At 36.6% G+C, this 72089-nt stretch overlaps 1 pseudogene; it reads left to right on the top strand.

Moving 5' to 3' along the window:
* The first annotated feature begins 58423 nt into the window (after positions 1-58423).
* On the top strand, positions 58424-71334 carry LOC102963271 (annotated as a pseudogene).
* The last annotated feature ends 755 nt before the right edge of the window (positions 71335-72089 follow it).

Genomic DNA, 72089 nt, shown 5'->3' with positions numbered 1-72089 from the left:
ACCTTTGTTCCTGTATCTTTAAAAAACCTGAACACAATTTGCCAGGCAAGTGTATATCAGACGGGAGTTCCCTGCAGAGCAGCAATTGGAATAAAGTCTTCCTTGTAGTTTTCAGCTCAGTCTTTATATTTTGAGAAAAGTGTGTGTGTGTGCGTGTGTGTGTGTGCGTGCGCGCGCGCGCGCGCACGCACACATACGTCATTGGAAAGTGATCAAAACTCGAGTTACTTTAATCCCCCCAGTACAATTTAGCCCCAGGAAGTAGCATTTATAAAATATACTCTTCCCAGAAATGAAGCTAGAACATTTCCAAGAAGTCAATCAAAGTTTGAACTCCAATACACAACCAGAATTGTTACCGTACCTTGTTAGATGAATTTCCCCCAGATAGATAAAGTTCTGTGGCCGCTTACTCAGTCCTTTCTTGTCTCCAATCTTAGCTAAGCAGAGGGAGAGAAAAATAAATAATACGAACCTTATTTTTTATTTCTTGTGATAAAAGTTCAATCTTCTTAACACACAAATTCCCATCGGCTGTGCTAGATTAATTTGTTTTCCTAAATGGACTGGATTGGCAGGAAAGAAAGGTGACTCCCGAAAGTCATGCAAAGTGTTGCAAAATCCACAGCTCTTTTTAAAAGAAATGAAAAGTATCACTTTGTAATACCTACTCCCATGTTCTGACCAATACAGATGGTCTACTTCTATGGATGATAACATTTTCAGTATTGGTGAGTTAGATCATTAAAAAAAATAATAAAAACTTTAAGAGTTACACTGCATTCCAATGTCCACTGACAGACACGGTATTAGGAGCTAAGAGGCACCCAAGGACCTCTTACCTTTAGTAGAGGAAGAGACAGAAAGAAATCAACGATAATTGGTAGTCAAGCAGTCGGAAGAGGTACGACAAAAATAAGTGGTTGTATTCAGAAGGGAATAGGCATGTGGGAAGGTGACAGGGTCGCATGTGGCTTGGGACACAGTGTTAACAGTACCAATCCCAGAACTGGGCTGCCTAATTTGCAATCCTGGTCTCTCCTGCCATCTGCCTAAACTTCAGTAAGTTACCTGCTTTCATGGAGCTTATATTCTAGTATGGAAATAAACACAAACAAATAATAAAATAGTAAGTAAATAATAAATATTTTAATATTTTAATTGCAATATAATTAACATACAGTGCTATAGTAGTTTCAGGCGTACAATATAGTGATTCAACAATCCCATATATCACTCTGTGCTCATCATAAGTGTACTCTTAATCCCCTTCACCTATTTCACTCATCTCCCAACCCCTTCTCTGGTAGCCATCATTTTGTTCTCCATAGTTCATAGTCTATTTTTTGGTTTGTTTCTTTTTCAATTATTCATTTCTTTTGCTTCTTAAATTCCACATATGAATGAAATCATATGCTATCTGTCTTTCTCTGGCTTATTTCTTAACATTATACTTTCCAGTTCCATTCATTGTCATTGCAAATGGCAAGATTCCATTCTTTTTTATGGCTGAGTAATATTCGTTTGTATATACGCCACAATGTTTTTACCCATCCGTCTATCAAAGAACACTTGGACTGCTTCTATAATTTGGCTATTGTCAATAATGCTGCAATAAACATAGGGTTTGGTAAGTACTCAGTAGAATAATAGAGATTTTTTAAACTGTTTATTTACTTATTTTGATGCAGGGGAGGGGGGAGAGAAGCAGAGAGTGAGGGAGAGAGAAAACCCCAAGCTGGGGATCAACGTGGGGCTAGATCCCCAAACTGCAAGATCACTACCTGAGCCGAAATCAAGAGTCGGACACTTAAATGACTGAGCCACCCAGGCACCCCAAGAATAATTAAGATTTTTAAACAAAGAGCAGAATAAGAAGGTGGATCATGTAGTTGGCAGACTGGGTTGCAACAATAAAGAGGACAATCATTAGTCACTGAAAGGGCACTTATTGAGGGGTGCCTGGGTGGCTCAATCAGTTAAGCAGCTGACTCTTGGTTCTGGCTCAGGTCACAATCTTGCAGTTCATGTGTTCAAGCCCTGAGCAGGGCTCTGGACTTATGGCATCCAGCCTGCTTGAGATTCTTTCTCTCCCTCTCTCTCTCTCTGCTCCTACCCTGCTCACACTCTTTCTCTCCTCTCTCTCTCTCAAAAATAAACTTTTTTTTTTAAAGGGTGCTTATTGAAAAGGTGACATTTGTACATTGGCACTTCGGAGAGAAGAAACAGGCAATATAAAAGCAATTAAAGTGGCAGTAGTGCCTAGTATATCTAAGGAACCAACCTCATGGAATTTACTACGACTAAAGCTTAGTGGGTGAGGGGTATTTGTAGGAGGTAAAGTCAAGGAGACCATGAAAAGCCTGATCTTATACGGTTGTTTCAAACACTGTAAGAACATGGGAAGCCATTTTAGGGCTTTGGCCAAGAAGACATGATGTCCTTATAGCAAAATTAGAAGAGATATGTATTGAGTCATCAACTGATAAAGAATTCTAATGATAGATTAGATTACACTTAGATTACACTGTGATTCTTAGCATACAACTTCAAAAGGGTTTAAAGCATTAAATATGGCTGTCAATACAACCCTTTCACTTTTCATCTGCATACACCTAATTATATGCACAACATTTTTCAACCTGTACATCTATAGAGATACCGGAATGTTTTAATATTTTCATTTAAAAATGTCTCTAACAATAACCAAAAGTCATACACAGCCTAATTGTAAAAAAAAAAAAAAAAAAAAGGAGCTTCATTCAGTTTCTAGAAATCTCAATATTTATACTCTAAACAGCACATCCATAGGTGCCTGGGTGGCTCAGTCAGTCCGTTAAGCGACTCTGATTTCGGCTCAGGTCATGATCTCAGGGTAGTGGGATTGAACCACATGCAGTCTGCACTGAGCATCAAGCCTGCTTAAGATTCTCTCTCTCTCTCTCTCTCTCTCTCTCTCTCTCTCCCTCTACTCCTTTTCCCCACTCATGCACTCTCTCTCTCTCTCTCTCTTTATCAAAAAAAAAAAAAAATTAAACAGTAGATTCAAGGAATAGCTGCTAAGCTTCAAGCCAGCACAGACTGTGGAAACTAAACACGGGGATCTGTTTAAAGTGAATGAAGTTAAGGTCTGACCTGGTGCAAAATCCCACCTAGTCGCTACTAGCACAGGGAAAGTGAGATGACTGGCAGATACCATTACTTTCACATTCCATGGGAGCCACAGAAACGGAGTGAAGTGGGGCTTCAAACGTCATCTGAGAATTCTTCAAATGGTGTATCTGATGGGATCTTCTGTGCTATGGATTTGCATGCATGATTCCTGCCAGTACTCACACTACTCTTTTTGTCAAGAGATGGAATCACTAATTGGACAAATGTGTGGCATGCATCTACCCATGAGCCTTGTATATATTTCCATATTTTGATTATATACCTATATCTATTATGTCGGTGGTATATGTACCTATATACATTCCCATGTAATACTTAATGTCTTATATGTACATGTATGTATACAAAAGTTTGTGAGCACATGTGTAGGTGTAATGGTTTAATGAGTATTTGGTGGGTGACTGTTGGTTTGGTCTTAAGATTTCAGCTTTGAAGTCAGTAGCATGTGAGGCAAGCATGAATGATCCAGTCTGATGAGACATACTCCCCTGCCATTGTGATTGTGATTGTCTGACATTTTTTTTTTTTTATCTGACCCTATGGAGTAAAATTCACAATCAATAACCATAGGCACGGTTGTATTTCAGGAGATTATGGGACAATAACAGAAATGCCCAAAGAAAGTGTATTAAGGTCCCCAGCAACGAAAAAAAAAAGTAATAGTATGTATCAATATTCTCTATAGTACTAGTCCAACACAGTGAATTTTTCCATGATCAACTGGATTTAAATTTAAAAAAAAAAATAACACAAGAATAGTACACTAAACTAAATGTGAAAAATAGGCAGTTTAACTACTAGGAAAGTGGTAGAAATGATGTTTCAACATTTTCATTGCAAAAATTTAGAATGGAAAAGCTCAAGTAGGTTAGAGAGTGCCTTGACCACACAATCAATACCTGCTTATTTATAGCAGGTATTAGAGCTCCAACACTTGGCACTTACAGTGCTTGGTAAACATTAATCTATTTGAAAATTTCAGAAGATTAGTTTTGATTTCCAAATATTTTCATGGATCAGGCTGTATCTTAAATCAAGTGTACAGAGTAAATGTAAGGTGGTATTTGTTGTTGGAGGAAATGACAAATAGGGGAGTGGGGAAGTAGAACTAGAAAGGAACAAGAAGTCAGAAGATCAAGTCCAATCTTCCCCAGCCACTCTTGACCTTAAGCTAATTACTGACTTGCAATTTTCTCACTTTTTTTTTCTTTTTAAAGTTGATGTGATTTCAAATTCTTTCCAACTACCATCTGGCTGCATGACTTTGGGCAACTTATATAACATCCCTGAGCCTAGTTCTTTTCATCAGTAAGATTAAGATAAATGTTCCTAGTCTATAACATTTTGGTGAAGATTAAATACCATATATGTGGAATACATTATGTAATCAATAAAATATATGGAAATCCAATTGTCTTGCTAAAGAATATAATCAGGTGTTGCGTCTTCTGAAAAACCTTCTTTGGCTTCAAGACTATTTGAAAGCTCTGAATACTCCCATATCAACCTCAGCTTACCCCTAGCAGGGCAAATAGAAAATATATATTGGAATCTGTTAGAATAGATCCTGGGGGTGCCCGGGTAGCTCAGTTGGCTGAGCATCCAACTCTTGATTTGGGCTCAGGTTATAATCTCAGGGTCATGGGATCGAGATACTTGTCCGGCTCTGCATTGGGCATAGAACCTGCTTAAGATTCTATCTTCCTATATGGCGCGTCTTCTTTCTCCTTCACACACACACACACACACACACACACTAAGAATAATAATAATAAATTAAATTAAATTAATTTTTTAAATTTTTTTTTAAAAAGAATAAATCCTAAAAAGCAATAGTATGAGGTATAACATGTCTGGCTGGTAAAAGTTCCATATGTCAGATAGAAGGACAGAATGAAAGCCACACACGTTATATTTCTTCATTTTTACAATCACTTTGGTTTTATTTAGAATATACACTTTCAGTGGAGGAATGAATATGTTCAAATGCAACATGGAAGAGAACAGCAAGAGAAGAGGCATGTATTCTAAAGAAAAGTAGCAGCCATTACCAAGAATCTTTAAGCCCATGAGATTTGCAATCTGTACAAATCACTCCAGGGGATGTATATTCACCACCTGGGAGGAAGTAGTTCCATTTAGAGACAAGTGGTCATGAATACTCAAACTAGGGCTCTGGTTTGAGAATGAAGATGGGGGTGGTAGGGTGGATGAAATAAACATATAGGAGATAAGGTCTGCAGGTCATGTTGATAGGAGAGGGGAGGAAGAAGTAGGAATAACGGATGACTCTCAGATTTATACATATTTGGGAATTATCTAATGTTGGTAGAAGTCGAAATCATGAAAAAGATAATAAGCTCAACTTGACTAAGAATATGGCAGTGCCTGAAGGACTGAACCCCAAGAATTGTGTTTTTCTCAAGAGTAAGGTTTGCTTAGATGTAGAAAAACCCAATGACTCAGTTTTCAAAGGAAAATAAACCACATTCACAAGGCTTGATTTCTTTGTCTATTCAACAGGTATATGATTAAAAACAAGATTAAACAACAACAACAATCACAACAACAGACAAAAAGAAATTCAGAAAGAAAATCAAGCTGGACTCTGAGAGATTGCAGTGAAATGATTTATTCATATGTAAGATAACACTTAGATATGCAGTATCTTCATCAGTTAGCAACAGTAACAGTTACAATTCACTATGGATTGTTGTATGCTAAGTGTTCTTGCTGTCTGCACTGCTAGACCTTTAAAATTCATACATCAACCCTCTGAAGGCATAAAATCAATTTCTGAATTTGTAGTTTCCCTGTGACAGAGGAGAGTATCCTGAACAATGAAGGCCTATGGTTCTGTAATCCCCACAAGAAGAAAAGAGTTCTGATGTATGACTGAACGATAACAACTGAAGATATAATTCTTAACCCCCAAAAGTGTTTCCAAAATCTTATATGGGTTCATTTCCGAAGATAAAGTTTGTTGACACATGTCTCTTCTCTCTTAGATAGGTAGCTTTTTTTTTTTCCCCTACAGAAAATGAACAGCGGGTCAATTAAATTTAGGGATTATTTTTGGATAGAAGTTACAAAGACAATGTGGGAATATGTCTAAACAAAGTTTATTTTGATCTTCTTTCCTAAATGGATAAAGATGCTGAGGATTGCTGTTTTATGCTAATATGTCTAGAAGAAAGTAATGAAAATTGAATAGAGTTGAGGCAAAAGTTTTCCCTTTCTGTGGTTGCAGAGGAATCTTTATCACAACAGGTTGTGAAGTGAAACAGAGTTGAAATACACACTCTCTTTTTTTCTTTTTTAACTGACTGTGAGCAAATTACCTGACCTCTCTGTGACCACCTGCTCCTCAAAAAAAGAGAGCAAAAATTAAAATCCTGGATTCACTTGACCTCTGTGATGAGCATATGAGATAATAAATGTAAACTCGTCATGCAAACATAATGATAGCTTCATAGGAGAACAGTATTTCCTGCTTTACACGTGTTCTAAATGGAAAATAGTCACATGTCATTGTGGAAAATGCATCTCAGATGATTAATTTTCAAACTGAATGGAAAAGCTATTGTTAGCAAAGTCTAGCAAGGGCAGAATAAAATTGTCTTTTGTAACCTTGACATCAGAGTCCTGTATTAGCAAAAGGTGTTGTCATTTTCGCTTACCAGAGATATACAGTTCAAATACGAGTTGATTTTGCCTACTTATATTTGTGTCACTTTTATTATTAGCCAATGCAGTGTATCCAGTTTGCATATGTTCCTTCTCAGTTATTTTAGTGATATGGAGGTTTAAATATATTATTTCTGCATGAATGCTTATTACTTCAATTCCATTAAAATAAGGACATAATAGGTTAGTGTATGTGCTTTCTCTTCATAATAAGGCTTGGCAAAGGCAGGAAGGAGTTTTACATATATTCATAGAAGAAGGATGAGTTAAAGGGAGCTATTGTATTTACTGTATCACTGTATACAGTAATATATACTGTATCACTAGTATACTCCCAAGATGGAAAACCTGGGGTGAATCCTTTGTACAAGCATTCCAATGTATATCCCCCATGTGTGCCCTTCTATTGAAAGCAATCTTTACCAAACCAAAACTTTGATCCAAGCGCTAGGTTACCTGTGTTTTTCTCAAGAGGAAGGCTTGTTTAGGTGCAGGAAAACCCAATAACTCAATTTTCAGAGAAAAATTAATAAGCTACATTAATGATGTTCGTTTCCTTAACTTGACAACAAGCATGTGATTAATTCCCATGTCTGTTTCAAGATTGAGGGAATGTGGTGAAATAGTGAATAGGTAATGCTGTGTAAACAACCATTTAGCCAGGTTATTTTGCAGGGTCCTGAGTTACTTATTTTATTGCAAAGGTCCACAATTGTTTATCTCAGCATGTGAAATAGGTTTTGATTTTCCAGGGTTTTTTTCTACAAAAGATTTTTGTAGAAGAGTTTCATAATTTTATTTCTCTAATTTATTTTTCAAAGTAAAGTTTATTGCACATGGCATGCACCTGATAGAATATTTGGAAATAATAGAAAATCGAATAATAAAATCCTCTCCTTTCCAATCCCGTCACTCTCCATTAATGACTGTTATTAGTATGATTATTTCTTCAGTTATTCCTCCTTTGTGGGTTTCACCTGAGGGAAAGGACTGCCCTTGAGTTAGAGTCCACTGGGTTTTCCATTTTTTATGGAAATTTTGGAATATTTTTTAAAAATGCAGTAACAAAACCTCCTTCCAACACCACCAAACCTTGTTAATTACTGTTAGCATTTCGCTTAATTTCTCTTCAGTTTATGTCTCCCTCAGGAGCCTCACGTGAGGAAATGAGCCCCTGCAGGTGAGTGGACACTCTGGGCACCCGTTCCAGGCCACTGTCAGCCGCCAGTGGGGGAGAGAAGTTAAAGCCAGAGGAAGATCAGAAATCTGCAAAAGGTAGAAGCAGCGGCTCCTTATTGCCCGGAACCCTTTTTATAATCCACATTTTCCTGTTAAGAAACTTGCGGTTGAGGGGCGCCTGTGTGTCTCACTGGGTTGAGTGCCCTACTTCCGCTGAGGTCATGATCTAAGCCTTTCTGGGATTCCAGCCCCACACAGAGCTCTGGGCTGACAGCTCAGAGCCTGGAGCCTGCTTTAGATTCTGTGTCTCCCTCTCTCTTTCTGCCCCTCCCCCCCGCTCACACTCTGTCTCTGTCTCTGTCTGTCTCTCTCAAAAATAAAACATAAAAAATTTTATGTTTGGAAAGAAAGAAAAAAAGAAAGAAAGAAAGAAAGAAAGAAAGAAAGAAAGAAAGAAAGAAAGAAAGAAAGAAAAAACTTGCAGCTGCATTTGGGACCAGGGTACATTTCTGGATATTGCTCACTCCCGCTACCCACACACCTGAATTAGGGGGAGTATTATGCATTTCTAATTAGAAAAATATGTGTAAACGCCCACTCTACAACCCCAAACTGTTTAATCTGGTGAGGGACACCTACCCGTGACTCTAAATGCCCGACAGTCTCTCCCTGTGAATCTGGACTCATTTCCTGCCTAGTACACCCATCTAGTTATTGTCAGATTCGATTTCTCTGGCCTCCATCCCCTCCTCCTGTTCCTTCCCATTCTGGACAGAAGCTGGAATCAATGGTGGCCCAGGACGGGTGCGCAGCTGGTACACGCTAGCGTGGGGCCTTCGTTGGGTCTCTTCCCTCTCCCCGTGCCGCCTCCAGCGCGAGTGACCACGCGCCCTCCGGACTTGGGAGCAGTGGTGCCAGACAGTCCGGGGCAGGGCTCGCCTCTCAGGGGTCTCACTCCCCGTTTTCAGCGGGGCCTGTTCCTCTGTCCATCTCTGCCCACCGCGGGTTAGGGCTTGCAGCCGCCAGTGACAGAGCCTTGCAGCGGGGAGCGACAGGACGCGAGGGAAGTAGAACCGTGGCAGGCGCCCTGTGCCGCTCAGCCCCGCGCACTACATGCTGCCTTTTCTGCAGGCGCTGGGCCTCAGCACCAGGTGGGTCCTGGAGCGTGAGTGACCCGAGCCAACTGCTCTCTGTCACCAGTGGGGGCCTGGGCACTGCAACTGCTTGGTCCTCGCCTAAGTTAAAAATGGGTGATGGGCATGGAGGAGAGCACTTGTCACTGGGTGTTGCATGTAAGCCAAGCTGACAATAAATTATACTTTTTTAAAAAATGTGTCTCTACTATTCAGAATCTAAAACACTACGGGAGAAGCAAGCCTCATTTGGAGAAAGTGACTCGGCAGCTCCCAACTCAGGGACCAATGGCTTTCCCTTCCAGAGATGTGTTTCCCTCCGACCCTAGCAGTAGTGGACAGGTAAATTTCAGGGAGCACAGAGACCAAAAATAATGAAAATGAAGAGTAAAGAAGAAATTGTCATCAAGTGATGTTCTTGCACTACAGGGGTCTCATTCTCAGTGTGCCCTGCCCTCTGACAAGTGTCTGATAGGGTGCAGGAAGTCAGAGAGAGCAGATTAGCCATGAAATGTGGAAGCAACTAATAAAAGCTCTGGAACCCCCAAATGACCTGTCTTAACTTCTTGGGCACATTCATCAGTGAAGGAATACCCCGCATTTTCATTTGGGAGATCTAAGAACTGGGCTAATTAAAACAACTACGCAAGGCAATTAACAGATGACATTCTCTGAATGCTGGTGCAGTGACCTACAGTCAGCAGTATTGCAAAGTGGACTTTCTCATTGCCTTCTCTCATTCTTCTCTCCCTCTTTTCCTCTTTCCTTCCTCCCTCCCTCCCTTCCTTCCTTCCTTCCCCCCTTCCTTTTCCTTCTTTACCTTCCCTCCTCCCTCCCCACCCTCCCTTCTTCCTTCCTTTCCTCCTTCCTTCCTCTCCTCCCTCCTTCCCTCCATCCAACCTTCCTTCCTTCCTTCCTCCCTTCCTTCCTTTCCTCCTTCCTTCCTCTCTCCCTCTCTCCCTTCCTCCCTCCCTTCCTCCCCTTCTTTTCCTTTCCCTTCCTCCCTCCTTCCTTCCTATCCTCCCTCTTTCCCTGCATCCAACCTTCCTTCCTTCCTTCCTTCCTTCCTTCCTTCCTTCCTTCCCCCTTCCTTAGAGGCCACTTTCAGGCAAACAAGCTTGAGCAATGAAATGTAGAAAGGGCCACAGAGACCACCTGGCTGAACACAGGCAGACCCATCAGGCGACACACCCCAAGATACCCATAGGCTCTAATTAACCAATAAGGCTGCTAACAACCAGGGACAGTTGCCAGAAAAGGGAAGATTCCATACATCACCTTACCTCCTTATCTTCCCCCCCTTAAATGTTTATTTATTTTGGGGGGAGAGAGAAAGAGAGAGAGCATGAGCAGGGGAGGGACAGAGAGAAGGAGGAGAAAGAGAAGCCCAGACTGGGTCCCTGCTGTCAGTGCAGAGCCCGGGACTTCTCTTCCCACTTTAAAAACGACCCCACCCGCTGCGTCATTGCAGACAGCCTTCCTCTGCTGTCAGGCCCTCAGCGCCTGAGGTGTATCCAGTAAGCTTCCATCTCCTTTGTTCTGCCCCAAGTAAATTCTTTCTCCTCCAGTCACTGGCATCCACCCTATTGTCACCCCACATTTGGGGCTCCCCATCCGATGGAGAGACACCTCAATTAGACACAACTTCCTTTTCCTCCTCCTTCTCCCTCCCTTCCCTCCCTCCCTCCTCCCTTCCTTTCTTTCTTCCTTCTTTTCTTCCTTTTTTACCTTCCTTCCTTATTTTGCTTTCAGTATTTTAAAATGAAATTCCTTGCAAAACATCATTTGTATCTGTTCTCACATATATGGCATATTCTTAGGCCTCTTCTTTTTTCTTTTCTTTTCTTTTTCTTTTCAAAGCCTTCCTTCCTCTCTCCCTTTCTCTCTTTATCTTTTTTAAAAATTTTCTTGTTTTTTTTCTTTCTTTCTCTTGTTTCTTTCTTTCTTTCTTTCTTTCTTTCTTTCTTTCTTTCTTTCTTTCTCCTTCTCTCTTTCCTTCCTTCTTATTGACAAGAAAGAAAGAAAGATAGTTGTGCTGAGTAGGTAAGAGAATGGGTATATTCTTCTGTTAAAAGGAAGACCTATGGCAATGAGTCATATCTGCATCGAAAAAAGAACATGTTTACTTAAACATTAAGAACTTTAAAATGAGTATAGGAAGGATTGAGGAATTTAGAGTTGACAACACTAGTCAAACAGAAGCTGAAAGTCAATCAAATAAATAGTGCGCACACAGTATGTTTTCATTGATGCTGTGAGACATCATTACCATTAGGAGATGATTGAAATGCAATTATGTCTGACTTGTTTGCTGTTGCTTTGGAAATGTTTTAATGTCTTCAAATATGCTCTTAAAAGCAAAGTATTGGAAACCATGTGGATAGGAGATTATACACAAAGAACTCAAACCGCTTTGTATTACATAAACTTCTCAATATAGCTTTGTCTTGGATAGTTTGTTTTACCTCTCACAATTTCTCAAGAGTTATGAGTGGAGGTTATGCAGATCCAGTCACAGCCCATGAAAAACAACTATCAGGCCATTCCTGGAAAGAATGCCCGTATATGAGTGTTAGAGAAAATCCCACTGCTGGAAATAGTACGCAGTGTTTGTTGCTTGAATGATTTACCTCCAGGAAATCCAAGGTCCTAAGACCAAACATTAGGAGGAAGAGGGTCAGGTTATTTAGGCAGAATGTGAAGGCAGTATCGAACAGTGGCCTTGAGACGGGGGTCCTAGGGAGGAAGGAGTAATGGGACTGCTTGTTGGGAATATTCATGGCCATGCTGAGAAATCACCACTACCATAAATTCTCCAGCAGTAAGAGGAGCACTGGAGCTTGAAAGAAAAGAAAGGTGAGATGTCCCCTTTTGCCATTTCCCAGATTTCCGAACAGAGACTAGAGTCGAGAAGCCTTGAATAAATCTAAAATTTTCAAGTGTCTATGATGCAGCAATTGTTCATTCATCTGGATTTTTTTTCTTCTGGAGCAGATTCTAGAATTACTCAGGGGGCTTAACATGTGGAATTTAAGATTGTCCTCCCCTCCCCGGGAAATTACTAATCTGCTTTCTGTCAAATACATTAGTTTACATTTTATAATAATTTATATGCACACTATGTCCTTTTTTTGTGTGGAATCTCTCACTCAGCCAACTTATTTTGATATTCAACCAAGTTATTGCGTGTTCTAGCAGTTAGCCATTTTTTTTTTATTGCTAAGTGGTATTCTATTAGAGATATATAATAATTTAATTATCTATTTACCCGTTGATGGACATTTGTGTTGTTTCCAGTTTGCGGCTGTTATAAATTAAGTTGCTATGAATATTCTTGTACAAGTCTTTGTGTATTGAAACCGTTTATGAGCTATTTTGCCATCCATTTGCCAATCTAGCAATAATGGGTAAAACTATTTTGCTTATTTTCTTTCTGTTTTCTTATTCTTAAGTTTTTGTCATTCTTTATATATTCTTTATATAAGTTCTACTCAGATACATACTATTCAAGGGGCACCTGGGTGGCTTGATCGGTTAAGCGTCCAACTTCAACACAGGCCAGTATCTCATGGTTCATGAGTTCAAGCGCCACATTGGGCTCTGTGCTGACAGTTTCAGAGCCTGGAGCCTGCTTTGGATTCGGTGTCTCCCTCTCTCTCTGCCCCCATCATGCTCTGTCTATCTCTCTCAAAAATATATAAAACATTAAGAACAAAAGATATATACTATTCAAATACTTTCTCTCAGTCTATGGCTTGTCTTTCAATTTACTTAGTGAATTTACTCAATTTACCTTTTGAAGAACAGGTATTTTTAACTTTGAAAAAGTTTCCTTTATGGGTGGTGCTTTTGGTGCTGTATCTCAGGAATAGTTGCCTAACCAAAAGTTAAGATTTTCACCAATGTTTTATTCTGATTTTTATAGTTTATTTTTAACTTATGATCCATTTTGAGTTAATATTATACGTTGTACAATATGTAGAGTTTCAATTTTTTGAATGCAGATACCCAATTGTTCAGGCATCAATTGTTGGAAAATTATCTTTTATTCACTGGAATAACATTGCACTTCTGTTGAAAATCAACTTATCATATGCCTGTGGTTATGTTAAACTCATCTGGTTCTATTGATCTTTTTGTCATCTTTATGCAAATGCCACTCTGTCTCAATTACTGTAGCTTTATGATAAGGCTTTACTTAAGTAGTATAAATCCTTCCATATCCTTACTTCTTTTCAAGGTTATTTTGGCTATTCTGGATTCTCTGCATTTTCATATGTATTTTAGAATCAATTTACCAATTTCTACCAAAAAAATCAGGTGCAGATTTGATGGGGATTTTTTTGGGTCTATTGATTAATTGGAGAGAACTGACATGTAAGCAATATGAGTATTTCAGTCAATGAACATAGTGAATCTCTCGATTTATTTAGTTATTTTTCATTTTTCTTTTTTTTTTTAATTTAAAAAATTTTTTTAATTTTCATTTTTTTTTGAGGGGGGGAGGGGCAGAGAGAGAGGGAGGCACAGAATCCGAAGCAGGCTCCAGGTTCTGAGCTGTCAGCACAGAGCCCAACATGGAGCTGGAACCCACGAACTGTGAGATCATGACCTGAGCCGAAGTCTGATGCCCAACCAACTGAGCCACCCAGGAGCCCCTCTTTTTCGTTTTTCAAACAATGCTTTGTACATTTGCACTTGCAGACCTAGCACATTTTTGTCATATTTATCTTAAACTATTTCATATTTTCTGATGCTATTAAATGCTATTTATTTTTGAAAGTTCAATTTTGCATACTTTGTTGTTAGTGTATAGACATAAAAACTGATATATGACCTGAAACCATGATAACACACATATTAGCTTTTTGTAGATAGCTTTTCTACTAGGCAATGCGCTGTTTGCAAATAAAGACAGATTTATTTCCTCCTTTCCTAGATACTATTATTATTTCCATGCTTTACAGTACCAGCTAAGACCTCCAGTTTGGTCTCTTACGAATCTAAATTTGATTTAACATGTAAAAATCAATTAATGTATTTCATATTTTCATAGATTAACATTTTTAAATCATATGTTCATCTTAATAGCTGCAAAAAGGTTTCTATTCAATAATGTTGAATTAAATTTGGCGTATTTGAATTAAATTGGGCATATCTGACTTATTCCTGATCTCACAGATGAAATATTCAGTTTCTACAATTAGTGTGATGGTAGCTGTAGGGTTTTTATAGACACCTATTTTCTAGTTAGTGAAGAGTTGTTTTTTAAATCACAAATAGAAATTAAATTTTGTCAAATGCCTTTTTGCATTTATATGTATTTTTTTCTTATTCTGGATTTAATTTGCTGTTCTTTTTCAGCTATTAAAGTAGTTGCGGATGTCACTGTTTTGAAATCTTTCCTACTTTTCTGATATAAGTATTTGGTGCTGCAAATTTCTCCTTGTAATCAGAAGAAACACTATGCCATGCTCCTCCTTATAATGGTCTTGTCAATTCCTTTCAATGAAAGATCTCTCAGCATCTACTTGCTTGAACAAAGTTTTGTTTATTGACTCATTTTGATGACAGAGATGATATTTAATTGGAGAACCACAAGTCATCTCTGTAGGAGGGTATTAGAAATGACTTACAAAGATTTTGAGCATGTGTTAGTCACTTTTGAGAAGGGTTCAAGAAGGTGAGGTGTTGATTTAGGTTGAATGCTGTCAAGAATTATTAAGAATCTTAAAAATACTTTTATTTTAAATTCTTACTTATTTTTGAGAGAGAAGAGAGAGGGGCAGAGCACAAATGAGGGAGACAGAAGCAGAGAGTGAGGGAGACACAGAATCCAAAGCAAGATCCAGGGTCCAAGCTGTCAGCCCAGACCCCAACACGGAGCTTGAACCCATGGGACCACAAGATCATGACCTGAGCCAAAGTCCGATGCTTAACCGACTGAGCCATCAAGGCATTCCATTAAGTACCTTAACAATTCTTATGTAAACTATAGGAAGAATGGAATGAGACTGGACCTGGGATTGGGAAAAAGGCAGAAGTCACTCACATTAGTCTGGATAGAAGGTTTGATCACTTTTAGACAATGTTCATGCTTTTTGTCTGCATTCAGACTTTATTACATAGTGGCCTTATATTTCTTGATTCATCCTGACTCCAGAGTTGTCTTATTTGATGCTGATATTCTGTGACATTGTTCAATAGGAAAACGTCACTGACTAGCTATGAATGTCAAGCCAGCTTCCACTTGTTAGAAATCCTTTTTTTTTCCCCCTTTCTCAGTTAAATGGCTCTACATTATTTGGTTCCAAATTGGGCTGTACTAGCCTTTTTTTTTTCCTGTCACTTCAACAGGCACATATATTTCCAACCAGTACACCTATACTTGATAAAACTTACACATAAAATGCTCCCCCAAGAGAACATCCTATAACAGTCTCCTTCTCATCTGTTCTCAGCTCAAAAGTTACCTCCAATATCTGTTGTTTCCTCTTTTGTTAATTTTAGCCAGTCTGACAGGTGTGAGATTGTAGTTTTGATTTGTATTTCCCTGATGATCAGCGATGTTGAGCATCTTTTCATGTATCTGTTAGCTATCTATGTGTATTCTTCGGAAAAGTGTCTAGTCCTGTCTTCTGCCCACTTTTTGACTAAGTTATTTGGTTTTGGGGGTGTTGAGTTTGATGAGTTCTTTATAGATTTTGGATACTAACCCTTTATCAGATATGTCATTTGCAAATATCCTCTCCATTCTGAAGGTTCCCTTTTAGTTTTGTTGATCATTTCCTTCACTGTGCAGAAGCTTTCTAACTTGATGAAGTCCTAATAGTTCATTTTTAATTTGTTTCCTTTGCCTCAGGAGACGTATCTAGTAAGAAGTTGATACAACCAATGTCAAAGAGGTTACTGCTTGTGTTCTCCTCTAGGATTTTGATGGTTTCCTGTCTCACATTTAGCTCTTTCATTCATTTTGAATTTATTTTTGTGTCTGGTGTAAGAAAGTGGTCCATTTTCATTCTTTTGCACTTTGCTGATGTTAGTAAGGATGCAGAGAAAGGGGAAAACTCTTATACTGTTAGTGGGAATACAAACTGCTAGAGCCATTCTGGAAAACAGCATAGAAGCTCCTCAAAGAGTTGAAAATAGAACTACCCTACCATCCAGCAATTTCATTACTAGGTATTTACCTTACCAAAGGATACAAAAATACTAATTTGAAGGGACACATGCACCCTGACATATATATAGCAGCCCTATCAACAATAGCCGAACATGGAAACAGCTCAAATGTCTATTGACTGATGAATGGATAAAGAGGATGTGGTACACACACACACACACACACACACACACACACACACAATGGAATATTACTAAGCCTTCACAAAGAATGAAATCTTGCCATCTTTAATGAAGTGGATGGAGCTAGAGTGTATTATAAGTGAAATAAGTCAGAGAAAGATAAATACTATATGATTTCACTCATATGTGGAATTTAAGAAACAAAACAAAGGAACATAATGGGGAAAAAAAGAGAGGAGAGAGGGAAACCAGAAAATAGACTTTTAACTATAGAGAACATACTGAGGGTTGCTTGAGGGGAAGTGGTCAAGGGGATGGGTTAAGTGGGTGATGGGTATTAAGGAAGGTACTGTTTGTGATGAGTCCTGGGTGTTGTATGTAAGTGATGAATCACTAAATTCTATACCTGAAACTAATATTACACTGTATGTTAACTAGCTGGAATTTAAATAAAAACTTGAAAATACAAAAAAAAAAAAAAAGGTTACCTCCAAGAGAGGCCCTCTCAGTCTCTTTTCCACATGACTCCATTTTAGCTTCTTTATAGTATTGTTATTAGGTGGGATTTTCCTGTGTATTAATTTATTTAATGTAGGTCTTTCCCCAATTTGGGGACAGGGTTATCTGTCCCTATCATCATTGTATCCAAAGCAGTACTATTAACACTATTTATATATAGGACCCTGATAAATACTTGCTAAATTATTTTTGTATATTATGAGTGTTTGAACATGTAACTCAGACATGAATGCAACTTTGATTAGTTCTAAATAAAAATGGTACGAAACAACTAATTTGAATAGCTTGTTAATTAAACTGTATATACCTTAGGTGATACAGAGGTCTTTAGGACTTTGATTCTGCTCTTTTTGACTGCTAAATAGATCTCTCTGGCTTTTGTTTGACATTAATCTGATTTTGAAAAATATCAGAACTATTATCTATGCTTACATGGGCCATTTTATCTGACTTTCAAAGGCCATTGCAGTCATTTACTTTTTTTTTTTTTTTTTTTTTTTTTTTTTTTGTAATCTTAAGGAGACTTACAAGTCACTTACACCTGGTCTAATGCATTCATTTAACAAAGTTAAATGGTTGGAAAATTAAGACCCACAGGATGAATGGCACAATTCTTTAGTGATTCATTGTTATTTTTATATACAATATTACTAATTCCAGTGAAAATAGGACACTTTAAATAGTAATATAATAGTTGATTCATATGACACTTTGATAGAAAACATCTTCAAAGTAACTCAGAGCAGAAAAATAGAAAATATCTTCTTTCAATTAAAAATGATGGTTATAGATATACTCTTATTCAAATTCCCCATTCCTTCCCTAGAATACCAATGGAAAACAAACTAAAAGAAATGCTGGACATGACAGAAATTGTTGACTAAATATAATGTTCTTGAAAACACAACATTAATATTGTGCCAATACAAAATATTTTTAAATCAAATATTATACTCTTGGTTGAGATTTAAATTTCTTAGAAAAGAGCATGGAAATGTTTCATTTTACCTCTAAAAAACAATATTTTTCTTCAGTATTCTAAGTGTTACATAATTTTCATAGTTACATATTCCTAAAGCACATTAAAATTCAAATTGCCGCTCCAGAAGGTACGACTCTGTCCTGTGTAATCAAAGAGAGCAGAGTAGCAGAGCCTTGCATCCAAGTGACTCATTTTTCTTTTGATCATTTCTAGATGGATAAGGCATTAGACTGGGAAAACAAATCAATGTGACCACCCACACCTATATATACTTTGCTTATTGAAATGTAAGGTTAGGTACGGATGGTGTTGTAGTATCTAATGACATATGAAGATCATACAGGCATGTGAGCTGCCTCAGCAATATTGTTTTTTCTTGGAATTTTTAAGATATTATTTGAGAGGAGTCTTGTGATGAGGAAGGGAATGTTATATTTTATCCATGATGGCTCACATAATCAAATCTTCAGTGTTTATCTGAATTATGTTGGGGTAAACCACTTATAATTGATTTATTTTCTATTAAAAGCCAGCAAAATAGTCAGTTTTATATATATTAAATTCAATTTCAATGTTGAGTTTTTAAAATGGGGCATTTGAAGATCGATCCTGCAGTGAGACACATTGGGGTGTGTCCAAAAAAGTGACCAGAATGCCGAACAGATGCAGAACCACCTATGAAGGCCATCTAGGGGGAAAGAGATAATTCACCTTGAGCAATTATACTAATATTTTCAGCTAGACACAAATTTCATAGTTGCATGCAATGATATTTTTCAGTGTTCCTGCCAGAGAGCCCTAGACTTCCAGCTAGGGTTTCCAAGAAGGCCGCAGGGGAAGTCAAGTAATTGAGTTCTTGGCTTTTCACCCTGTCTAATCACAAGTTAACACTTCTGGTCTGAATTTTATTTAAAAGGATATCACATGGGATTTTTGTTTTATATAAAGAGTTCCATTACTTAAAAAGTAAACAAAAACTAATAACTATATGGATGTAGCACAACCTCTCAATTTGCAGATAAGGAAACCATGTAAGATGTTAAATCACATGAAAAGAGGAGACATTCAGTTGAGCGAACTATAAAATAAATAAGGAAAAAAATCACCTGTGTTCAAATGTCTGGAAAGCCCATGCCTAAGGATTATGCAGTAAAATAATAATAATAATGTCATAATTGAAGCTGCCTTAAAATAAAGGCGAGTTACCTTCAGGAAACAACTTTTCTCAGTTGTAAAGATATTGAGGCACAATCTTGAAATCCACTTTTAAAGGTGATACAGAGACAAATATACCAGATACAGAGTTGGAGGAGGTAACCTTCAGAACTTTTTCAGCTCCGAGGACCTTTGGTTTATCATACACAGCAATCTCTTCACTGGTACCCCCCGAAGCTATGGAACATCATGATTAAAGTATATTTGAAATGTCCTGCTGAGCATCATTGTCCTTGTTCTTTTGTGCGTATAGCCAACTTGAATTCTAATCTGCTGTATTCCTCCATTTCCTTCTATAACCTATTGTGAAAAAAAGTGCCCATATCATAAAAATGTGTTCTTCTGTTCCCTCCTGCCCAAATATGATGTTAATACAGTAAACAAATGTCAACTCAAATATCATCTATAAATGATTACTATTGCCTGCCAGGACGATTCTGTTAAAAAAAAATCTGAGAGAAAACAAGGAGCACTTGATTCCGGTACAGGCTGTCCCTTATATTCAATCAGTCAATCAATCAATCAATAAAAGATTTTATGAGTGGCATAAACAAAGCAACATGCACATGGAATGGCTTAGAAAAATTGTAAAATTGCCTTTATCACACCTTTCACTATTTGCCTATGAGATTTGGAAGTTCAAATGGGTGAAGGAAAGTGGAAGATACAAGGTTGCAGAAACGGAATAAATCGTAGGAATAAAAGGTACAGCATAGGAAATACAGTCAGTGGTTTTACCATAGTGTTGTATGGTGACAGATGGTAGCTACACTTGTGATAAATATAGCATAATGTATAAACTTTTTGAGTCACTATGCTGTACACCTGAAACCAATGTAACATTGTGTGTCAACTGTATTTTTTAAAAATTCCACTTTCTGGAGAAGGAGCAATTGCTGAGTCTCTGGAAATTCTATCGATTTCATCAGATTTTGAAGACCATAAACATCAATTATGTATAGAAATCCCCAGAGTGTTACTGGTAGGATACTATTTACTCCCAGACTTTCTTTAGAGAATGATGTGCTATAACTGCTTCTGTAATATTTCTAAGAAGCCATTTACATGAGGACTATTTCAACTGAGGATACCCCTGGGGTAAGTCATTTCACCTTTTGGCAGGGGAAAAGACTGAACATTGAGTTGTGATACTACTCTTCCTACCTAAACTATCTGGAGTGGGTTATTGCAACATGGTCTTTTATTAGCATAAGTAGTAAATAAGACAATGTATATGAATTTGCACTGTTGTGTAATGGACATTATTTTCACTAGCAATATAAAATTGTCAGGGGAATGAAACAAACGAATCACCTAGAGGCATCAGTCCATCATGATTTCTCTCTCACCTTTTATGAATTTTCTTTATTACTAAAAGATACCATGTAGCAAGCCGAATTATTTCAGTGGTTTTCATATTGTAATTTATAAAGCCTTATTTTCTCTGTATAAGTACATTTTAAAATACAAACTGCATCATGTTTTTACTTCAAACCTTACCCAACGGCTTGCCTCATTTTATATTATATACATTGCACTAAAGTACAAGTCAGAAATAATTGAGTCTTTTATTTTTTGTAGAAAACAGAATTTTCTGTTAAATTAAATTTAAATTTAATCCTACAGGCTAATATTTGCCATTTCCAAAAGAGAGGGTTTACTTTTTTCTTTCTTTCTATTTTATTTTATTTTATTTTATTTTATTTTATTTTTTTATGTTCTGAGGCAAACATATAATAATACAATTGGGAAGAAGAACTCTGGTTCTAAATCTTTTTCTTTTTCTTCTTAATTAGGATAAATTATCCTTTTTTATTTTATTTTTTAAGTCTTCATTTAAATTCAGGTTAATTAACATACACTGTAATATTAGTTGCAGGTGTAATTTAGTAACTCAACATTTGCATCACCAGTGCTCATCAAAAGTGCCTTCCTTAATCCCCATCCCTCCCCACCCCATCCCCCCGCCCCCCCACCTCCTATCTTATAACCATCAGTTCTACAGTTAAGAGTCCGTTCCTTGGTTTGTCTGTCTGTCTGTCTGTCTCTCTCTCTCTCTCTCTCTTTTTCCCTTTGCTCATTTGTTTTGTTTCTTAAATTCCATATATGAGTGAAATCATATAGTATTTTCCCTTCTCTGACTGACTGAATTCCCCATCAAATTTACCAATGTGTGTCCTTTTGTAAAACTGTATTACAAAACATGCAAAATGACAATAATAACAGGAGAAATCTGTAAATTTAACCTGTAAGATTAAATTTTAATGAAGTAAATTTTAATAAAATTTTCTTATGATCCTACCACATTATGGGACAAGCGTGGATGTTCAAGGAATATCAACTATTCTTATTATCTGGAAGCTGCATTTTACCACACTAAGAATTGAATTTCTACTCTAGTCTTAGAGTTACTCTGTTTCATGAGTGCACTGACCACACAACTAGTTCGTTCTCTTAGGATTATTAAATTAAAGGTGGTTGGTGTTTTTAAGAAACTATTAGGCAGAAAATGAGAGATCCATTGGTCTACCTTCCCATCATTGAGGAGCAATAAATGTTAGCTGTATAGGGGAAAAAAAAGTTTTTCTTCACAAAGATGTTCATCATGGATAGGTACAACATAAATAAATTCCTCCAAACTATAGTTTTCAATATTTTATTATACTTGCAATACACTGGAAGTGATGACTTATTTCGTGATTCTTAATCTAAACTAAATCTTAACTAAACTAAACTAATCTTAACTAAAATCTCTTCTTTTTATTTGAAATCTTTTGGTTTTGTTTTGTTTTGTTTTCCATTTTCTTTTCTTCTCTTTTTTTTTTCTTTTCTTTTTTATCCTTATTTTGCTGCTTTATTATGGCCTTGGAAAACAAATACTCTGACCAAGATTGGCTTCACATTCCCCTCAGCTTGACTAAACTTTAGACAGACTTCCTCCTGACATCGGCCCTAACCTCCCTTTTTCCTAAGAGCATTTACTTTAGAAAACTTGTAATTGTACATTATTATTATATTATATTAATTAATTTATTTATTGCCCATCTAAGATGTCAATCTCTTGAAGAGCTTCTTGCCAGTTTTGTAACCCAAGAATGTCTTTCTCAGGAACCTGGGAGCCATCTCTTATTTTATTTTATTTTCCATGGGAAATGTTGGTAGCAGGACTCATATTGGAATGGGGGCCATCTCTTTGAAATGTAAATATCAAGGAAGGTAGTGTCCCTATCTGTGGGAGGGTCAGAGCCCAACTTCCTCAGGCACTAATTAGCAAACACTGATGGCATAATCATAGGAACAAACATTTGCAAACTGAGGAATAACTGGATGTGCTACACATATTCCATAGATCAACCTCCCCTAATGTCTTCCAGTACTTTTCCACAAGCTCACCCCAGTGCTTAGAGCCCCCTCCCTTTGTTTCAACAGAGTTCAAAGTGCTAGACTCTCTTCCCTATAAGAGTTACCTTGACTAAAGTCCGTCTTGCCTGTTTAATTTTGTCTTATAAGATTTTTGCTTTGATAACTCACTTCACTGCTGAGAAACAAAGATAGAATTGTTAATCATATCACATTATAGCATTTTGTAAAGTCAAAGAGCTTAAAATACTCTGTCATTTACTCACAAGCGTTTAATCCCATCTCTATTATTCATTCTTCCAACTTTTCCAGTTTTAACTTACCCTTTTTAAATCCAGGTGGCTGAGGCAAGACGCAGGATTCTAAGGAGGAACTGTTCATTACAGAATAAAAAGACTGACACCTGAATCATTAAATATTCGAATCTAGTATTCCTTTCTAATTATACTTAGCTTTGCCTTCCATGGCCTAATTTATCAGTTTTTTGTTTTTTTTTTTAATTCCTGGAGCCAGTTCTTCCTTATTCTATATTTGAATTTTTACTTGCTCTATTGCCATTCATTATTTGGTTCTGTAATATCAGTGAATTCTTTTGGACTTCAAATTATGAGCTCACTTAATTCATCACTTACTGAGTTAAAATTAGCTTGATCTTGATTCCTTTATTCAAGCTGTCCACAAAGATATGAGAAAGAATCTACTTCAAATTGATGACTTCTCTGATAGGGTCTGCCAGATATGGCAAATATTAGGTATTGCCACATACTTTGTAGAGATGATCTCATTTAATTCTCCCAGGACTCTATGAAGTGGATGATATTTTCCCCATTATTCAGATGAGGAAAATGAGGCCCAGGAATACACACTTGTCTAAAGTACAAGAGCCGGCCTTGAAGATAAACTTATTTTCTACCATAGGCCATGCTTCTAATCAACTCAAGACACTGTCTCTCTTCTTTCCATCCTTTTTTCCCCTTTATTTCCATTTCTTTTCTACTATCTGGTGTGTTTCCTTTCTCTTTCCTTATCATTTTGGAGGCTGGGGGAGACAACAAGGAATTGGGTAGAGACCTTGCTTTCAAATACTGCATAGGCTCCTCCCTCATTTTACCACAGTGCTATGTATGCATTTAACATTTACTGGATACTTTAAATAAAGGAACCAATAAAACATATGAACCCCCATGTAACCTAAAGAGAGGATCAGTTTTCCCATCCCATTATTCTACTTACACATACAAAAATATATCAAGTATCCTCTAATTTTTATTTTAGATATTTTAGAACTCTAACAAGTCAGCTCTTATTTAGAACAACTTTATTCTATAATCTGATACCTTCATCTTATATTACAAAGATTTTAGGAACATATTTTAGACTTTAAGTAATGGGTGATACGTGGAAGATTTTCAGAAGGGTTTGGTGGGGAAAATATACCTTTGCACAGTTTATGCCTGATGGACAACTTAAAAATTGCTTTTTGGAAGTAATTGACAGCAGGAAATAAAAAATGCAGAGTTCACACATGAAAACAAGTCAACCAAATAAACCAAGAAAAATGTTTGCTTTTCCAATAAATCATAGAGAATTAAGCTCTTGAATGAATCTGGGGAAAAAAATGGCATGGTTGAAACAGAAAAGGAATATGGTAAATAGAATTAATCAAGCAACTAATTTAGTTACTTGCACAGGGGGATTTTTTTGAAGTGTTAAATATTAGCATTGTAATGAACTTTTTATTTTGAAGTTCAATGGTTTCTTAGAAATGTAAATGAAAGGAATATAATTATGCATAAGAAACTTCATTATATATTAAATTAGGAAAAATTAATTGCTCTGTTGAGGAAAAATCTCCTAAAAGCAGTAAATAAGTAATGCTTCACTTTAAAAAGGATCTGAGATTTAATGCTTTGTGTTTTTATTTCCTCAGTTAGATGGATTTTACTTAGAATAATCTTTTCAAAATCATTAGCACATTTGCTATGGTAATTACTCTCAAGTCATTGTTTATCTGAAACAATTCAGCTGTCTAAATTAACATTACTTCTGCCTTTTTAGAGCCTTGTAAAAATAAAACCATCTAACTTTATTCATTTATAAGGTATGGAATATCTGATTGTACTTTATTTTCTCACATTTTGCTTTCATTAAAGTTGAACTACATCCAGCCTTACAGCATCAGTTCCTCTCTATATTTTGAGTAAGCAGTGTTGCTCTGGAGACTTCTCAAGGGCATAGATTCACAGCAATTTTGGATTGATTTCTATGATTCCTGATTTGTTGTATTGTTAGAGTTAAAAAATACAAAGAGGTGTGAAGACACAAGATTGTTTCCATCTTCCAAGTATTTGACTGCTGATAGCTTCTCTCAAATGTAATACTGAAAATGAATGGGGCAAGAAAAGGAAGCCTTGCCTCTTAAACAGTACATAAATGTAATGTTTGCAATCTGTTGAGTGCAAATTCACTGCCAACAATTGGGTTAATCACTTTGGATGTGTGTTCTCATTTACTTCTTCCAGCACACTCAGTACGATTATTTCTTTCAATATTTACTATACTTATTTTATGAACGAATAAAAAGGAGGTTCAGAATGGAATGAGAATCTACCAACAGTGACACAATTAGCATATTAGTTAATAACCATATTTAGCCACAGATAACAAATCTGGAAAACAGTGGCTTAAAACAGACTTTATTTTTCTTACCCAGAGGTTTGGAAGTAGGCATTTCAGATTAGGGTGGCGATTCCATGAGACTGTCAGGGTTCTGACAGAAATCTGAGTCCTCAATTGCCAAAAGACTGACCTAGAACTTGGGGCCAAGTTTGTCAAAGTCTAATCTAGAGCTCTTAGTTGCTATATTATGGCACATCATCTGGATTTCCTGAGATTCAGACAAATCAAAAACTTGAATAGCTCGTAGTAGGACTTAATAAACACTAAATGTTCCATTAGGAAAATCTTATAAAAACATGGTGGGAACATAATGTACCTGAAGAATGTCTTTTTTTATTTCTTATAATTGCAAACTTATAAAACATTTATAATATGGCACGCATAACCCTACTGAAAACATCATGTTGAAATTTTAAGGATGTGAGAAATGTGTTCTGTAGGTGTAGGAGACAATTACCTTTGTGTGCTTGATTCAAGTTCAAGACCACTGTAGATGAATTAATTTATTTTGATCTCCATTGTCCCATTTTTATAGAGATGTAAGCCTTTCTGTGCAGAATTGCAAGGAGCAAGGTAATTTTAGATGCTTACATTTATTCTAATTTATTTTTTATTTTCTTTGACCTATAAACTCATATACATTAAGAAAAGAATCAGTTGTGTTTTTTAGGAAGCTGGCAGTTTAGAAAATCTATTGAGGTGCTTTTATCTTTCAAAAGAAATAAAGCAAGTATGTTAATGAATGTCACCAATCTAAACCCTGTTTTTTTTTAAATTAATCTCAAACACATGTTAAAAATGAATAATGTATTCTGTTTATTAACTTATACCACAAATACTGACAAAATTTGTATTCTGGTCCAGGTAAGAGTATTATATTCTTAAAGACAGATTTTTTTTTTAATTCTTAATGTTTATTTACTTTTGAGACAGGGAGAGACAAAGCATAAATGGGGGAGGATGAGAGAGAAGGAGACACAGAATCTGAAGCAGGCTCCAAGCTCTGAGCTGTCAGCACACAGCCTGACACAGGGCTCGAACTCACAGATCAGGAGATCGTGACCCGAGCCAAAGTCAGAAGCTCAACTGATGAACCACCCAGGCACCCCTTATAGACAGATTCTAAGTGCCAGTTGTAAGTTCTTGCTTTATTCATATATGAAATTCAGCTTTGCTTATAAAATAGACTGCAAGAGCCTTTATGCTAGAATCATCCCATGCTTATCATAGGAATTCATTATATTAATATAAAATATGTATAAATTAATAATTTGCATTTTAAAAGAATTCATGACAGATTATTTAAATTGTCAAATTGTATAATATTAACAGATGCACAGGATAGCCTAGTTAATATAACATGATTTCTATTTAGTACAATTTAAGTTATCATGCATTCACCTGATATTTAATTATGTTTTAGTATATTCTATATATGTTTATGTACTTATCTTACTAATCTTTTTTTTTCTTTTTTACATTTCTGGAAGAGCAGTTCACTTACATAGAATGAAATTACCTTAGATTTTATTATTATGGTTTAGCTTAAAAACAGCACTATTTAACTCTTTTTTATTTGTTTCAAATTAGTAGATCAGACAATTAGAAGCAAGATACCCATCTATCTGTGGCTTACAATACTGGAAAGAATTAGCCATTGCTTGTCCTATAAATAAATAGACTGAGGGTTTATGATAAATACCCTAATGCTGTAGTGAGGTCCCTTAATTTGAGCACAGAACATAGTGTTAGCTAAAACCCTTTCTAGTAACAAAAGCTTCATGTTAATAAAACTGCAATTAAACTTCTGGCATCTCCCAGGTGAAAAAATTTAATCCTTTTACAAAATAAAAAAGGAAAAGAAAATATTTCCAGTAATTGGGGGAGGGTTAAATGTAATAAACAGCTGATGAATTATTCAATACATGTATTCAATACAGTAATCATTCAGATTACTGGCAAATCTAGAGAATTTAATAAGCTTCTCTAATTGACTTTCATGCCAAATTACATTATTTTTTTCTACGTTGTTATTGAAAAGTGCTTGTTAGCAAAATGCTGAGTTTCGACAAATAAGTACAACAGCATGACCACTCCCATGTTAAAGATATAAAAACGTTTATAGGCATCTGGGTGGCTTGGTGGTTAAGCATCCAACTCGAGATTTTGGCTCAGGTCATGATCTCGGCTCAGGTCATGATTGCACAGTTCATAAGTTCGAACCCCACATTGGACTCCATGCTGGCAGTGTGGAGCCTGCTCGGGATTCTATCTCTGTTCTTCCCCAGCTCTCTGTCTCTCTCTCTGTCTCTCTCTCTCAGAGTAAATAAACTTTCAAAAAAAGATGTAAAAAAGTTCTAATACTTTCCTTATATCTTATGAGTGTGTTTACTTATACAATGGTCAAATTAGGCAAATCATTCTCAATTCCAAATGAGTAAAGGGATATACAAACCTGAGCTGGATTCACTCAACAGAATTATATTGGGAGGAGAGAATATCTGTGCAGGCTGACCTTACATAGACAGTCTCCAGGTCTGACCAAGTTGGGAAAGGGAAAGTAATGGTGTGAAGGACAGTGCAAACTATGCTTTCATAGAATCTTACAAAGCTAAATCTTGGCCATCCTCCCCTCTTATTACTGGCTTTCCTTTGTGTCCAACATAATAAAGTCAAACTTTGAGTTGGCATCCTTAAGAATTTGCTAACTGTGCCTAGACTGTACATAGCAGCACAGGCCTAGTACTAAGATGTTCTACAGTTAAATGAAAAATCAGCTGAAAATGTGATTTCTTAGCTAATGAACAAATGCGGTTTTAATCTGTCCCCTCATTCTTCACTCTACTACAGGCTTTGTTCTCACACTGTTATAAATAGTGTACTTCTTTTTAATTTTTAAATTTTTGTCCAGCTTTATTGAGATATAATTAACAAACAACACCACGTAACTTTAAGGTGTATAACATAATCATTCGACATCTGCATATTGTGAAATGATTACCACAATAAAGATAGTTAACATATCGTCACCTCACATAGTCACCATTTGTGTGTGTGTGTGTGTGTGGTGAGAACATTAACTCTCTCAACATATTTCAAGTATACAATATGTTATATATTATACACCCAGAACCTATTCCTCTTGTAATTGAAAGTATGTATACTTTGACCTACAACTCCTCATTTCTCCCATGCCCGAGCCACTGGAGGCAACCACCAATCTATTCTCTGTTTCTGAGTTTGATTTGTTTAGATTCCACCTATAAATGAGATCATACAGTAATTTGTCTTTGATTTATTTCACTTAACAATAATACCCACAAATTTCATCCATGTTGTCACACATGTGAGGATCTCAGTGTATATATATATATATATATATATATATATATATGTGTGTGTGTGTGTGTATGTTTGTGTGTATACACATATATATACATATATGTATGTATACATATGTATACATATATATACATATGTGTATACACACACATACACACACACATATATACACATATATATATAAATGTACATGCACACACTACATTTTCATGATCTATTCATCCATTGATGGACAGTTAGGTTGTTTCCATGTCTTGGCTATCGCGAATAATGCTGCAATGACCATGGGAGCACGTAGAGAGTCTATTTTAGAGGCAGGATCGTGTGTTGTTTAATAGCAGGAACACTTAAACCAGGTTTCTTGGTGAAAGTGTTTACTCTGGCTTCTACCATGTAATATGGTTAAGTTATTTATTCACTTTTCTCCCACTTAGGCCCATAGCTACCTGGACAACCATAGTTATAGAAAATGAGTTTTAGGGACCCATTAATATTCTACTGGTCTGAGCGTTTCTTATAAAACAAACAAACCTACAACCATATACGTCTACTCTTAGATACCTACTTAATAAAAACTAAAATGTGTTTAAAATAATCATATGTCTGAATATTCAGAGAAGCTGCACTTGTAATAACCAAAAACTCTAAAACAAACTAAATGTCCATGAAAGGTTCATGGATAAACGAATCGATCATTCTGTGTAAGGGATACTACTCAGAAATAAGGGAAAAACTACTTATTCATGTAGTAGTGTGTATATATCACAAGATACGCTAAATAAAAGAAGTTGAAACAAACAAGTACATATTGTATGATTCCATTTATTTGAAATTCTAGAACAGTCAAAACTAATTTATTAATGACTTAATAAGTTTTCTGGTAAGATGCAATAAAGGAGCCATGAGCAGGGAAAAGCTGTATCAAGATCAGGAGTATCAGGACATATATGTTGGAAAACCAAAAATATTGTGTTATTTGGCAAAATAATAGTTTTTGCTTTAAAATTTTTTTTAAATATCCTTTGGTAAATCTGTTTACAAACTTGATTTTTCTTTCTTGCTTTAGTCAAATGTAATGCTTGCTTCAGGGGGGAAAAAATCTCCTGTAATTGAAGACTAGGCATTTATCTGTCAAGACAATACTGAGTATGTTGTGTGGCTCTTCTGCATGAATATTTACAAACCTCAACAAGGCAGAGCATTAAAATAGTGACATGAGAGCCTCCCATTGTTTAACTGAATTAGCAACTTTACCAAAAGCAGTGGTAGAGTTTCCATAAAATTCAAAATAACAGATATGAATGTTCTAATAGATATTTGTGGGTTAATTTAAATACAGCTTTGAGAATAACAAAGGAACTTTTTTTTGTTTTTAATGCAAAAAGAATTTGTGAAACTCTAATGGCTTATTAAAGGGGAATAAATGACTTAGAAGGAAGGAAACTTGCTTTCCATTCTGTCTCCAATAATTTGGATTAGTCACCTAAATTGTAAGGAATTTGCCACCCCTTTGCCCACCCCTTTGCCATCCACCTATTCCATGTTCAGATGTCATCATGTTGCTTATAGGCCTGGTGATTGGGGAAACAAAACAAAACAAAACAAAAACTTCTTGACTTGAGGAGTATATTTTATATTTTATTTATTTTTTTTTATTTTTAAAAGTTTATTTATTTATTTTGAGAGAGACAGAGACAGCACGAGTGAGGCAGGGGCAGAAAGAGGGAGAGAGAGAATCCGAAGCAGGCTCCAGAGCCCAACATGGGGCTTGAACTCACAAACCATGAGATCATGACCTGAATTGAGATCAAGAGTTGGACTCTTAACCAACTGAGTCACCCAGGTGCCCCTTAAGGGGTATATTTTAAACAATAATAATAATGAAAATAATAGCTTTTTTATTATTTCAAGCTTTTACGTTCTAAGCACTCTGCAATAAAGCTTTTGAACATGAATTATATTATTTAAAAAGCAAATTCTCTGGAGACAAAACTATGAGGAATCTCAGACTCTGAGAAATAAGTGATTTTCTCCAAATCCAAAGCCAGAAGAACGAGGCAGAGCCTGACCTCACATCTGTGTTTGTCTTGCTACAAGCCTCTCATAATAACTGCATTTTCAGCCTCCCTGGTCTTCTGCTGGATCCACAGTAGCAAGCAGTCCATCATTTGGGTTCTTCCTCTGACTGGTGGGGAATATGGCTGCTCAGCTCTCTTGGTGCTTAGAATTCACCTGGACACTGATTAACTTGTGATTAACTTGGCCACTTGCCCATTTATTTCATTCTGCTCCTCAACTTTAGTAGCTAAATGGCCCCTGCCAAAGCCGTAGGGCTCACAGTGCTATGGCCAATGGACATCCCAACTGAATCTCCTTTGGAAATGGTCCTATAGACTTTTGGTAATTCTCAGTTACCATTCATCTCTACAGATACTCCTGAAGTTTCTGTGGATGCCTTCAAGGTCCTAGTATCCTTAGTTCCCCAGGGTTGCTTGTTTCTTCCAATGACCAACTAGGAGATAGTTTCTGTGAGTTGTTTCCCTTTTTTGTAAAATGACATGACCATTATCTATGCCTCTACATAGAAAAAGGTGCTCTGAGAATGCGTAAGTTGATGTATGCAAAAACTTTTTGAAGTTTTTAACATCTTTAATGTTCTCCTCTCTCAATTGAAGAGGATTGGACTAGATCATCTCCAAAGTTCCCATGGATCAATGATTCTGTGATCTCTAAGTTATGAGCTTCCTGTTCAAAATCCTGATTTGGACTTCAAATGCCTCTGTTTATGCTGAGGCAGACTCTAGTAAGCATTCCATAAATTAATGAGTGCTTAGAATGAACTTAAAAGCACTCAGAAGGCTAATTTCTCAACTCTTACTTGGGTTGCCTTATTTTAAAGGTCTTCTGATTTTCCTGAAGGGAGTCTCAGTAGACCACTGTAGCTCACTTTTAAAGACATCGGGCCACTAAGAAGTTTTAGATGATAGAGAATTTCTCTTATTTCCTTGGTCTGAGCTGTACCTATTGCCTCAAGAAATTTCAAATTGGCTTATGATGGCTATTGTAAAAAGGTCTGTTCAGTTCATCCAATCCCAAATTGAACATTTTTTAATTCTAAAACAAATTTGGGGTATTAAATGACAGCAGTAATGTTCACAGCTGAACTATTGAGGGTGAAATGACTCAGAATACCTTCTAACATTTTGGTACATTGGCCATGTTTCAATCTGTAGGATATTTGGTTTATGTGCAAACAAAACTGTTCTATTTTTGCCTTCGATTTACAACTAAAAAATCTTACCCTCCAATTCAGTGTACTTAACATTCAGTATTCCATTATAAAATATTAAATTTTTATGGAGAATTTTTATAGCGGAATCACCTTACCACTTTCAAATAAGTAAGGAGTAAAAAGCTAGCAAAATGTAAGATTCTTGGAAGTCACATCTTTGAACACTCTGCCTCGCCTTTTTTAGCTGTAGTAGAAGTAATGATCTTCCCACAAATAAAGCTGCTAAGTATAAAAATATCTACATTTCTTTACTGAATATTAGTGTTTAATTTCTTGTTTTCAATTGAGAAAGAGATAGTTAATTGTTATTGAACTTTTTAATGGAACTTTAATTTTTGATGGCTCCATTGCCACATTTACCTCATGATAAATAGAATTTGGTAGCTACTGATTGCTTCATGTTTACAAAAATGTTCACTGGCTTTGGTTCTCAGACTAAATTACCATTTAAAATATATTTAATTCCGTAATTAAATCTTACATGTGTCATTTTAATTCAAAACATAGGACTTATTAATGTAAGATTGCAAACGGAGACAGAATTAGGAATAGGAAATACTTTACAAGAGGAATGCTTTCTAAAATCGATCACATGATACATATTTTCCTAACAACGTGTTAGCATCTCTATTACCCTCTTTCACATGGACTGGAGATGTAAGATTCAATTGTGACATCCCCTCTTTGATTGATGAACGCATCTGAACTACATGAATTAATGATGGCTTCTATTTATTGGACATGTAAATGTACTAGAAAATCATATTATCTTTTATTATTATGTCAGTTCCTCAAAATAGGTAGGCTTGTATCTCTTTTCAGATGGAAAAACAGAGAGGGATAAAAATTAAGTACCTGATAAAAGGATTTTATCACCTAGTAAGAAGCAGAGGTGCACTTTATGCGCACATTCGCCCAAAGCCAAACCTCTGTTTTTCCTCTACCTGGCCTCTGTTGCCTTTCTAGGATTTATCCCTAACTTCTATAAAGAAATAAAGCCCATTTATCTAAGCAACAGCTGTTGTTTCTGTGCAGCCCCTCTGACGGATAAAGAAAACCAAACCGTGGGGAGTAATGACAAACTTACCTTCAAAATGCAGTGAAAAGTCTCAAGAGTCAGCTTGGTTCAAATGCTGGCTCTGCCTTTTAATGTGCTTTGTGATGATGTACAAGATTCAGAAGCCCAAAGCCCTAAGTCTTCCCATACACAGACTTGAAAAATAAGGTTAAATGAGCCTGTAAAAACAGAGATTATGGTCGGTAATGAAAACTATACCCATCTTCTTCTTCTGACTCTTCTCTAACTACCTCGCACCCTCCTCTTTCTCCTTTAAATGTATGGGTAATCGAGTAGGTCCAGGAACGAATGGCAGCTTCAGTTCTGTTTCGTGATGTTGGGGAAGTCACAGCCTGCCGGCATGTCTGTTTTGACATCTGTAAAACCAGAATAATAGCCTACAACTGCACACCATACTGTGAAGACAAACGCAGTAACACCCGCAAAGCAGACTGAGCTCAGGGGAAGGCAGGAACCCTGTGCAATAAAAAGTAATGGCAGCAACCGCATTTAAAACTTTTATTTCCAAGATATTCACTAAGGAGATTTGAAAACCTGCTGTTCGGGACGTAGTGTCCTTTCATGAGAAACAAACGTCTGCCCGTATTCATTCACGTCCAGGTCAGCAAAGGATGGCTGTAGTTTAATATACTTGTTGCACCCTCTGTAGATTAACAAGGAGCCATTGGGAAAATAAACTGTGTGGTAATGGTGCTGGCAGGAAATTCAAAAAGCAAAACAAACAAAAACAGCAACCCCCCCAGGCCCATTCTGTGCAGTTATCTTTCAGCTGACAGCATGTTTTACTGTGAATTTTATTGGCTTTACCCTAAGCTAGCTTTAACCACCTTAATTGGGAGATTGTGCCAGCATCTTAGATGTCACTTTGCCCGACAACAGGTGTTCCTAATACGCCATGCCATAAGTCCCCCGGTGTCACATTCGATCGGATCTACTCTTTCCACGGAGCTCGGTAATTAGAAATTGTGCAACATTTCACACTTGATTTGAGATTTAGAGTTTTCAACATTCTCCCAGAGGAGTACTGTCAGGAATAGAATGCTTTCAGATGAAATCGTTTGCTTAAAACAATGCATGCAAAAGCATGAGACACTTTGATTAAGGGCAAGCGTTTTTACATTTCTTTAGTTTTAGAAATGCCTCAGCTCTCATTGCTCGGCATGGCTGTCGACGTTATAAATGACCATGAATATATCAGCAAGCCTTTCTCCTGCTCTTGCTCAGTGCCCCTGACAGGTTCTGGGGAATGCTAAACTGTTACAGGAGACACATTTGCAGCTCAGCCCGGGGAATGCAGCCAAGCAATGGGAGTGTGCTGGGGGAGGACTTTTGTCTGGGTGTCACTCTTTGATTGAAAAAGAGCACATAGCAATGACCTTCTAACTGTCCTGGCAATGAAAGAATTACCTGGTGTGAGGAGAGTTAGTAAAATATTCCTTTTAAAAGTTAGAGCAATATAATAGCAGAGTAGAAAAGGGGGACTAAAATTAGAGAGAAAAGAGGCCAGTCTTTCAGGAGAACGCTTTGTCCCTTTCAGAATAAAATCTTTTAAAAACACACATCAGTAATCCACCCAAGTCAAACACCACCCATTGTTCAATGCCTTACAGCCTCAATGGGCCTTTTTTTATTGTTCTCTCCTCCCCCCCCCCCCCCCGTCAGATTTGATACTGATTTTTTTCTCCCAGATTTGATACAGATTTGACACTGACTTGCCTGTAGAATCTGGTTTTCTTGTTTCAGAAAACTAATGAAAAGTGATAATAAAAAGAAGAATCCTATTTATGAGGCTTGTCCCATTCAGAGTTTTCATGGTGTCTCACACTCAGTAAGTCTTTGTGGGGCGGTGCTGCTGCTCTCCCAGGGAGACAGACTCCTGGCTTCTCTCATGCCTTCCATGCACCATCCTTCAGAGCGCTGTGGGGCTAATCCTCCAAAAGATTGTCTGACTCCCAATTACTTTCCAGATAAGGATGTTCAAGGGCTTCCTTGATCCAGTCCCCAATGCTTCACAGTCCCACCTCACCGCCCTCAAGCTTGCCTCCTAACATTCGTGCCACATGATTGCCTATCTCTGCCCTGCATTTCCAGTTTCTTTTGCTATACACTGTATCTGCAGTCCTTTGCCTTGTGTCCCCATCTCCATGTGTCTTTGTTGTCACTTACCCCACCTCTGCCCCTTAAGCCTAAATGAATTGCTATCTGTTCAGAAATCCCATACAATATATTCAGATGCTTCCTAAGTCATTTCATCACATTTTCTCCCGTGCATCATCATATACTGTATCATACGTAGGATAACGTAGTGCAATACGATATACACTATATAATACAAAATATCACATAAGATAATGTATTTGTGCCATATATTATGTTTCCTCAAGGTCTAGATTTAATTTGGGCTTATGCCTCCTCTATATAGCACCTCCCAGAGTCCACTGTATTCAGTGTGTACTGGATAACCTAAACAGACACCAAAAGGAATATCTTTATTCTCATTTCACTAATTCTCCCTTCATTCGTACAATTTTCCTCTTGATTTGTTCACAAATCAAATCTTCTGGCTGAAAATGACAAGGTTGCAATGTGGTCTAGACAGAAGGCAAGAGTGAATAAATCCCAAAGAAACGTTGAGGTGTATTGTGGCAAAATGGTTGTTGAAACTGAAAGGCACCTGGATTAATTTAGCCCATTCTTCAAGGTACCAACTCCTCCAAGGAAACCTGCCCTGATCCCTCAGGAAATGTTGCCTTTACCCTGGAATTCTGTGGACCACACTATATAAAAATATCACAATTGTGTGGACATCAGCACTAACTCTCACAAAAACTGGGACTATATTTTTAAACCAATGTTGGTTAAGAAAGCAACAGATTTTCCACTATTTTGTTCTTATTTGGAAAACATGCCATTGCCTCCTGTCCACTCAAAATACTATGTAAATTCTGTTTTAGGATTTAACTAGACACACATCAATTAGCGAGTCTAAAACCAAATTGTAATCCTTTGCAACTCCAAATAGCCCACAAACAAAAGCTTTTAGAAAAAGAAGTTAGTCCTGTCATTTGAATTCTAACAGTCTCAGTCCTTTTTCATTCAACTTGTGAAATGTCTTTAATAATAAAATTCTGTTTGTGTCCCTTTCTTTATTTGTATCTTTTCATTTCAAGAGTAGTGCATATTATTTAAAGGATATCAGCTTTATCTTGATAGGTCTCAATTTTCTCATTTTCTACGTACACATCATGATACCACCTGCTTCTTTGGCTCCTGGCCATCTTTCAGCTGGTGGAAATTGACTTTCAGAGCATTTGTAAATGACCGAGTTCCCGCTCTATCTACCTCACTGTGCTATTGTGAGGATTACATTTGATAATGTGAAAGTGCTTTGAAACTAGAAAAGTCTTATACTAATCATATCATCTCTGAATTGTGGGTCATTTGAGACTGATGGCACAGTCTTAATGGTGCCAGAATCACTGACCTTTAGATCGGTTAATTCCGTGAAATTAAATAATGTGCTTTGTTTCAACATTTGACCCAGTTGTTCATAGCTGGGATATAAAGTGTTCTGAGGTGTGTGTGCATGTGCACGTGCACACACACGGGTTATATAGAGGAGGATGTTAACCTACTACAAAGTAAGTGCAACATAAAAAATCAATGTCAGTGATGACAACCTTATTTCTCAGTTGCTTAACCTGATCCAGGGCTCAAATTCAGATGGTACAATGACATAGATATGCCAGTTGTTAAATATTATGCTTTCATTTGAGTTAAAATTCTCCACTGCTTCCTCTTACTCCTTTCCCCTAGAACCCTGCCCCATTGCCAAGACAACTACTGTTCTGATTGGCCGGTGTCTTGATAAATATTTGATATTTGCCTTTTCCTAACTGTGTAAGTAGAAAAAAGGATGAAAGAGAAAACGAGATATGGGTTGCTCCTAACCTGGCTTGAACTTTACAGAGGAGGGAAAGAAAAGGGATGAGCTTCCTAACCAGGTCTTTTCTTCCTGATCTCTACATTTCTTATTTTCCAGTTCCCATTGCTGGAGATAGACCCTCCTGGACTGTTGCAGCACCCTAATTCTTTCTCTAGTCTCATAATATGTTCCAGTCTCCTCACGCGAACTGCCATTATGCATCGCTGGCATCTAAGGAGATATTGCCCTTCCTAGGTGCCTTTATTTACGCTCCAGGCATTCAGGGTGACACTCCTGTGTGTTCCCAGCGTGCCATAGTCTCATCCTAAAGTGTGTATCACTGTGTACTGTAATACATTGCCTTTTTACTTGTTTTTTATCCCCAAGATTGATCATTCCTTATCAAAGTTCTCCGGCACTCAGGGAATGATCCACAAATGAACGAATAAGTAGGCTTCATGTGTTGAGATTTAGTATTCGAGACCATGTGTGACCATTAAATGCATTTGATCTTGGTTAATTCCTGTTTCAGGCACATAAACGGTGATACTCAGAGTATCACCATTACACAGAACAACCGTCTGGATTTGAGCGGAGTCTGTCTGAGTCCAAAATCTGTATCCTTGCAATGGCCTCACATTGCATTTCAAGTGAGGAATAAATCTTTCCTTTCCCACTGAGCCTCATAGCCCATGGGCGTTTGTGGTTCACCGAGCAGCCCCATTATTCTCTGACTCGGTTTTCTCCACTGAGATTTGAGAATTTTTTTAAACCATTTCTAAAGTTTATCCCATATGAATCTTTGCAACACAGATTCTGCTCTGTATCCAGCAATCAAATCAAAAGCCACTGAGGTTTGGGATTCTCCAGGCCATTTGTCAAAACGATTCTTGGGCTTGAATGCTTTATGCTCCAGTATTCTCTTTCTTTTGTTCTTTTTGGGGCCTGTGACATTTTTTAAGGCTTTACTCTTTGAAAACATTTTACAATTCCCATTGTTTGCGCAGATGTATCGCACAATAGAGTGGTGTGGTATCTGCCTTCCCAGCTCTTCCCCTTATCTGATCTTTCACATTGTGCCACACTTTTTTTTAAGTGTTTATTTATTTATTTATTTGAGAGAGACAGAGACAGAGACAGTGCAAGTGGGGAAGGGGCAGAGAGAGAGGGAGAGAGAAAATCCTAAGCAGGCTCCACACTGCCAGCGCAGAGCCCAACACGGGACTTGAACTCACGAAACTGGGAGATCATGACCTGAGCCAAAGTGAAGAGTGAGACACTTCACTGACTAAACCACCCAGGCACCCCTGGTCTTAGTCTTCATCAAATTATCCAAGAGAAAGTTTTTTTTAGAAATGTAACTTGTACCTGGTGTGGTTTATAAATTGGTATTTCTTCTACTCTTCTTAAACATGTGACCTCTTTTTCAATGCCATGGAAAAGGCCCACAGACTTCAGGCAGGTGGGTGTGCCTGCCTAACATGTACCACAAGGCTGGTACCAACGGCTGCTCAGCCCTTCGTCCAGATCCTGGCCAACCCCCAGCTGGTAGCATCTCTTGGGTAAGTTACAGTTTTTTGAACACTTATGAGTTTTCTCATATGTTAAGAGGAAATAGAAATAATAATCACCTTCTTGGGTTGGTAGTAGAAATAAATGTACCTTACTTGACTTAGCCCTGAAGGAATTTTAGTAAACTGATTTTGTATGTAATTCTTTTAAAATAAGGAGATTTCAGTTAGAAATTAAAGAGAGAGGGGCTCCTGGGTGGCTCAGTCAGTTAAGCGTCCGACTTCGGTTCAGGTCATGATCTCGCAGTTCGTGAGTTCAAGCCCCGCGTCGGGCTCTGTGCTGACGGCTCAGAGCCTGGAGCCTGTTTCAGATTCTGTGTCTCCCTCTCTCTCTGACCCTCCCCCGTTCATGCTCTGTCTCTCCCTGTCTTAAAAATAAATAAACGTTTAAAAAAATTAAAGAGAGAGAGAGAGAATATAAATGGTTTTGAAAAAAAAACTCTTGGCAATGCTAGTGTATTGTATTTTTCATCAGTTTCCAATGCATCCTAATGGTGTATGGGAAAGAATTCCCAGGATTCTTACTATCAATGTGTTTTTAAAAAGCAGGGAGTGGTTAGCAGAAGGGAAAAACAAATTCTCTTCTATAGACTCCAGAAAAGAGAACAGCCCAGCCTACATCCCGACTTTAATCTGTGAAACCTGTCAGGCTTTGGCCATGTAAGATAATTAAGTCTTGTTGTTTTAAACAGTAAGCCTGTGGTAAGTTGTTACAGCAGCAAATGGAAAATGAATACACCTACCTTGTTTCACCCACCAGGAAGTAGGCTTCATCTGAACAGGAACTGATCTAGTGGTCACCATATTTCTTGTGCCAAGGATAGTGATTGGTACATAGTAAATATTCACTAAATTGTTGATGAATTTCAATTAATAATTTTGGATTAATTAATCATTTTGTCAGATTCTACATAAAGACTTTCAAAAGAAAAATGCGTCAAATAATACCTGCTTACATTTTGTAATTCACCAAGCATCTTTCTCTGTTATTTGGTTTTATTTTAAGATAGAATATGAATGAAGTACATGGTGCATTTAGTATTATTTTTAATTTAAATTTTGAGAAACTGAAGATCTGAGATGTGAAATAAACTTTGCTGCTTCAGGCAGGTGTAAAGGGGCAATCCTGTACTCCAAGTCTGGTATTTGGATTTCAAATCCTTCTGAGCATTTAGTGATTAATTAATTAATTTATATTCACATTCATCAATAATCGAGTGCTTAAGAACTGTGCAGCACACTAAGAACTAAAACAAAGTAAATAAATGACCCTGCCTCCATAATTCAGAACCTAGGAGCCAATACAGACATACAAATAATCACTCAACATAATAAGATAAAGCTCACAGTTAAAGAAGGCAGATTCAACACAGTTTTCAATGTCTCTCCAGTTACAGTCCCAAAATGGCAACACAGAAATAAAATATGGAAAAAACTAATAACGTCAAAGCAAAGTCAAAAGGACTGAGCACACAAGATTGCTCCGTCGTGTGTTTTCAGATAGAAGCGAATGAACAGAAGAGGTGACTCCTGTGTCTGGGCAGAAGTGGTCACAGCTCCAAGTGTTCAAGGAGATGGATCCAAAAATTAGGGAACTGCCAACAAATTCCTGCAGAGGGTCAGACCTGAAGCAGTCCAGGTACGACAGAGGAGGAACAAGACACAAGCTGAACACAGGGACGCTAATCAAGAATCTGGATCTATCACAGTCTTCTTTTGCATACCTCTCCTGTTTCGAAGATACAAGACACTAAAGTATTGCACACGTGCTTTGACAGACAGCGTCGGTTCACTAAAACAGTACCTTTTCCCAATTCCTTTCTTCCTCTCCTGCCTTCACTCTTTAGCCTTAAAAAATTGCATACCTGCCCTTCCCGTTCTCTAAAGCATTTGGGGTAGCTTTGTGCAACCAGTTTGGCTGATGAATTCCAGCCAATAAGATCAGAGTGGAAACCTTTTGGAGATCTTTCTAAAAGGGTGTAATGTACGAAACAATGGCAGCATATTTACATGACAGGATACAGAAGAGAGAATTAAGAATACATTGTCCTGATACTGCTAAGCTTTTAAACCAATGACAGTAACTTTCTAGTTCTAGATTTCCTACTATGTGAAAAAAGTCACCCCTATTTTCTTAAGCCATATGTAGAAGTGTTTTCTGTTACTTGGAGGCAAAAATCATTCCTAAAATTTACATATACATAGATTTAGTAGAAACTCCAAAAGATATATGTATATGAAATCATGAAAGAGAAGAAAATGTTGAGCCAGTTCCTGAGCGGTGGACTCAGGAGCCCAGGTATAGATTAGCTTTGGACAGGAAGATTGAGGATGTCTGTTTTGCTAGGACAGAAAGGACAAGTTTGATGACGAATATAGGTTCAAAAAAGGGTTAAGGGAGGGACAGCATGCTGAGAAATCTTTTGCCAGAAAACCTGAATTTTACTCTGTAAAGTAGGATGCAAAGTCGTGTGTGTGTGTGTGTGTGTGTGTGTGTGTGTGTGTGTGCGTGTGTGTGAGAGAGAGAGAGAGAGAGCAGGCATGTGCCTGATGATAGATACTTGTTTGGTGGAGGGTTTGAGGAGTTAAAGGGAAAGTGACATTTGCAGCCACAGTTGAGGTGGCTAGGAATGGAAGCTGACTATAATCATGGAGATAGTTACAAGCATTGGAGACCCACCGTGACTGCATGGTGATGACTCAGAGGTAGAGCTTTGCACATAAGAGAGCTGACAGTGATAACCACAGGCGCGTGTCAGAGGAGTCTATGCAGTACACCAGGAGGGGGAACAGGGATGTATAGTGTAGAATCAGGGACGTAGAAATCAATTGTTGCCATATTGTAGTTTTGAAACATTGAATAGGATATGTAAGTTCTTGAGTCTCTGGTTCTTCAACTATACAACAGGGCAGTAATGCCTACTTCAGAGGGTTATTATCTTGTTGCATGAGATAAATTTTATTAAAGGCTCAGTAGCAGACCTCACGTATGCAGCACTTTTCATTATCCTCTAAAAAAGAAAGCTGGAAACGCATGTGGTCCTGGCAAGAGTCGGGTTTCAGTTAAGGTTAAGACTATCAGAAAAGAACCTCTAGTTTTTGGATTGTGCCATCAGATCGCTAGGAAAGAAATTTAGGATAAGTTATTGCAGCTTCCCCCAGCATCAGCTGGCTTTAAGACACTGGCTTACAAGCGGGAGAAACAAATGGAAATGTCTCTCAACTATGAAGTCTTAAAACAGATTCCCAATTAGAATTTCACAGTGAATTGCAATTGCATTTTTTTTTTTTTTTTTGCCTTTAGACATTTCATCGATACATTCTATCGCCTTGCCTGCTGGAAGATTTTCATCAAGGAGAAGATAACCTTTTAGATAGTTATAAGGGTGAGTCAAGAGATCAGCAATCAATGAATCACTCAGGCTTTGTAAATGACACGGCAGTTTCATGATCTCTAACCTTTATTGCACAATAGATATTTGTTAGGAAAAATAAATAAAAGAAAGAAAAACCATTGTGAAACTACTCTATTGGTTAACAGTGATAAAGCTACAAAGTATCGTGATTATTAAGATTAATAGAGATAAGATGACAACTTTCTGGTAACTCTGATGACTATTACATCAATTAATATTTTTTTTCATTTTTAATGTATTTGAACTTTCAAGCCTTGATTCATCTTGGATTGTGTCCAAAAATCGAAAGCCCACAGGAAATATTCTCCATGTTTATGTGAAATAACATGAGCTACACTACATTGTTCCATGTAATCCAGAAGCATTAAGAGGTATTAAAGTATCTGAATTTTAGTGTTCTTCTAGGGTTGAAATTTGTTTTTCTAGTATGTAAGCAAGACATTTATTCTCTATTTCATGGATAACGGAATGACACATTTCAATCTGTGCACATTTTTACTGTACCTGAGAATTTTATTTTTTCCTCAAAGCCAAAATTGTCCTTTTTTTGAGGAAGAAAATGAAATATCTACTTGTTAGTCAAAATATAGTCAATTATTATTACAATTATTTTTTATTAAAATTTCCCAAGACATGCTGATATCTGAGAAGTCTGACATTTTGTTTAGTTAACACTTATAAAAGCCATTCAAAACAGAACTTTGAAAAACATTGAATCTCAGTCCAGAATTAAATGGGGTTTGGTAACATTTCTGGCCTTTGGTTATTCAACTAATCTAAGGGAGAAAGAGAATAAATCAATTCTTCTGTGGATAGGTATGGCCAAGCCAATCAATCACTGTTTCCAGTTTTCATGTTACAAGTTGTTAATACAAAGACACTAGAGACAGGTGCTCTGTATTTAAATATTACTCTGTGAGCATTATTTAAAAATAGATGTTAGTTGGGTTATTTTGAGTAATTTTAGGTTTATAGAAAAATACAGAATAGGCAAAGTACTCCCATGTTCCCCAACACCCTTCCTCTGGTTTCCTCTATTATTAACATCTTGCATTATTGTAGTACATCTGTTAATATTGGTGAGTACTAATGCATTATTATTCATTAAGATCCATAGTTTAAATTAAGGTTCATTCTTTATGTTTAACATCGTATAGGTCGTCTATTCTCTTCCCTTCAAATTCTGGGCATCTACATATCTTTTTAGTGTCTCCGTAGTTTTGCCTTATCTAGAATGTCAAATAGTTGGAATCATACACCACGTAGCATCATCAGATTGGCCTCTTTCACTTAACAATATGCACTTAAGTTTTCTTGTGTCTTGTGGGAGCTTGACGGCTCACTTTTTTATTGCTGAATAATATTCCTTGCATCGATGTGCCAAGTTTGTTTGTCCATTAATTTACTGACGGGCATCATGATTGCTTCCTAGTTTTGGCAATTATGAAAGAAGCTGCTTTGCAGGCTGATATTCAGGTTTTTGAGTAATAAGTTTTCAACTCATATGGTTAAATATCATGGAACATGATTGCTAGGTCATATGGCAAAATGATACTACGTTTTGCCAGAAACTCTGCAAAACTGGGTTACAAAATGTCTGTGCCATTTTGCGTTTCTGTCAGTAATGTACAACAGCTCGTTGCCCCACATCCTCACCAGCATTTGGTGTTGCCAGTGTTTTGGAATTTTGCCATTCTAACAGGCATGCAGTGGTATCTCACTGTTGGTTTAATTTGCAATTTCCTAATGACATATGATGTTAAGCATCTTTTCATATGCTTATTTGCCATCTGTTTATCTTCTCTAGTGAGACTTCTGTTCAGATATTTTGCCCATCTTTTAATTGGATAGAATTGCATTTTTAAATAAATATTTGATGCCTCAGGACAGACATAGACAAAGGCAATGATGCCGAAGCCAGCAAGATTTGACCAGGGGTAATGGAAGTCTGTGTCAATAAAAGGAGGTTTTTTAGCCATGGTATAATTTAAGTGAGAGCTGTTACCATGTCCATTCAGGTTCTGTTAGGTGTAAGAAGACGTATTCTCAAGTACATTCCAGTTGTTGGAATGGAGAGATTGACCCATTTTTCTCTTGCTATAATCAAACATTTCAGTGTTTAATATTCAAATCACTCCTCTTGCTTTAATGAACAACCCTATGTTAAGAATTCTTTCATTTATCTTACAAGTATCTCTTAAATTGCTACTATGTGCTAAGTACAGTTTTAGGTTGAGAAACTGTAGTGATGAATCAGACAAATGTCCCTCAGTTGGAGGAACTTACTGTAAATTTGGAAGAGTCAGACAATTAAGTAAGTGCATAAAAAATAAGACAGTTTTAAAGGAAGAAAATTAAAACAAGAGAATGAATAAAATAAGATAGGATTAGTGAGATAGAGGCTGATTAGAAGGGGCGTCAGATCAGAGAAGGAGCCTCTGAGAAAGAGACATTTGAACCAAACCTAGGTTAGGAATCAGAGGTGGGCAGATGGTGGTGATAGGTGTAGGTCTGGGCTGGAAGAGTGCTTTCCAAACCTGAAGGAAGAACAAGTGGGAAAACCACGAGGTAGAGCCGAACTTGGCCTATTTGAGAAATAGAAAGCCAGTATAGCTGAAGCGCGATGAATGAACTGAGTGAACTCTAGGGACACCTTGCCCAACTGCTGATGGTTTTCAGGAAAACAAACGAACAAACAAAAGCACATGAAAACATTTCAGCTACAAAATAAAATCTTGTACTACTGCTAAATTAAAACTTCAGAGGAATTAAGCAATGAAAAGTTTATAGTATCACTCTCCAATAGGCAATTCGATATTAAAACAATAAATACCAAACCATAAATAAGTATATGAAAGTCTAACTCAATTCTGATGTTTCCCTGGATGGCTATTATGGCACACACTAAAATATTACCCAACCTGTGTTTCTCACCTCCATTCCTATTAATATAACCTAAAATTTGTTGGAGATTGCAAGGTCCCAGCTTGCTATTTCAGTAGCTCTTACCACGGAGAATTGCCATATGACACAGAGAATAACAGTAAGTCATCAACAAAATTCAGATGGTAAATTGTGGGAAATCTGTTGATTTCCTGATAAAAGAGCAAGAACAGAAGAGATTGCCTTCACTCCCATACCCCTTGAGTCCTGCCTTGAGGACTTTCTTGGTGTATCCATCTGTAGCAGCTCTGTTGCAATCATTAGGCTACAAGCCAGGTTCTCTGATAACACCACAGTGCAAATGAACCTAGACAAGCAACAACAGTTACTGAGTTACTCAGCTACTGGTTAGCTGAGAAAGCAGTATATGGCTTCAATGTAGTCAGGCTTTCTGTCTCTGTCGCTCATACATGTTCCTAATTGCTAGAACTATTTGATGATTTCTTCTCTAATCAAATAGCAAAGGATCACTTTTACTTTGAGGGGCGTGGATACACTCTGTACTTGTGCTCAGTATAGTCACCCCGACTTCAAAGAGCACAAACAGGAGGAAGCGACATGCACTGAGCTCTTACCAGGATCCAGGGGAAGCTCTTAAAGCCAGATGTATTTATCACTTCAGCATCACTATGAAGCTGGTGCTCTTAACATTCACAGTTTATAGGTAAGGAATCAGAAGTTCAGAAATGCAAAGTAACCAGTCCACAGCCAAACACCTCATGAGTGGCAGAGTCAGGGTCTGAACCCAGGTTCCAGGGCCCCTGGCTCTAATCATTCTGTAGGACTGTCTCCTAGAATTAATGAGCCATTTCTTTACGTAAGATTCAGTGGCCCAGACCAATGAGACTTTATGTACAAATTCTGATTCCTTCAGAGTTGATATGAAAAAGGATAAATTCAAAGTGACTCTACATGTACACATGGTACATGTACATGTAATCTACTTGTACATATTAAGGTTTAGTATTTATATATATGTTTTTATCATGGTCTTTATAATGAGTAGTTAATAGTCTCGCAGGGGAAAAAGTGGACTCAAATAGCAGTCTTGATGGAGTGCCAAGCATTAGCCTCACTTGAATTAAAATGGCTAAGTAATATATATTTTTTCTTTTAGAAAGCAATTTTAAAGAAAACACTGGCAGATTGTTATGAGATGAAATTAGAGAATAGTCTGCTAATAAAGGCCATTGAACAGTGTGTGTTTCTGTTTGTTTTGGAAACTGAGAAAACGTTTGTACACGGTCATCGCAGCTGTTCAATGTCTTTCTTGAGCTAGAGGTTCCCTGTTGTTGTGGCATAATTACAGAGCCCTGTGTGCCCAAGAACCTCAAAACAATCTGCATTTCAAAGGAGCTCAAGAGCCCAGCAATCTGTCAGTTCAAGCCCATACACTATTCAAAGAAGAAATTTGACAGTAAAAAGTCTTTACACAAATAAGAAAATTGAGTTACAATAAAGTTAAGAGAATTAGTTCATGTTTCACATGTTATTCTGTTACATGGATTTTAAGAGGAAGGCATCTATTTAACCATTAATACTCATTAACGAAATTTCTCATGAGTGTATGAAGGCAATTAATAATGGCATTATTGTACCCCTAAGAGCCCTTCCTATTGCTTTTATATTACCGGAAACAATGCCAATACATATCTTTACAGTTGTGTTGATGGTGGTACAAAGTACTCTTTTTATGGAGAATACAAAATATCTAAACTCATATACTGATAACCTGGACAAATTTCACACAATCTCAGCATTCAAACTGAATCACCAAGTATGTCAATGATAAGCAGCCTGTTCCATTGAGGTATCTGCTTGATTGTGACTCTCAGAGAGGCTTCCTTACCCCTTCAGAAAATAGCAGCCAGTCCTCATTTTCTCATTTCTTCCTTCCTTTATCTTCAGAGAACCTACAATTGATGTATCTGTTTTTGTTTCCATACTTACCATCTTTTATCCCTCTAGAATAAGTCTTTGTCTATTCTCTGCCATTAGGATGCTGACCAGGGCTGGACTGATGGTAGATGCTTATTAAATGTTTGATGAAATAACTAATGAATGCATATTGCTGATTTCTTCTCTGAACTACTTATTCAACGATACTAAATAGTCATCATGTCTTACTCATCCCTTCAGGTGAAATACGGACATCATAAGGTTTAACGAGCATTCCTTCTGGAAGATGTCCCCTTCCTTCTCCTGTGTGATAGCATAGCATATGTAGACAACACTACAAATATATTTACTTGTCGGATTAAATGCTTTTTTCATAATTATTTTGATAATACAAGTCCTTGACTCTTGGTTGAAAAAAAACCAAACATTATGCTTATTATATTTTATTCCAATATAATGTAACTTAACAAGGACTATGTAATTATTACACAAGATTTCATTTTAAAAGTGTAACATAAGGACTGAAGCAATCTTCACTGGCATAATAGTTAAACCCAGGTGGCACATAATTATCTTCATACTTTCTTATCTTTTTGTAACCGTAATCCAACAAATTACTTTAATTAACCATAATACTAAGGAGAAACAGGAGAAGTGATTAAGAAAATAACTTTCTAATGGAAGCATTTACTCTTATCCTTGACGCTGAAAAATGGATTTACGATGAAAATTACAAGACTTTCTCTCCGTGGGATGAGATATAAACCCTCCTTTGGTACCGAACACTTAACAGAATATTTAATAAGCTATCAGAGGATAAAACAGAACTTACTAAATGAGAGGTTTCCCACTCACACCTGAACTCTTCTGCTTCTCTATTGAATCCCAGAAGAACAAACCTTCACATTATAATCCAGAGGGAAAGGTACCTCTAGTCAAGTCTGAGAATCTGCCTCATCTACTTTATCATCACCCCTTGACTTGTTTCAAGTTTCACACTTTACAACAGCTTTTCTTTCCAATTAGTGGTTAGGTGTTATGACTACTTCAAGTGTTTTTTTTTTTTTTTTTAATGAATGGTGTTTTCACATTTTGCCTGTTTTTGAAATTTATTTACTTGGTTTCCTTTTGATTATTTCAGTGATGGCAATGCAGATGGAAATCCCTTTGCTCTGATATATTTAACCGGAGGATAATGGGTCTCATCTAATTTAAATCAGTACTTTCAAAAAGAAAACTTGATTTGTCTACAAATGCATTGACGATTCCATGGTTTATTTGATTAGTTTTGCACCCATATCTACATCTATGTTTAATATAAATTGAAATTTGTCTGTAATTATGACATTTAAAAAAACAAACGAGGGACATCTAGGTGTCTCAGTCAGTTAAGCATCTGACTCTTGATTTGGGCTCAGGTCATGATCTTATGTTTCGTGGGTTCGAGCCCTGCATCAGGCTCGGCACTGACAGTGCAGATCCTACTTGAGTTCTTTCTCTCTCTCCTTCTCTCTGCTCCTCCCCCATGTATGCGCTCTCTCTTAAAGAATAAAAAAAAACACACATGAATATGAACCCCTTTGATTATTTTAAAACTCATCTTTTGTTGTCTTCATGGTTATTAATTTAGTTTTTATGTATTATATAACAAAATAGCAAGGTGAAAGCAAGGGTTTCAGTTTATTACAGATAAGTACCTCAGCACAAATAACACGTTGCAAATACTCTTTTTATTCATAGAAATAAAATATTCAATTACACGTAATTACTCTACATTGTATGTCACAAGTGCTCTTTTAGGAATCAAAAACATAGCATTAAGTTTGAAACTACTGTGGTGGGTAACATAGTTCAAGTATGTTTGTCTAAATTCTCCTAAATGTTGCTCATACTATTAGATTCAATTGTAAAAAGAATTCAACTATGGAGTTCAAAAGGAAAGATTGTCATTATTTTATTTAATGATTTACAGACATAGCAATGCCAACAAACATCACCCACATCTTTAATGTGATAAATAGGACAGATGCTGGTTAAGACATGTTAAGCCTCCTTCTGTGTGTCATGTCTTACAGTCCACATCTAGTGTTATAAGCACAAATGCCTACAGAGACCAGGCAGAAAATGAAAATGGTAAACTCAATTAGGTGCAAACATTAAATTACACCACCGTATGAATTTGTCTTTTATTTTCTACTTTTTATAGAATTCTGGAGAAAGAGAAAAAAAACTTCACTGTAGAAAAGGAACAATGCAAGCACCATGAAAAATAGCAACTCCTACTTGGACCTAGTGGCAGGGAAATAATAGAGCGTAGTAATGGACATAAATGATCAGACTCTATGCACATTATAGAAGTAGTTCTAGTTCTAACAAGGTTAACTGTCTGTGTATATATATATATATATATATATATATATATACACACACACACACTTTTATAGTAGGTAATCATTAAATCATTATATTAAATGCTTATATATGTATGTATATATATTCATACATATAAATATATATATATATGTATATATATATATATAGTACGTGCACACACACACACACACACACACACACATATTGATGTAACTATTTGACACCAAGTAGAGATATCAAATAAGCTTTTAAGGGAAGAAGATTTCAGGGAAGTGGTTCCATTTATGTTAATTTGACAGCACCCAGCCCAGAGGGATGGTATTTAAAGCCATAAATGAGATTATCTACACTCACATGGACCAATATGGTAGACTTAGCCACAAAGGGCTTTTGAACATTAGAAACATGAGTCATCTGAATTGAGATGTACGGTAGGCATAAAATACCATAGATTTTGAAGACATTGTGTGAAATAATAATCTAAGATACCTCACTAATGATTTTATATTGATTGTACTTTCAATCATGTTTTAATATGTTGTCTTAAATAAAATATATTTTAAAATTAAAATTGCCTATTTTTACTTTTTATACAATTTTATTAAAAAAAACAAATTTTTTTGAGAAAAAGAGTGTGAGCAGGGGAGGGGTGGAGGGGGGGTACAGATGATTCAAAGTGAGCTCTGCACTGACAGCAGCGAGCCTGATGTGGGGCTCAAACTTACGAACCAGGAGATCAGGACACTGAACTGTGGCTGGTTTGACATTTTTGCTAGATAGTCCCAGTTTAGAGTATGAAGGTAGAGAGAAGAGAGAAAAGCTCCAATGACTGACCCTTAAAACTCTCCTTTAATTAGAGGCAAGGTATGAATTTCTGAAACTCAAGTGAATATGGTATTTCAAGGAGGAGAGAATCAAATATATTAAAAAATGTCGACAAGTCAAAATTAGATTAGAATGAAGAAATGACCACTGCTGTTAGTGATTTGGAGGTCATTGCTGACTTTGACAAGGGTTAGTTCAGAAAAGCTATAGGGATGAAATCTAAATGGAAGTGAGTTCCAGAGAGGTGGGAGAAAAGGAATCGAGTGTGAACAACTCTTAAAATGGATCAGAGAAATCTTTATCCGTTCATGTATCAGTGGACACGTGGGCTGCTCCATAGTTAGGCTATTGTAAATGATGCTGCAATAAAGGTAGGGGTGCATATATCCCTCAGAATTAGTGTTCTTGTATTCATTGGGTAAATATCCAGTAGTGGAAGTACTAGATCATAGGGTAGTTCTATTTTTAATTTTTTAAGGAACCTCCACACTGTCTTCCACAATGGCTGCATAAGTTTGGATTCCCACCAACAGTACACAAGGGTTTCTTTTTCTCCACATCCTTGCCAATACTTTTCTGTGTTGTTGATTTTAGCCATTCCGACAAGTGTGAAGGGATATCTTATTGTGTTTTTGATTTGCATTTCCCTGGTGATGAGTGATGTTGAGCATCTCTTCATGTGTCTGTTGGCCACCTGTATGTCTTCTTTGGAGAAAAATCTGCTCGTGTCTTCTGTCCATTTTTCAATTGGATTATTTGTTTCTGGGGTGTTGAGTTGTATCAGTTCTTTATATATCTTGGACACTAACTCTTTATCAGATATGTCATTTACAAATATCTTCTCCTATTCAGTAGGTTGTCTGTTAGTTTTGTTGGTTGTTACCTTTGCTTTGCAGAAGCTTTTTAATTTAATAAAGTTCCAATGATTTATTTGCTTTTTTTTTTTATTTCCCTTGCCTCAGGAGACATGTCTAGAAGAATGTTGCTACAACCAGTGTCAGAGAAATTAGTTGCCTGTGCTTCCTTCTAGGATTTGTGTGGTTTCAAGTCTTATATTTAGATCCTTAATTCATTTTGAGGTGTTTTTTTTTTGTATGATGTAAGACTAATTTGCTTCTTTTTATTATTATAAGAATGTTGCATTGAGTAGCATTTTGACTGAAGTTTTATTTACATCTTTGATACTTTTATTAGGATAAAGTATAAGAAATTATAAAAGGAGGGCATATATGTATTTATATAAATTTTAATAACAATGTTAAAGAGTTCAAGAAAAATATTACACCAGATTTCACTCTCACTAACAATACATGGAACTGCCTCCTCCAAGAAGTCTTAAAAATAGTCGTTATAAAAAACAAAATGAAAAAAAAAAAGTGGTTATCATGATTACAGAGGTACTCCTGTAAAAAATAACTACTGCAAAAATATTTTGAATGTTTTCTAAATTGAGAATTTGGTGAAATTCCTGAAGCTTATTCCAAGAAAAATAAAGACTCTTCCAAAAATTTGTACTCAAAATAAGAAGGTGCTGTGACTTTGGTCTTAACCCACTTTTCCCATTTTTATATACTGAGATTCTAGGATGAAAATAAACCGGAAAACATTTTAAGTCACTTCCACACAATCTCATTGTATTTGAAGTATGTGAAATTGAATGCAAATACAAAAAAAAAAAGACATAAAAACATGCTTTGTAATTCATATGAATATCCCTTCCTTCATTGTAAGACCAATGGCAATAAACCTGAAAAATGTTTGGCCTCTCTGTTTCAATTTCACGATGGTATAATTAAGTTATTGACCTGTGTTGTACCAACTGAGGCCTTTGTCAGAAAGTAAAGCAAAGATTGGTCTTTGTAAATATATGTAGGCAGTTAGAATTGTAATTATGCATGATTTCAGTTATGGCAAGTGCTTGAATAAGCTGAAAAATGTCCTGAGAAACAGCTGTTTGTGTACTGATACAGGTTTTCATAGTTTTCTAAATAATAGAGGCACAGAGACTATTGTGGATGTTGATGTGGGAAGAAAAGTGGAGTAGGGGTGATGAATTGCTCAGCAGTGTTGAACATTCAGGGCCTGGTGATTATAATCTCTTTAGAAGGGACACTTAATAGGATATTATACAAAGTAATAGTGTAACAATTGGTGAAGTAGAAGTTAAAATATTGCAGTTTACAAGACATATCATGAGAAAATGTGTGCCAAGTAAGGTGTTGCATTGCTGAGTTCATATGCAGTGTAGGGAATTTCAAGGGGATCATTTGCATATTTTTAAGAGCTAGAGGACAGACTCCTTGTTTAGAAAATAGTACCCAGCAACTGCCAAGTGGAGTTGGCTACATCTAAAAGAATGTTTTGCTTTTGACCTGTTGGAGTCATTTTCATGTGTGTTCTTAGAAATCTCAGAGGTAAGAATAGGAAGAGTACTTTTTGAATGTCTTCTTCTTCTTAGGCACCCTTTCAGTTTAACTTTGTATAAGATGTCACTGTAATCTGTTAACTCCCCTCTGGTTGGAATTAATTCCCATCTAGAAAACAAGGAAACTGAGGCTCTGGAAGATTAAATAACTTTGTCCCCTGTACACAATTCATGGGAGATGCTGATATTTGAACAAAGTAGTACAACTGAACAAAACACTGCCCAAATCTAAAGTTCATCCTCATTTTTTAAGCCATGAAGGTGTAACATGGGAACTTGTGATGATTTATGATTTTATTCCATCGTGACACTGAAATAGGTATTAACATTCTGTTTGGCCTCTGCCCTGAAATAGGAGAACTTCAGCTTGAACATAATATTCCTTAAGTATGTTCAAACTTTGCAGGACATTGACATTTCAACCTCTAATTGGTGATGTACATCTCAAAACAGAGCCCACCACTGCTATCAAAATGAAGTCTAAGCATCTTTGTTGCCTGTTTTCGTCTTCTGTCATGTCACCCTGAAATCCTAGCTCCAGATATGCTCACTCACTTCTAGTCACCTAAACATGCCAGGATCTCACCAACCTATTCTGTTCTCTATGCCTGAAGCACCCCTCACTCTCCAATCTCAAACAACTGATATGCACCTTGACTTCTTAGTAATTTTCTACCCAAATCCTTCTCTGACATTTGTAAGTTGAAAGCACTGCCCCCCCCTTTTTTTTCTGTTCCTATCACATTTCAGATTCAGCCTTTTGTATCATTTAATGTCCTATATTTCAATCGTCTGCTTTCTTCTCTTTCTCACTAAACTTCAAACACTTTAAAGGGTGGGGACATCTCTTAGTCATTAGTGTAATCTAATTTGTTGAGACCTTAATAAATAATAGATACATTAATATATAAATTAAGTATAGTTTAAGTATGTTAATATATAGTAGCTATAGTACATATACAACTAAGTGACTCGATCAAAGCTATTTACTTGCCAAAAGAAAAAATAACGGTCTGAAAAATGAACTGTCTATATTAAGGGCTCTACCATGTTAAGCTGTGGGTCACCCAGACTTAATACCTCAGAATCATTAATTAATGAACAACTAATTTGACAGAATCATAAAAAAAGAAAAAGAAAACAAATAAAAAAATCTAATATTCATAACACTGACATAAAATTATTAACATTAACAGAGAGCTATAATTATTACAGTTTTCTGCCGTATATGTATTTGGAAAGTTACGATCATAACTTACATCCAATTTTATATTCTGATTTTTTAATGTTTTTGGAGCTCTCTGAGGTATTTTATTTACTTATTTATTTTTACTTTAAGCTTTTATTTTAATTCCAGTTAACATAGAGTGTTATATTAGTTTCCGGTGTACAAAATAATGATTCAACAATTCCATACATCACCTGGTGCTCATCACAAGCTCACTCCTTAGTCCGCATCACCTATTTAACCCATCCCCTCACCCACCTCCTCTCTGGTAACCATCAGACTGTTCTTTATAGTTAAGAATCTATTTCTTGCTATGACTATCTCTGTCTCTCACTTTTCCCCCATGAGCAATTGTTTTGTTTCCACATATGAGTGAAATCATATGGTATCTGTCTTTCTCTGTCTGGCTTATTTCACTTAACAATATATGCTCTAGCTCCATCCACGTCTCTTCAAATGGCAATATTTCATTCATTTATTATGGCTGAATAATATTCCATTGTATGTATATGTATACACACACACATATATGTGTGAAGATGTGATATATGTATCTTCTTTATCCATTCATCAAGTGATGGACACTTGGGTTGCTTCCATATCTTAGCTATTGTAAATAAGGCTGAAGTAAACATAGGAAGGCATGTATCTCTATGAATTAGTGTTTCTGTGTTCTTTGGGTTAAATACCCAGTACTGCAATTGCTGAATGGTAAGGTAGTCTATTTTTAACTTTCTGAGAAACCTCCATAATGTTTTCCACAGTAGCTGCACCAGTTTGCATTCCCAAATAGTGCATAAGGGTTCCTTTTTCTCCACATCCTCACCAACACCTGGTGTTTCTTGCGTTGTTGATTTTAGCCATTCTGACAGGTTTTAAGTGTTATAACATTTTCCTATAATAAAAGCTCTTTAGAAAAGGCATTAAAGTAATTGAAGTTGGCAGGGGTGGGTAGAATCCTCAAAGTACATACTTTCAGAGAGCTGATCTGTATTGTAGAGGAGAAAAAAAAAGAATTTTCCCTATACTTTTCTGAATTCCTATGCACACGGGAGACAGTAAAAAATGAGCAACTCTCCAAAGTGGCTTACAATTCTGGATTAAATATCATCTTAATAGGAAAAGAGGGAGGAAATGTAGGCTTCCTGGGGAGAGCAAATGATTTTTAGAAAAGATAAATAGACCCTTAGAAGAATAGATGGGAAGGTATAATAGTCTGTGACAAAGTGTCTGGATGGGGTGTCGACACTTCTAGCTTCCTTCCCTGTGATAAGACTCAATCTTCCTTAGTGATGAAACTGTAGTGGAGAGGCTCTATAACAACTGAGTTCCTTTTGTGGGACCTTTATTTAGGCAGCCATGGGAAGTCCAGAAAGCTTTTCCTGAATTTGCTGTTTTTCAAATGCCTATGGCTCAAAATAATAAGCCAAAGTGGCCTGTTTTGGGTAGCATATTCTACTATCCTTCAGGATTACTGAGATTGATCATTTGTCCCCTCACCTGCAGCTCAAATCTGTATGTGTGCAACATTTTATGCAAGGAAGAGGCTCACAGAAGGAGAGGAGGGATTGCAGCAATAGCAGCAATAGAAAATTTCCTGTAAGCTATGTTTCTACTTAAACACTGAGACTGCCTATTTTACACCATCTTTATCAGCACCGAGTCAACTTTCTTCTTGAGCAACAAAAACAAAAATATTATGAAAAGAATTAAAAATCATAAAGCAAAGATTGCAGAGGAACTGATACATAAACTGTTATTTCCAAAGGGGAAAAACAATCTTCAGTGTGTCAGCCAAGATAGACAGGTGAGTGGCTGAAAATCCCATTGAACGCAGTCTCTATGTTTAGATTCAAACATAATAAATATCTGTACTTTTCAGAGATGAATTGCCTTTTTAGCATTATATAATAATTAGCATAAAATAAAGAAATGATCGAAGAAGATGGAAATTTGGATTCCCTAAAATTGATTTACATTTGAAAAGAAGAGAAATGTGTGCAGAAGAAGGATTCATTATAAAATCTTTTGGGGAGCCTGTTTGGCTCAGGTCATGATCCCAGGGCCGTGGACTCAAGCCCCAAGTTGGGCTCCGCTACTGGGCGTGGAGCCTGGTGAGGATTCTCTCTCTCTCTCTCTCTCTCTCTCTCTCTCTCTCTCTCTCTCTCTCTCTCTCTTTCCCTCTACCCCTCTTGCCCTGCTCAGACACACTCCTTCACTCTCTAAAATACAACTTAAAAGAATTTTTTAATCTTTTTTTTAATATATGAAATTTATTGTCAAATTGGTTTCCATACAACACCCAGTGCTCATCCCAAAAGGTGCCCTCCTCAATACCCATGATGAATGGATAAAGAAATTGTGGTTTATATACACAATCGAATACTACGTGGCAATGAGAAAGAATGAAATATGGCCTTTTGTAGCAACGTGGATGGAACTGGAGAGTGTGATGCTAAGTGAAATAAGCCATACAGAGAAAGACAGATACCATATGGTTTCACTCTTATGTGGAGCCTAAAAGAATTTTCTAAAAAGAATCTCTTACCCCGCAAGTTTGAAACAAAATCCTGTTAAGTATTACTCCTAAATAAGTGATGAAGCATTTGTTTTAATGCAAAAGCAAACAGCATCCTATTGAAAAATCCAGAAGCAGCAGAGCAAAGTGCAAAGAGCACTTGACCTGACATACCAGTTTCCAGACATTGCTTCTTTCTACTACTCACTTTCCCAAGGCTTCACACAAGTCATTACCCTCACTGCACCCCTGTGTCTGTGTATAGGTGAGGTTTACGTGAAGAAAAAAAATAATGGGACAATGTATGGTAACATGCCTTGAAAACTGGAAAATTCTGTATGAACGTTAGGACAATTACTAATGTTGTCCAAGAGGAAACTATTTATCTGTTTATAGAAAATAAGCATGGAATATCAAGTCTCCAAATCATGTGGGTGCTGCTTGGATGTATAAAATTAACCATGTTGATCAAATACCTACAAAGTTAAGAAACAATATCAGGCATTTTATAGACTGGGCAGGGGAGAAGATGGCGGGATGCACAGAGTATGCCATTTCAAGGAGCTGATTTGCATTTCTAAGATTTCTGATTTCCCCTCTCCTCTGCAGTCTAGAGTTCCAAGAACATTTAACTCTTTTGATAAAGATTTGTTTTTCATCCAAATTTTAGGATCCTTCTCTTAGGCACATCTGTGCACTTCCTTGTAAAATCCAGCTTTAGCAAAAACCTACTAATTCAGTTTAACCAGAACCTCCCACGCTCAATATCTGATCACCCTCAATATCTGATTGGGTTAGTCATCCTCCCCATCCCCCAGGTGACACCTGATTACCCTGTCCTGTCCTCAGTAAGAATCCTGTTATATTGCTTTAGCCAATGTCCTCCTTAACCTTAATGTTTCCTCTTAGTAGTTTTCTATCCACTGACCCCACCCTGCTTCTTAGCCATAAATTCTGACTTGCCCATGTTATATTTGGATTGAACCCAATTCTATACAAGGTCTCTTTTCCCCTATCGCAATAGTCCTGAATAAAATCTGTTTTTACCTCTGTAACTAATGACTAGCTCTAGTTTTTCTTTGTAACCGTGCAATCTAAAGATCTGTTTGGGAGCAAGTGAACATTCACATCAGGTGATAAATAGGCTTAGTCAAAACTATGCAATATGGCCTATGAGCAGCCTGGAATTTATGAACACTTGAAAATGAGCAGTGCCTTTAGAAATGCTCCTGAATAAATTGAGAGGACAGGATTGACTTGTCAGCAACCAACTCAAGCCATTTAACTGCTTCCGGAAGTTTTTGAGCAATAAATACATCTATGAAAAATATGGCAGAAAAAAAGAGAAATTATCGATATAAAGGAAAACTGCAGGGCATCTATTAGAGGTAGGGTCTACCCCACCCAAATGAGAGGTGGGGATCAGATGGCAAGACATCAGAATAGAAGTACTTTGAAGAAAAATATAATAGAACAGTGGATAAAATATCTGGGAGGTACTATATTTTGTGCTACAGGATCTGAATAGAAAATAAATCTTCCCCTAAAGGAGCCCTTAGTGCAGGTTTGATTTGCATTATTAAAGGAAAACCCTGCTATTCTCTTGCCTCTTTAATCACTGGTTTCAGCCTCTTTAACTTGACAGGGATCTTTCAGTTGCAGCAAATTACCCCAAGTCAACCCAACTTTAGGAATAAAGGGAATTTCCTGGCTTTCATTATATGGACCTCAAGCTTGAAAACATTCAAGGATATTTAGATGCAGGAGGTCAAGAGATACCTTCTGGATTCATGCAGGGTTTCTTTGTCTTTCCTCTTTGTCAGGTTCTGTAACAGGTAGGCTATCTCTCCATAGAAAAGTTAAATACCTGCTAAGCATTCCTGAAACACATTCTCAAAATTTAGCAACTCCAGGATAAAAAAAACTATCCTGTCATTTTTCAGTAATTCTTGCAAAAAATTTGGGATTCAAACTGATGTACTGTGCAAAAAAGAAAGAAAGTTTGAGAAAGAAAATCAGAGGTACTAAGTCCTTCTTCTCATTCCCATCAGGCTGTCTAATGTTTCTGATTCCAATTTACAATGTGTTGGTTCTTTCCTCACACCAGCAAGCAGTTCTCCAACAGCAGCTGGATGTCCTGCAATTTCACTCTCTGACACAACCTACCTGGCACATAGCATTAGATTTCACAGGCTAAAGGCTCAGCCCTACAAGACTGCACCCCCCAACCCCATGCTTCAGAATCCAATTTGTGCGTCCACATTGTCACCTGTGCTTCTGAACAACTAACTATAGATTGGACTCTCCAATGACTCCCACCTTACATTTGAGTAATTTGCTAGAGCATCTCACAGAATGCAGGGAAACATTTTACTTACCAGATTACAGGTTGATCGTATAAGTGAGTTACTTCGAAACAGCCAGATGAAAGATGCATACGGTAAGGTATGTGAAAAGGGCAGAGATTCCACGACCTCTCCTAATACACTAGTATCCTCAAATCTCCGTGTGTTTACCAACCTGCAAGCTTTCCAAACCCCATCTTTCTGGGGTTTTATGAAGGCTTGATTACATAGCCATGACTGATTAAATCATTGGCTGTTGTTGATCCATTCAACCTCTAATCCATCTTCTCTCCCAGGAGGTCAGAAGGATGGCACTGAAACTACCAACCTTCCAAACACAGATTGGTTCCCATGGCAAACCAACCCCATCCTTAGATAGATCCAAAAGTCACCTCATTAACATTAAACTCAGATGTGGTTGAAAGGGGTTTGTTACAAATATCAAGACACCTTTATCATTCTTTTCACTTAAGAAATTCCAAAGGTTTTAGGAACTCTGTGCAGGAATGGGATATGAAGACCAAATATATCTGTTTTATAATAAATCACAATATAGCCCTGGTCTTTTTTTTTTTTTTTCCTCTGTTGAGATGAGTAATAAACGCAAATAGTTCAGCCAAATGTTATGTTTCTGGTAGTCACTGGATGTAGGGTATTGACACTGTAGAGAAAAAATAAAATTACACTGACTTTGTAATATTTAATTGTCTTAATGGTTGTGATTTCATCATTAGTCAGAGACCCTTAATTTTATTTCTGATCAAGTAATTATGCGTCTTCCTTTGTTACTTCACAGAGTGTCTCTGAAACATGTGTCAGATCACCATATCGTTTGTTCACAAAAAAATTAGTGCATATTTGTGTGCAAAATATATTATAAGCCCCCAGGTACTTAGTAAGTATATAGTAAAATGCTAAAATGTAAGAGGATATTAGATGAGAAATTACATAATATAGAGGAAGGCCAATTTTAAGTGGTGTTGTTTTTTTTTTAATGTTTATTTATTTTTGAGAGAGAGAGAAACAGAGACAGAGTGAGCGGGGGGGGGGGCAGAGAGAAAGGGGGAGACACAGAATCCAAAGCAGGCTCCAGGCTCTCAGCTGTCAGCACAAAGACTGACCAGGGGCTTGAACCCACAGACTGTGAGATCATGACCTGAGCCGAAGTCAGATGCTTAACCGACTGAGCCACCCAGGCGCCCCAAGGAAGGCCAATTTTTAAAAAATCAAAAGAAGAAGTTCTGATCTAATTTTCTTTCAATACTCTTTGAAAACGTTTCTTATTTAGATTTTTACATTTCATTTCTTTCTTCAAAGCAGATAACAAAGAAGCAAATACTTCAAATCCTGTGTCAATAGAAAACCTCAATACACTGCCAAGACAGAATGAATATACTCAAAGATGTAGTCTAAGTAAAAATATTAATGTGTTTTTGATGAATTGCACTACTATTAATTTTTATGGCTTAATTTGACCTAATATCAAGAATATAATTGGATAATTGGCCTAAATAAATAAGAGATAGCTTCAAGCTTTGATTCTTACTAAGAATAAATTATTTCCTAATTTTTCCATTTTACTTCCACACAAAAAATAAACAGCTACTATTTCATAAACAGCTGTTGTCGTATATATTATTTTTAGTGGAGTTAGTACTTATTGCAATTTTAAAACAATGATTTCAAAATGCTAATCCTTGAAATGCACTGAGAAAATTTTGAGGGCTAAATATTTGAGCATTGCATTCTCATAGAAACAGTCCTATTGTCCTTGTATAACATCAAGATGAACAGAGTCTTGACAATGTAATATATTTTCATTATACTTTCAATTACAGTTAGTTGTTAATTAAGGACACCTTATACTGAACAGCAGCCATCTGACAAGATTAAAGGGGAAATAATTGGTGTCAGTAGATAAGAACTTTGTCAATATGAGCATAGCTGTAAGTAATTTATGACATATTGAAAAATAATCATAGCATAACAAACAATTCTGGTAATAAAAACATGTTGGTTGGAAGTTGACATCAACTTGTATATTGGGAAGAAATTCTATAGCTTTGCCTATATGCCCAGTTATGACCTTGTTGAATCAATTAAATTGCAATGATGAGGCAATGAGTGGCAAAAAGTAATTTGGGTCACTGCACTGACAGAATCTCCATAGTTTTAAGTTCTCCTTGAAAGTTAGTTTGGCCAACACAATGGATATGATAGTTTTCATCTTGAATTAAATGTCATTTTGGCTTCAAAAATTAGTTGACTTGAGTTTTTTGCAAAGGTTCAGCACATGATATGGCGTAAGAACTTTCTTGATCCCAGTAGAGGGAAGAAAAGGAGTAAGCAGATGTTAGATAAGTTTTAATGTATTTTCATAAAAATGGAAGAACAGAACTTAAGGCATGGTTTAAGTCTGTTAGCTGGTTGTAGAAATTTTGCAGGTTCTCAAGACCTCAATAATAAGAATTAATAGATTTTTATTTCAAGAATTTCTAATTATATGACTCAGCTATCAGCTCATGCTGCTGCTTCCTATTTCATTACCAACCTGTTTATAATTTATTATATTAGATTCGCCTTGATCTAGGCTCAAGATTACTTTGTGACAGACATACTTTTTCCACCTTGGCTGATGATAACTGGCCAGCTCTCTCTAAGGGGCTCTTAGTTCCAATTACTGAGATCAGATGTGATAAGCCAAAATTACACTTTTATTAGATTCAGTGGGTTATAAATCACTCTTTAAAGCCCAAACCATTGTTCTGTACTTTCTGTTCCTTTATAGTGACTAGAAAATGGTGATGACCAGAGGAAGTTTAAGTGTCATTGGATGAAAAATATGGCAGAACTTCTCCCTTGGCCCTCAACCAGTCACTTCTGGGTGGTTACATAAAGAAGAAATAAAATTTCATACTGTTTAACCATATTTTTGCAGGTCAGGAGGAGGTAGCTTGATAATTTACACTATCTAATTCAGAGAATTTACACTATAGAAGTGAAATACTGATATAACAACAACCACAAAAACTAAAATGTGTGCCCTTCACTTTAGTATCAGAGAATAGGTGATAAAGAAACACACAAAACAAGTGACCTCTAAGTACCAAGGTAAAACCACTAAGTGTTGAGGTAAAACAATTTAGTAAAACCACCCTGTACTATAACTTGAAAGGCATTTATGCGGTCACAACTATTAAAGACTATTACTCTAAGGAAACAGTTAGACAAAGGTAGACTTATAGGAGAGATGGAATGAAATCAAGTTTCCACAAGGAAGAATCTCTCTCTATATTCTTATGAATAAGAGTTCTAAAAACCTCATTGGCTGGACTTCTGCTTATAACTATTCTTATTCCATATTAAACAGTACTTAAATTTCACCAGAATTTACTATTTACCACAATAACACATTGAGGCATTCAGAGCAAGTAATATTCCTATTTTCACAAATGCAGTTACAATTGGTCAAGGTCTGGGTCCTACTAATGTCATATTCAAGATGAGACCTTGTGTTTGTGACTCTTAGTTCAGTGTTCTTCCGATAATTGTACATTATAACATAAGGACTCAATTATTTTTATTAGCCATCCTATGGTTTCCGGCATAAATCTTTAATTAATCAGTGTCTACATTTGGACATCTGTCTGTAACATGTTAATATCCACTAGAGAGCATCCAAGTACAAAAAGCACTGACAACTAAGTAGACAAATTATCTCAGCCAGTTGATGTCAGTCATTGTCTGTCTTTAGCCAACATCGTTCTGCCTTGATGCGCACATATGAAATAAAAAGACCTAGTTATAGGAATGGAGGCTACACATAAGCCCAATATCAGGGACTCTACTTCCCAAGACTAATCTAATCATCATTATTGCCTAATGTCTGAAATGCCAGCAACAGAGAGCCTTGTGAAGTCTTCATATGATATCATATCTTTTTATTTTTCCTTTTCTTTTTTTTAAATATTTTTAACTTTGAGAGAGAGAGTGTGAGCGGAGGAGGGGCAGAGAGAGAGGGAGACACAGAATCTGAAGCAGGCTCCAGGTTCTGAGCTGTCAGCACAGAGCCCAAGGTGGGGCTCGAACCCATGAGCCATGAGATTATGACCTGAGCCAAAGTCAGACACTTAGCCGACTGAGCCACCCAGGTGCCTCCATGTGATATCATTTCTTGACTAGACCAAGTGTGAAGTTGATTTCTCTAGGGCCCTTCCTTGGAAAGAACAGAATTACAAAAAACAAAAAAACCAAAAAACACCACACACACACACGCACACACACACACGCACACACACACACACACTTATTCTGGGTAATGGATTTGTTTTTTCTACCCCCTGGACTTTGACCTCCAATTTCTGAAGGCTTACCCACTACTTGATGCACTGGAATGGGATCCCACATCACATCACAGGAGACTAGGGCACTCACTTTCAGCAAAGAAGGTGTGGTTTGGGATTATGATTGGGAGATCCATTTTTCATATTGCATTCATCACCTGATAGATTGTTGGGACAGCCTGCTGAAAGCACAGCTGATTTTCCCCTTTAGGGTGATACTCTGAAAGGATAAGATACTATCCTTCAGGACTCTGACTATATATTCAATACAAAAAAAATGTTACCCAGTAGAAAAAATACACTCACATTTAGAAACCAAGTGAGGAAGCTGAATGGTCTCATTATCATTCCTGATGACCTAAGAGGGATTTGATGCTTTCTGTCTCCACAACTCTGGACCTTGTAGGATCAGAAATCCTGATCTTTAGAAGGAAATTACTTTCACATAGGATACATAAAAGTATCTTATGTAACTATAATTACAAAATTCAGGGGCGTCCAGGTGGCTCAGTTAGTTAAGCATCCAACTCTTGATATCAGCTCAGGTCAAGATGTCATGGTTTGTGAGTTCAAGTCCTGCCTCTGACTATATTGACAATGCAGACCATGCTTGGGATTCTCTCTCTCCTCTCTCTCTGCCCCTCCTCAGCTTGTGTTCTCTCTCTCTCTCAAAATAAATAAACTTAAAATAAATAAATAAATAAATAAATAAATAAATAAATAAATAAAATAAAATAAAATAAAATAAAATAAAATCAGATGATTCCTGAGCATATAGGGTGCCTTTTGTTTCCAGGACCTCTACACAAGAAGAGGAATTACTCCCCAGGCAATGGTAATGGACCCCGACAATTATGAGAATGTAGCGCTGCTGTTACACGAGACACAGAAAAAAATGCACGTTAAACTTGGTTGTTCCATTTGGATGCTTCTTACTACACTTTTGACCAATTATAACTATAAATATATAACAACAGCCATTTTCTGAGAAGAGCAGAGGATCCGGGCTCAGACTCCTTTGAAAGCAGGGTCTAGGTAACTTCACCATGCAAGATACTAAGGCCACAGAGATAGTAGCTCAGATTGTTGGGAAATTAGAAATCGATAGTGAAAGAGGGAGACAGTAAGCATCATTTTTAGCCCTGAGACCAGCTGTAATTTGTCCAATTAATGTCTATTTTGTATGGTTCTCCTCAGAAAGAAAGGTCCATTTGCATCCTTGAGCAGCAGCTCTCTTAATGAATATGGAAAAGTCAATAAAAAATGCCAGATCTTTCCAAGCCAGGTTTGCTGCCCAGCTGCAGTTTGTGAGGTCAGCAGACCGCCTCCAATTTCCAGATCTTTAAAGTCTGCCTCACCTGCAGACAGCTACCTTGTTTGGGGGAAGCCACATCCAGTGACAGAGGATCAGGATAGATAAGCCCAGCCATTTCAGCTTCTGTAGTACACACTAATAGGCAATGCTCATTGCAGAGGACTCCATCAAATTACTCATGGTGTTGACAGCCCTGCATTGCAATTAAATTTTTTTCTCTCATCAGCCTTATTGGTCCACCTTCCGTTTACACAATTTCATCTCTGGGGCACCTGGGTGGCTCAGTTGGTTGAGCGTTCGAGTTCGGCTCAGGTCATGATCACATGGTTCGTGGGTTTAAGCCCTGTGTTGGGCTCTGTGCTGACAGCTTAGAGCCTGGAGACTGCTTCAGATTCTGTGTCTCCCTCTTTCTCTGCCCCTCCCCCACTCATGCTCTTTCTCTCTGTTTCTCAAAAATAAATAAACATTAAAAAATGTAAAAAAAATATATATATACCTGTTCATCTCTAATAAGCTTTTTGTACCTGTATGCATCTGGAGAACCCAATGACATGACTAATAGTATTTCTGCCCCCACTCACCATTAACTACTCCCCTCCACAGTTTTCTTTATTATGAAGTTGCTCAGAAAACAGAAACAAAACTTTGAAGAATCATCCTTGGTGACTTTCTTCCTCTCATACTCCGAAAATATTTGGTTTGCTATCTCTTCAAAATTATCCACAATCTTACCGCTGATAATTCTTTCCAAAAGTATAATATCAGTCCAAGTTACAACCATCTCTTGCCTAGATTATTATAGTAGCCTCCTAACTAGTTTCTCTGCACTGACACAATAAAAATAGTGATCAGTTCACAATATAACTTAGATCTTGCCACTTTTCGGCTGAAAACCCTGCAATCAAGGTAATCAAAAAATGGGACAATGCTGCAGAAAATTTGGCCTTTCATTATTGGCTTAGTCTACCACATTATTTTATGTTCTGATAACTAAAGTTGCATTTGTGTAACGAAACTCAAATTGAACACACAGATGCATAATGTGGGGGGAGGGAGGGGATATAGTCATAGAGATCAAATAGAGTCGTAGATATAGATACTTGCTAATTCATTGGCCCAGCTTCAGAAGTGACCCCTTTATAACCTGAAAAGCAAAGACTGTAATTCTTCATTTTACAGTTATTAGTTCTCCAAAAATCATTATTTCCCAGGTTAAAATCCTTGTAGCTACCTTAGAATTAAAAAAAAAAGTATCTTAAAGATTTCACAGAGGAAGTTCATTAGTCCTAGAAGTTAAATGCCACCTGAAAGCTCACAATATAATTTAGAATGAGATCCAGAATTAAATCAGAATTGATGATTTCCATTAGGCAACACCTTGTCTTCAGGCATACAGCCCAAATTAACATTGGATGGAACAAATGACTTATCTGTTCAGATTGACCTCTACCACCATGGACCATATACTTAAATTGATAGTTTTCCCCAAAGACCCTAAGTCTTCATGTACTTTATTCTCATTTGTGAACATCACTGTATAATATCCAAATATGAAGTCAAATTTTAAAAATGAATGTAAGGAATAAAACTTTCAATAATAGCAAGAGCTTGAACTAGAGACCATAAAGAATCCATGGTGAATAGAGTCTTCATTATTATATATCATTTGTGGCTATGAAATTGATTGACAAGTTGAACAAAAGATTATTTTGGCTATATCAATTTGATCATCTTTCTTTCTGAAAGCATTTTCTATACTCTACCCTAAAGTAATAAGGTCACTAGAGGCTCTGATCTGGAATCAGTACAGCTCATTCATCACATTTAGCCCTTTAGTCTACCCAGATGTAAAATGATGTAGTTCAAACATGGGAATGATGGTGTTTTCATTTGTTTAAATGAAATTCATGCTAAAACAATTGGTGATAATAATGATACAAAAAAGAAGATGAAGGGGGGATCAGAAGAAACAAAAGGGGAGGGAGAAAGAGGAGTAATATTCATTTTATTTTTATTTTTTAATTTTTTGTTTACTTATTTTGAGAGAGACAGAGCGAGTGGGGGAGGGGCAGAGAGAGGGAGAGAGAAAGGATGCCAAGTAGGCGCAGCACTGTCTGTGCAGAGCCTAACGCGGGGGCTCAAACTCAGGAAACTGTGAGATCATGACCTGAGCTTAAACCAAGAGTCAGGCTCTCAACCAACTGAGCCACCCAGGTGCCCCAACACTTTAAAGACTGGTTCCCACCATGAGCCATATTCAATGGTAAATATTGCAAATAGAGCATATCTAGTATTCACAATAAACTTACTTCTAATAACTTCATTTTAGAGATGAAAAAAATAAGGATCAGGGACTTTTAAAGTAACTTTTCAAAGTCAAAATGACATTAAGTGTCAAAAACCAGAATTCAAACACATAACAGCTTATTTTCTAAAGCAACTTAATTTGATCCCACACAGCTTGATTTATTCATTAGTGCATTATATTTACCCAGTATAACCTATTAAATGATAGATATTTAAGTACAAAGTGGAGGATAATGCTATAAAATGAGAATGCATTTCTTTGAATTTTAAATCTAACTTTAATAAAAGATCAAAACACTATAGTTGGAAAAATCTAAATTTTAACTTTACTTAAATATCAAAATTAGATGAATATATTTTATTTTCCTGTATAACCAAAAGAAAAGCATCTTTATTTATAATTTCATAAATAGTTTTTATAATTTAGTTATGAAAGAAAATCATTAATCTCAGTGTCTGAACTAATTTATCCTATGTTCTATTTCTTTGTACTTTTGCTTTTTCTGAATTTATTCACCTCATTAAATTGAAACTTTAGTTTGAATTTCATTTTTTTAAGATCAAAAGCAAAACATAGACTTTGTGGATCTTGTTGACTATTTGGAAGAGAGGGCACAGATCTCAACTTACTAATGCATTCTCTAATGGCATTCCATAGTTTCAGATTATTATTGATAAAGGGTAAAATGCAAAAAAAGACTCAGATTAGATTTGCTTCATTAAATTAAAATTAGAGTTAATGAATGACTAGTTGATTGTGTTATCATTAATTTTATCATAATCTACAGATTTATAAAAAGGAAGTTACTTTTTTCCACATTTCTGCAAATTAGGATGAGTAAATTCAGGTTAATTATCAGGTGGTGGATTGGGGGCAGTATGCATTGTGGTTTACAGAAACAGCTTCCCTTTAAGCATAGTTATTCAGAAAGAAAAATTAAACACATTTTTCAAAAGCATATTTATTCAGTAATAATAATCCTAGTAAAAAAGTATACGCAATTAAATAATTTAAAAAGTTTCAACTCTGGAGATTCTCCACTATTCAAATTAGGTTTAGTGTAACTGTAGGCTAAGGCATTCTATGTTTTGATGTGTCTACAAACAGTGAAATAGTGAGCCTATGACTCATGACGTATCTGGCTCAAGTAATTTGTCCATAAATTTCCAGCAAGATTCTTTGCCTACCTTCTGCTCTCCTAGTCTTTTTCCAAGTGACTTTTATTTTTTCAGTAATGATAAGCTAGGTGTTACTGATCACAATTTCATCTCCCTCAGCTTGATCCTTGCCTAATTGAGAAAATAAAATCTTTTACTCTTATTTCCTATTTGCTTTCTCTGGAATTAACCATAGACCCACAGTAATTACAATAAATTCCAGGTCACATCTGTTTAAGCAAAATCTTTAACTAATCCTTCACAGGCTGTCACAACTCTATACCATTTATGATATATATATATATATTCTCATTTGAGGATATTTGACGTCCTGGTGTTCTTTATTCTTTACCAGTCATCCATATTAAGGTGCTCAGATGGTTACTCTTGTGGAATAGGCAATTATTATTCAAGATGGGATAAATCTGTTACAAGGTAGAAATGTATTATGTCTCCTATTATGGATTTCAACTTACTTAAAAACACACCCAATTAAATAGAGCATAATGAGATTTCTAAGTTGAATTCTGAAATGGTGTCTATACACACATAGCCATAACATTAAGGGAAGACTGCCACGTATACATAAGTCACATGTGTCATGATATTAGGGAGGCTATATATAGGCTATTTTCTACTAAATTGAGAGCATAATGTCAACATTGTTATTATATTCTGTCTACCTATTTTATTGTCTTTTATAAGTGCACTTAGAACAAATAGATATATAAGTTGTTTACCTTATTTTTTTAACCTGCAAAACTCCTGTTTTTCTCTTTATTAGTAGAGAAATCTCATCTTTGACTCCATTAGTCATTGGTTGACACATCACATAATTCTTATGCTGTGTCTTTTTTATTTCTCTTTCAAAATACTTACCATCAGATATGGCTTAGACTCAGATTTTTATGCCAAAATGATCTTTTTAGCAAACAATGTAATTTTCTTTAGATTATTTACATTCTCAGCTTTTCATTTATCCGTCTATGGTTTATTTTAACTACAAACTTACCAGTTATTCTTTATTATTAGAAAGGATAAAAATATCTATGAACCATTATTTTCATCTTCCTAAATTAGAATCATAATAATTAAGAAGCCATTTACTAATTGGAAACATGGAACTAAATTTCAAAGACCTTTTTTTCTCTGTGTTCCAGACTCTATATAGTAAAAATAGCAAAGTTGAACTGAGCAGGTTCTTTAATGTTACAAATGTCACTTTCCAACTTAGTCTCTTTTTTCAACACAAATGGATAAGACCTTTTTTTTTTTTTTTTAAGTTTTTAACTGCTGATTCCTTGAGTGCTTTGAAATGGAACCTGCCTATTCTGATACATCCATTTTCTTCTCCCTTATCTTTTCAGTTCTCTGGTGCATAGGAATGTGTTATTTAGCCATCAGAATCTATCATTCTGCCCCCCCCCCCCCGCTTCTCAAGGACATGCAACTTTATGTGAAGCTGACAGTATTAATAATAAAGACAAGTTCTATTGCCATTCATTGGGTAACTACTTTATGGAGGCACAGCTAGGCATTTTGGATATATTCTTTCTAATATTCACAACAACCACACATGATAAATTTCATGGTCTCTGTTTTATAGAAAAGTACAAAGAGGCTCCAGAGGTTATAAAACTTGCCTATGATTACATAGGTAATAATATAGACTGGATGTGAACCCAGTCCATCTGTCTCCAGGACCCATTAAATTTTCATTAAGTAGGAGCTTCATTTTCTTAGGTTATGTCTTCATTTCTGTTCTTCACTTTTACCACCCACTATCTAAATTCTAATCTTTTAAGCTACATATATCCTATTTCTCTATTTATATATCTATGTATCTATGTATCAATATACCATCTATTGGCAATCTTAAATTTATTCAGTAAAAAATGCTCACTGAAATATCTTCCTTTGGATGGGATAGAAGCTGTCTTCAGAATCAAGTTCTATAATCTGCATTTATAATTTCTTGTACCCAAATATCTGTCCCGAAAACATTGGCTGCATGTTTCCTGGACTATGGATCCATTTTCTAGATTTACTGTCTTTAATCTAAATGGTAGATTACTCTTGATTATTATCCTTGGCTACTTGCTTAGATTAAACAGAGTGCCTTAACTTTGATCCTCATGACCCTTTGCTTCAACATTTTCTTCTTGATGAAAAAGAGATTAGAATAATGACAAAGGTTTTGACTTTTATAGACAGACCTGAATTTGAACCTTAGCTTGGTAATTTATTAAGTGTATGCAAGATCCTTTACTTTACCTTATTCCAAAATTCAGCAAGTTTCTGATTCTCATTCCGATGTTATACCTACACTATGCCAACTAACATTGTTTGGCTTGGTTTTTAATTTATTTCAACAAATAAACAAACAAACAAAAACAGATCACCCATTTCTCCTATGCTCCAACACTGGCAACTATCAACCTGTTCTGTGTGACTTTGACCTTGCTTTTTTTGTTTAATTTATCTTTAGCTTCCACATATAAGAGAGACTATATGGTATTTGTCTTTTTTTGTCTGACTTACTTCACTTAGCATAATTCCCTTGAGGTCCATCCATGTTGTAGTAAATGGCAAGATTTCATCCTTTTTATGGTTGAATAATATTCCATTGTTTATATATACCATTCATCCATCAGTGGACACTTAGGTTACTTCATACGTTGGCTATTATAAGTAATGTTGCAATAAACATGGGGGTCCATATATCTTTTCAAGTTAGTATTTTATTTTTCTTTGGATAAATACCCAGAAGTAGAATTGCTGGATGATATGGTAGTTTTATTTCTAATTTTTGAAAAACATCCATACTGTTTTCTGTAGTGGCTGCACCAATTTACATTCCCACCAACCATGAGTGTGTTCCCCTTTCCCCACAACCTTGCCAACATTTATTATTTCTTGTCATTTTGATACTAGCCATTCTAACAGGTAAGTAAAATTTATTCCAGCGATGTAAGAGTGGTCCAATGGTTGCAAATAAATCAATGTGATACATCACATTAACAAAAGATAAAAACCATGTAACTATCTCAATAGATATAGAAAAAGCATTTGACAAAATATCAGATCCATTCATGATTTAAAACAACAACAAAAACAACAACAACAACAACAAACTCTCAACAAGAAAGTAGCAGAAAGAGAAATTAAGACAACAATCACACGTCTGTGCTGAGCTCTGCCGCCTGGGCCTCAGCAGTACTCTTAGTCTTGCCCCATGAGCACCACTGGGGAAAACAAGGCCAGCTCCACAGGGCCGGCGGGGGGGGGGGGGGGGGGCGGGGGGGGGGCGGGGGGGGTACCTGGGGCTGGAGCTGTGGCAGTGGGCACTTGACTGGGGTGGTGCTGGGTGCCTCCACTGTCTGCGAGGCACCGAGGTCAAGGGGGCTGGGTCTATTGGGGTTTACGTGCTGTGGAGCAAGACCCATGGAAAGGTGAAGGCAGTGATGTACAGAAGCCTGTGGTCGATTTCTTGATGCAGCTAGAGGATTACACGCCTATGATCCCAGATGCGGTGCCTAGTTACTACCTGCACGGTGCTGGCTCTGAGACCTTGGACCCAGGCATAATTCGGCTCATCTCCCTAGCTGCAGCTGCCCAGAAATCCATCTCAGATATTTCCAGTGATGCCCTACAGCACTGAAAAATGAAGGGCACAGCTTCCAGCAGTTCTGGAAGCAACAGCAAGGACCGCAAGCAGCACGCTAGCCACAGAGGACTTGACCCCTGCAGTCAGCGGAGTATGGCATCGATGTGAAGAGGCCTCACTATTTCACCTGAGCCACTGGACCTGAAGGCACTTGTTTGTCCCCTTGTCCCCACACCAGCCTGTTTCCATAAAAAATTTATTGTGACACGGAAAAAATAAAAACCCAATCCTGTTTAAAATTGCACCAAAAAGAATAAAATACCTAGAATAAACTTAACCAAGGAGGTGAAAGAGCTGTAATCTGAAAATTATAAAACATTGATGAAAGAAATTGAAGACAACTCAGGGAGTTTTTCATGAATCAAAAGTATGGAGATCAAAGTACACTTTGAGCTATAGAAATGTATGATGCCATCTTATTAATAAAATGGAATAATAAATGTATCATTGATACGAAGCCTGCATTAGTTTAGAAGCAGCGACTTGGTGTCCGGTCTGGAATTTCGAAGTCTGAACAATTTTTTGAGATCACTTAGCACGGCTGATTTTCTCATTTGTGTTATTAGAGATTTGGGCACTATGAGATTATTATTCAAATTAACCCAGAAAATAAGCCAAGAATTTGGTTCTTCAAACCCTTAGCCCAGTTCACTCTCTAGAATATTCCCTTTAATTCATAAAAGTCTGTAAAACATTATTTCTCTTCAGTGGGCGTGGTGATCACACACACATCTGAATAATGAAAACCAAGTTTTTACAAATAGGGTGATGTTATTTCTTGCTGTTTTTCAATATCTTCTGCTACATAAAACTGGTCTCCAATCTTCAAACTAATTTTTAATTTTCTTCCCTCGATTATTTGTGTTTTACTTTTTTTTGGGGGGGG

The sequence above is a fragment of the Panthera tigris genome, chromosome D1 (assembly GCF_018350195.1).
Source record: "Panthera tigris isolate Pti1 chromosome D1, P.tigris_Pti1_mat1.1, whole genome shotgun sequence".
NCBI lineage: Eukaryota > Metazoa > Chordata > Mammalia > Carnivora > Felidae > Panthera > Panthera tigris.
This window is presented reverse-complemented; position numbering and strand designations above follow the sequence as displayed.